Genomic DNA, 67,850 nt, shown 5'->3' on the forward strand with positions numbered 1-67,850 from the left:
CTGGCCACGGTAGCTGGCATCACACAAGCGCCATGCAGTGACGTTTCCAGCCCTGGCTGAATCGTACAAATCCACAAGTCCTGGAGGGTGCTGCGGGTGGTGCCAGGCAGGGTCAGGCATGCACCCCATCACGTGTCGCTGGACACTTTGGGAGTGCGCTAGCCGAAGAGCCTGCACTGCTGTTTTGGGTACGATGAGCGGTGGCAGGAAGGCCCAGTCGTTGTGAGGAGATTGAGACATTTCGCACAAAGTCAAACCACTTTATGCTGAGGATTTGGCACTGACGAGTCAGCCGGTGAGAGGGTCCTGGTTTCTGACTGGTGCAGCAGTGCAGGCATGACACAGGTGGGATAGATCACGAACTCTGGCTCAGTGCAAAGACGGTTTTGCATCCCTAGGGAGGTTGTGGAATCTCCATCACTGGAGGTTTTTAAGAGCAGGTTAGACAAACACCTCTCAGGGATGGTCTAGATAATACTTAGTCCTGTCGTGAGTGCAGGGGACTGGACTAGAGACCTCTCGAGGTCCCTGCCAGTTCTATGATTGGCGAGACATACACTTTGTGCAGGAGGCGGCGAAACCTGTTCACAGAAGAACGTCCACTTTGCGGTGACTGTTTGAACTCTGCTTGCAGCCTGTGGAGGTGAACTCAGTGGTGTTCTCCAGAGTACTCGACCCCACTTGCCCAAGTGGGTCTGGGGGCCCAGCTCCAAGGTTCTGGACCTTGGTCTTCTGCCATGAGCCGTTCTACCCATAGGGTGGGCAGCATCTTGGATCCCTTGGGAGCGTGGGGCTGAAATTCTCTGTCCAACATTGTTGTGGACATTTATCTGTCGTTGGGGCCTACGCGCCAACAAAGACGCATCCTCTGCAGAGAAGGACACATTGCACCACCAGCGAGCAGCAAAGATCCAGTCCGCTCCGTCACCGGACACACTGCTAGCACTCAGCACTCCGATCGAACGGAGTATGAAATCTCGATCGGTTCCTATGGTGTGGGTTCCCCAAACGACACCCCCATCCAGGTTTTGACATCGTGGTGCCACTAAGAGCTTGTCTGTTATGGGCTCCTTCTTTAGACACCTTAACAACCATCGCTGGACCTGGGTTTCAAACAGAGGATGTGCCATGAGGGAAGCTGATCACATCCTCGTCAGAAATTGCTCCATCGTGATCAAGATTGGGGGCTCCTAAAAGCTGCTCGCTAGCTCAATCACAAGATATGGGCTGGATGCAGGGGGCAGTGGCGGAGGTTACCTGGCCTAAGTTGTGCAGGAAGTCAGGTTAGGACATAATGGTCCCTTCTGGACTTAACATCTCTGGCTCTTCTGAAGTGGGAGGGGCGCTGGTGAGGCCTGGCATGGCTCCTAGAGGACGATCAGAGAGAAGTCTCTGGCCTTGTACTGAACAGTCCAGTGGGTGAGAGCCTCCTCCTGGCCCATCCCCCAAGCTCCGGTGCAAGGGGCCGGGATTCCAGTTCTGGGATGTCCTGTGTGTGTCCCTGACCAGGCTGGTGCAGCAGAGGCAGGAAGGAAATCCCCTGGAGGCACTAAACACAGCCACCAGCCTGCGAGCCGGCTCTGATGCAGGAGATGCCGGGGCACTGGCCCCACTCTGGTACGGAGTAGTGGAGCTTAGATGGGATCAGCACAAGACTAGTCAGCTGGTGCACCTCTTCCACACACACCCCCGCACCCCACCACTAGCATCCAGAAGGGGAGAAGAGGTAGCAGGATGTGCCAGACGTGCCTCGTGCAGCCCCCCAGGGCATGGCACAGATGCCCCCCACCCCCAGTCCAAGGCACAGACACAAGGAGCTGAAATAAATTGCAGGGATTATTTGGTCAATTTCTGCCGCTCTAAAATTCCCACTCCCTTCGCTTCCTGTCCTAAACTGCTGTGCCGCTGTTCATTTGGGGTTGCCAACGTTGTATTTCTGAAAGAAGGGACTGTTTTCTTAGCACCCCTGCCCCACCCCTCCTCCGGTATTATCCTCATCACTATTTTTAATATTAATACTAAGCAGCACTCACCTCTCTTCGCCAGGGGTGTTTCTTGCTGTTTTTTGCAACACTCAGCAACTCCCGGTCTTGTTGTACTGAGATGCGGGAATAAGGGACTGTTGGCAACTCTACGCACCGAGCCCCAGAGGCAGCTGCATCTCCGCTCTGGATGTACAGGGATGTCTGCTGCCCAGCACAGGGCTGCCCCGATTTCACAGTGAGGATAGTAGGGGGGGGGGAGGAGTTGGGGGTAATGCTCACGGATTCCCAGGAGACACAAGTTCAAATCCCACTGGGGAGGACTCAGCCTTTCAGCTTCCCCGGAGAAAGAAACTGAGTCCTGCTCAGCCCCCCATGTACCCCATCCCCGTGTCCCTGCCCCCCAGTCTCACCCTCCCCATGTGCCCCCACCGCCATGTACCCCCCCCACTTTGCCCCTCCTCCCAGGCTCAGCCCCCCATGTACCCCATCCCTGTGTCCCTGCCCCCCAGTCTCACCCTCCCCATGTGCCCCCACCACCATGTACCCCCCACCCCCACTTTGCCCCTTCTCCCAGGCTCAGCCCCCATGTACTCCATCCCCGTGTCCCTGCCCCCCAGCCTCACCCCCCCATCAGGCCCAGTCCCCAGGGGCTCCCACCGACATGTACCCCCCTTTGCCCCTCTTCCCAGGCCCAGCCCCCATGTACCCCATCCCCCATGTGCCCCCGCCCCACTTTACCCCTCTTCCCAGGCCCGGCCCCCCATGTACCCCCATCCCCCATGTGCCCCCGCCCCTAGGTTCAGCCCCCCCATGTACTCCCTCCCTCATGTGCCCCCAGCTCAGCCCCCATGTCCCCCATCAGGCCCAGTCCCCAGGTGCCCCCCAGGCTCAGCCCCCCATGTGCCACTGGCCCTTTAAGGGGCGGTGACAGCGGCAGCCCCGCCGCGCTGATGTCAGGAACTGCCCGGAACTCAGCTGAGTTTCCCGCATGGACATTCCCGGCACTTGCCGCTCCGCCCCGGAGCCTCCAGGCTGCCCTCTCCCCTGGCCCGGCCATGCGGCGGGAGGGGAAGATTCATGACGGAAGAGCCACCGGGGGCACCCCCCGGCAATTCATGAATAATAAACGAGCCTCGTAGATAAGAGGCTCTGATTGGCCAAGAGGCCACGTCCCCTCGTGAATAATGAGCAAATGCGGAGCGCCATTGGCCAGCGGAGCTGTGACGTATCCCGTGGAGGGGCGGGGCTGATGGGCAGCAGGTTTCTGGTCCGCCGCGGAGGGAGCAGGAGGCCGAGCGCCCCAGGCAGCCGGAGCCGCCACCCCCCTCCCCCCGCCGGGCCTGGGAGCCCCGTCCCCGCAGGTGAGCTGGGGAGCCGGGTGGGGGTCCCTGCGGGGATGGGTGCAAAGGGGCGGGGCGCGGGGGTCCCCCGGGGTGCTGCTCCCATGGGTGCTCAAGGCATAAGAGTGCGTGTGGGTGCTCCCCCCCCCCCCCGGTGCTTGGGTCAGACCGCTGGGAGGCGTAGGGTTGGGGAGGGCTGCAGTTGCACCCATGGGTGCTGGGGCCAGAGCGGGGGGCTGATAGCTGCTCCCATGGGTGCTGGGGTTAGGCTGCTAGGAGTAGCTCAGGGTTGGGGGAGCGGCAGTTGCTCCCATGGGTGCTGGGGTCAGCCCGGGGGAGGGGGCAGCAGTTGCACCCATGGGTGCTGGGGCCAGACGGGGGGGGCAGCAGTTGCACCCATGGGTGCTGGGGCCAGACGGGGGGGCAGCAGTTGCACCCGTGGGTGCTGGGGCCAGACGGGGGGGCAGCAGTTGCACCCGTGGGTGCTGGGGCCAGACGGGGGGGCAGCAGTTGCACCCGTGGGTGCTGGGGCCAGACGGGGGGGCAGCAGTTGCACCCATGGGTGCCCCTGTCTCTCTCAAGTCGCGAGCCAGGCAGTGGCTGTTCTGAGAGCGAGATTTAAAGGCACCAGAGTCAGGAAACGGAAAGTGGCGATGCCCTGGCAGCCGGGACCCGGCCCCGCTCGCACTTCCATCTTGTCTTGCATCAGCCTGGCTTGCCTGCTGGCTCTCCCCAGATCCTGCTGCAGCCGCCCGCACGCCTGGGCTCGTGTAGGTGGCGCTGGGCCGCAGTGAATGCGAGGGGCCCTGGGGTGCCTGCTCAGGGCTCCCTTGGGAGCTGATGGGGATGGAGGTAGCCCAGCCGTGCCTGAGGGGGAGCCTGACCCAGCCAGGCGCTGCTGTCCCTGTCGCTCAGGATCAACCCAGGGGTTGGATTCAGAAGCTGGGCCCAGCTGCTAAGCGCCTTTGCTTTGCTGTTCCCCCAAGGGCCACTGACTCGTCCCGCTCCCACACTCCCTCGCTGGAATTGGACTTGCTGGTGAACTGGGCACAAGGCCCCAGCCAGTGGCAGGAGGGGATGTCTCCTTGCACAGGGCTGCCAGTAGAAAAAGGTGTCTTTTGTTTGAGAAACTTCATGGCTAGCGCTTGTAAGCTCCCTGCGCCGCTTCTGTTTAGCAGCAGAGATGCATAAAATTGAAGCACATTGAAAAAGGCTTTTTATCCGGTGTCGGGGATTATTAGAATCGCCTTTCTTTTGACGAGGGTGTTGATGCTGGGTGGGTCTCATAGCCTCGGCCAGAAGACTCCACAATTTCACTTTTGTTGTTAGTTGTCCACGTTCTCTCTGTCCTGGGGCGCTAGGTCTGCAGCCACTGGGGGGGGCCATTTCTTGGCGCCCCAGAAATGAGCTGGGCACCTTAGAGAAATAGGTAAGAGCATTGTATTCGAAAGGCATGATGGAATCAGCATTACTAAGAGCGTTTGTGAATGCCACCACCTGGCGCTTTTACAACACGGTCTTGTGTCCCATGGGCGGGCGGCGAGTGAGCCCCCCCTTCGGGGAGGCTAGCCCCTAGCTCCGCCCCTGCCCGCCAGAGCAGGTGGCCGGAGGAGCCCTGGCCAGCCTGCCGCTAGGCCGGCCAGAGCCACCCTGGGCCACCAGCTGGCTTGAGCACTGGCCCAAGCCACTCCTGGCCGCTCCAGCCTCTGGCCACCAGCCCAAGCCCTGAGCTCCAGGCGGCTAGCTGGAGCTGAGCCCCTGCCAGCTTCAGGGGAGAGGGGGAGCGAGGGTGGGGCCACGGCCTGGGTTAGGGGAGGCTTAGCCTTCCCTGGCCGTCGATACCCACCGCCCATAGGGTTGCCAACTTTCTAATCGCACAAAACTGAACACCCCTGCCCCGCCCCTTCCCCGAGGCCCCACCCACGCTCATTCCATCCCCCCAGGGTGTGGGATGAGGCTCCGGGCTGGGGCAGTGGGTTGGGCTGTGGGCTCTGGGGTGGGGCCGGGGGTGAGGGATTTGGGGTGCAAGAGGGGGCTCCAGGCTGGGGGGTGGAGCTGAGGGTAGGGAGTGTGGGAGGGGGCTCTGGGCTGAGGCAGAGGGTTGGTGTGTGTGGGTGGGGTGCGGGGTCCTGGCTTTGGGAGGGAGTTTGGGTGTGGGAGGGGGCTCCGGGAGGGAGTTTGGGTGCAGGAGGGGGGCGCGGGAGTGGGGTGTGGAAGGAAGTGTGGGCTCCTGGTGATGCTTACCTCGGGCGGGGCTCCCAGAAGCAGTGACATGTCCCTTGACTCCTAGGTGGAGGTGTAGCCAGGCAGTTGTGTATGCTGTCCCCACCTGCAGGCGCCGCCCCCGCATCTCCCATTGGCTGCAGTTCCCGGCCAATGGGAGCTGCGGAGCTGGCACTCGGGGCGGGGGCAGTGCGCAGAGTCCGCCTGGCTGCGCCTCCGCCTAGGAGCTGAGGAACATGTCGCTGCTTCTGGGGAGCCAGATAGGGAGCCTGCCAGCCCCACCAACCGGACTTTGAGTGGCCCTGTCAGCAGTGCTGCCCGGGTCCCTTTTTGACAGGTGTTCCGGATGTAAAGGAGACACCTGGCAGCCCTACCCCACCCATGGGCCCTCCCACGAGTCCCAGTTGGTTTATTACAAGGAAGGAACTGGTTGGTATTGACTCAACTATCTGTAAAACATCCAGGCTCTGACCCTGAGCATGCCTCCCTCTTGCCAACCTCTGCAGTAGCTTTGGGGAACCTTGGGGTGACCGTGTTTGCTGTACATCTTACTCAGAGCCTTGATTATCAAAGAACTGCAACTGCTCTGCAAATGCAATCAGTGTAGAGATGGTCTTGTTAATTCAGTGAATGCAATTGTAGAGTTCAGTGCAGTTTAAAATGACATTTCTGAAAGCTTTGACTGTAAACTGCCTTTTTGGAGTAGATGGACTGGGGAATCTACAAACTGATTTAAGAAGCCAAACTATGGACTGTGACAAAGTTCCTCCTCTACCTTGGTGGGTCCTGCGCTTATTGGCAGATTTGCTCCCTTCACAGATTCACCCTGTGGGTCAGGAAACAGTCCAGAGACCTTCCCCTCTGGTAGAAGCTATAGTCCAGGTCAATTCCTCCTGTGTTTGATCAGGAGTTGGGAGGTTTGGGGGGAACCCAGGCCCGCCCTCTACTCCAGGTTCCAGCCCAGGGCCCTGTGGACTGCAGCTGTTTAGAGTGCCTCCTGGTACAGTTGCACAACACCTACAACTCCCTGGGCTACTTCCCCATGGCCTCCTCCCATCACCTTCTTTGTCCTCACCACCGGACCTTCCTCCTGATGTCTGACAACACTTGTACGTCTCCATTCTCCAGCAGTACACCTACTCACTCTCCGCTTCTTGCGCACCTCTTGCTCCCAGTTCCTCTCTCACACACACTTCCTCTCCACTGGCTTGACTGGAGTGAGCCCTTTTATAGCATCAGAGGGGCCTTAATTAGAGTCAGGTGCTTAACTGCCTCACCTGACTCTTAGCAGGTTAATTGGAGTCAGGTGGTCTATTAGCCTGGAGCAGCCCCTGCTCTGGTCACTCAGGGAACAGAAAACTACTTATCCAGTGGCCAGTATATCTCCCTTCTGCTACTCTGCTGTTCCCAACTGATCTGGGTCTATCACAGGACATTCAGAAATCTAGTTTTTATTGGGTTCTGGCCTTGAGCGCCCTGGTTTGAGCATTGGCCTGCTAAACCCAGGGTTGTGAGTTCAATCTTTGAGGGGTCCACTTAGGGATCTGGGGCAAAAATCAGTACTTGGTCCTGCTAGTGAAGGCAGGGGGCTGGACTCGATGACCTTTCGGGGTCCCTTCCAGTTCTATGAAATAGGTATATCTCCATCTATTATTATTATTTTATTATATTAGGATCCTTATGTCAGGAATTTCACAATGCTTAAGAATAAGGATTTCTAGCAGAGCTTGTGGAATCTTTTGTTAGAGGCATTGCATTAATATCGATCAACACTGCTGGGTTACTGAGATTATTGGGAATCAAGACTGAAAACCAGAAATGTTGATTCTGTATTTGGTCAACCCAAGGCTTAGTGAGCTGATTCATGTTTCCGACAGATGTGAACTGTGGGTTGCATTTTATTCTCCTTTGCTTGTTTTCACTGTGATTTTTTTTTTGAGAGCAGTTGCGAGTGTTTCTTGTGCTAGCTCAGATCTCAGCTGGACCAGACCTTTGTCTTTAGTAGTACACCTCTACCCCGATATACAGTAACATGAATTCAGATATAACGCAGTAAAGCAGTGCTCCGGGGGTGCGGGGCTGCGTGCTCCGGCAGATCAAAGCAAGTTCAATATAACACAGTTTCACCTATAACGCGGTAAGATTTTTTGGCTCCCGAGGACAGCGTTATATCTGGGTAGAGGTGTAGTTTTATGAAGAAAACTGGCACCTGGGGTGAAACACAAGGTCTGGGGTTCATGATGGTAGATGATTTTGCAGCACTGTGTCAGGGACTCTCTTCGGTCCTTACCTGGCCCCCATGACCGTAGCATCCGAGCGCCTCTCAGTCCCCCGGTGGGTGTATTCTCCCCATTTTACAGATGAGGCAATGAGGGACAGAGAGACTAAGTGACTTTCCCAAGGTTACTTGGTGGAGCATGGACTATTCCCCAGGTTCCAGGCTAGCGCCGAACAGCTGCACCATCCTTCACCCTTTCCTAAATCTCTGCATTGATTACTTTACTTTCTCCACCTCCAGGGTTACTTTTCTTGGCCATCTGAACAACGAGAGCCATATTCGCTCATTTGCCTGGGGCAACGGACTTTCTCTTTTACAGAAGAAGTCCATATGTTTTGTCATGCTACAGACAGCCAGGCAGAACTTCACCTGAGCTGGTGAAGTTCTATTCATCTCCTGCTGCAGCCTCACAAACCTGTCTGGGGGGACAAGGAAGAGAAGTTCATTTGAAAGCTTTGGTGGGTGGCGGGAATGACTCCTACAGACAGTTAGGACCTCTGCTGAGAGCTGGTCGGGAATTGTTTCACTCACTGTTTCTTTGTTGGAAAATACCAATTTATCAACACCAAAACGTTCTGATGAAAAGTTTGAGATTTCTCAGGTCCAGGATGGGAGGGAGGGAGACACAGACCCACCCCCTCCTAGCTTGGTGATTAAGACACGTGGGAGATCCAGGTATCCCTTCTCTGCCTGATTTGGAGGTGAGTGCCGGGAGAACCAGGCTTTTGGTTCTTTTGGTGCGTGCATGTTTCTCTTGCTCTCCGTTTTGTTCCAATGTGGAATGAAGCATTTTTCATGAAGGAGAATTCCTGTCTTCCAGCCTGCCTTACCCACAGCGTGATCATAAAGAAAGCTACAGGGCGTCATTCTCCTGGCTTGGCACTGTGGAGGAGTGAGACTCGCCCTGGAGCATTCTGAGAAAACGGGGGCTTTTTGGAGCGGTCTGTCTGTCCCCTGCAGCTCCCCCCCCCTCCCCCCAAGGAGGTCTGGAGCACAGATTGCACTGCATTGTTCCTCAGCTGCATTTCAGTCCCCAGAGCAAAGGTTGTTTGCAGGAGAGCGATTGGTGGCGTCTGTCAGTTAAACAGCACCTCTCGCTCACTACAGAGTGGCTTTCATGGGAATGCCTGCCAAGGCAGGTTATCAAGCATTCAAAGTGCAAGGACTGACCGAAGCTATTTTTTAACCATTCATTACCCGCCCCTGCCCTCCACCATGGCAAGACACCTTTGGAGTTTAATGATCCTTGTGGTTTTCCAAACCTATTCAGCTGCTAGGTTGGGGGAGAGAATTGTGCTCAGAAGTGTGTGTGCTATGTGACTTGGCTCATTTAATGCATCAGCTTAAAATGGCCTCCCACAATTTCTGGCACGGTGCAGTAACAGTTCAGGAAGTTGGGTCCCAAGTGAAGCATGCTAGGAAAAGAACGACATCTGGGAGCTGTTTGGGAGGAAGCCAGTCCTCCGTTAAGGCTGAAGTAATGTTCCAGTGTGTATTTCTTGTGCCTTTTGAGGAGAAAATTTTGCCATGCAGGCCTGTCCCCTGCTAGCAGTGATCCGAGTTACCAGGCTACCTGTGGTTCCCCCCCCCCCCTCCCCCGCGCACACCTCCAATGCTGCTATAGTGTAACCAAGGAAACCTGAGGCTAACGTTCTAGCATCTGTTTCGTACCTTTGCACGGTCTCTGTTTATTTCACCTAGTGCCGGTGTGATGTCAGACTAGATACTGGTAGCATGGTTACACGCTGGCTCTGCTCCAGAGATGAAAGGAAAGGCTAACCACAGAGAGACATAAGCCAGGCAGAATCGAAAAGGTTCATCCCTCAGGTCTTTAAACCTAGGCTGGGGAGACGGAGCAGTAGCAAGTCTGGGTTAGGTGCGTGAGGGACCCCATTAAAGGTTAGTCAGATTCAAGCTTTAATAATGCAAGTGACCAGAAGGCTGGTGAGAGATGGAGTAGCTCTTCCTCCTTTCTCGTGGGGCTTGTCTATGCTGGGGCTTTAGCCACCAGCACAAACCCACGCTGGTGCCAGTCACTACTCGCACTGGAGCAGCGCCTACAATTGTCAATGATAATGCAGCAAAGGGAGACGTGTTCAGTAAATATTTGTTTGGTATTTGGGGAGAAACACTAGATATGATCTAGTCGTCATATGATGAAACACTTTCAATTCCAGTAGTAGCTCAGAAGTGCGTTCAACATCAGCTACTAAAGTTAGCTGGTTTTCAAGCGGCAGGTCCCAGTAACTGGCATCCAAGGGTTTGAAAAGAGCTGGCTGTGGAGCTCACTAGACCATTAATGTTGATGTTTCAATAACTCTTGGTGCACTGGGGAAGTTACAGAGGACTGGAAGAAAGTTCATGTGACAGTATCCGGAAAAGGTAAATGGGCCAACCCAGGGAATTACAGGCCTGTCCGCCTGAGGTCGACCTCAGGCAAAGTAATGGGAATGGCTGATGCAGGACTAGATTAATATAGAATGAAGGGAGGGTAATGTAATTAATACCAATCAACATGAGTTCACGGAAAATAGACCCTGTCTGACTAACTTGATAGATATATATATTTTGGATGTGATTACAAGTTTGGATGATAAAGGGATTAGCACTGATGGCATAGACTTCGGTAAGACTTTGTACTGCACAACATTTTGATTTTAAAAACTAGAACAATACAAAATCCACATAGCACATGCTAAATGGATTAAAGTGACTGACTGGTAGGTCTCACTGTAACTGCAACAGGAAATCCTTGAGCGGGTGTGTTTCTAGTAGGGGCCTGCAGGGATCAGTTTTGGCCCTAGCTAGTTAACATTTGTATCAATGACCTGGAAGAATACATGACATCACTGATCAGGTTTGCAGATGACCCAAAGACTGGGGGAGTGGTAAATACTGAAGGGGACAGGTCATGCATACAGAGCCGTCTGGATCGCTTGGTGCAGGCCAACAATAAACATTTAATAGGCTACAGGCAAATGACACATCTAGGAACAAAGAGCGTCAGCCATGCCTACAGGATGGGGGACTGTGCCCTGGGAAGCAGGGGCTCAGAAGACTTGGGGCTCATGCTGGATAATGAGCTGAACATGAGCTCCCAGTGCAGCACTGTGGCCAGAAGGGCCAATACCATCCTTGGGTGCATAAGCAGGGAATTTCGAGTGGGGCGGAGGGCCTGTATTGCCTTTGGATTTTGCAGTGTTCTGACTGCTGCCGGGAATCCGGTGTCCTGTTCTCGTGCCAGCAGTTCAAGGAGGATGTTAATAAATTACAGCGAGGAGCCGGGAGAATGATACAGCTTGGAGAACGTGCTTTTAGTGACAGACCCAGGCAGTTCAAGCCATTTAGCCCAGCAAAGAGAAGCTGAAAGGCCGACTGGATCGGTCTGTTAGGACCTGGGTGGGGGGCAGAGTTTTGACGAGGCTCTTCCATCTAGCAGACAAAGATATGTAACAATCCCACGGCCGGAAGTGGAAGATGGACAAAGTCAGACTGGAGATGAGTCACATTTTTAACAGGGAGGGGAATTAACCCTTGGAACAAGTTACCAAGGGCTGGGCTGGATTCTCCATCCCTGGCAATTTTTAAATCAAGAGAGGACGTTTTTCTAATGGGGGCTGCCATAGTTCCAACAGGCGTTAATTCAGGGCCGGGCTGTGGCCTGTGTAATGTGGGAGGTTCAGACCAGATGATCACAGTCGTCCCTTCTGGTGTAGTAGTCCAGGACGCTCTGGTAGCTAGGGTGACCAGATGTCCCGATTTTATAGGGACAGGCCCAATTTTGGGGTCGTCTTCTTATATAGGCTCCTATTACCCCCCACCCCCACCCCGTCCCGATTTCTCACACTTGCTGTCTGGTCACCCTATGGGTAGCCATTGGCACAGATGCAGCCACTCCGGTGGCTAACTCCCCCCCACCCCCCCCAGGAGAGGAGCCCCTTGCATTCAATTCTGTACCCGCCTCTGGGCGGAGCGGCAGGAAAGAGGAGATGGCAAAGCTGCCCCCTGGCCAGGTGAAAGCTTCCAGCAGTTCCATCTGTGCTTTCCCGTCTGCTCCTAGCTTGGTGATGGGCCAGTCAGCTTAGCACATCCTGAATCCCCCACCCCCGGGTTTTGTTACCTGCACAAAATGTTCTGTTACAACTCAAGGGCACCCAACTTTACCCAGTTCCTAGGGCTCCAGGCGAAAAGCACCTAACTCTACTCCTCCGTGGTCTCCGGGCTCTACTCCTCCATAGGCTCAGAGCAAACACCCTTTCCCTGTGGACTCCGGGCTTAATCTTTTGTGGGTTTACAGGGTCTTTTACCAGTGAAAGAGCCTTACACAGTAATATACTACATAACCTCTATTTATTAACAATCACCAAAAACAGACTGCACACGCTACACATACAGTGCTCACCACTTCCAAGAAGACAGATGAACTTTTCTTGATGGCCAGTCAGGTCCATCTGGGGGATTCCAGTTTCCAGGGCTGCCCGGGGGGGGGGCAAGTGGGGCAATTTTCCCCAGGCTCCAGGCCCCGCAGGGGCCCCCACGAGAATATAGTATTCTATAGTATTGCAACTTTTTTTTTTTTTTTTTAATGGAAGGGGCCCCCGAAATTGCTTTGCCCCGGGCCCCCTGAATCCTCTGGGCGGCCCTGCCAGTTTCTGCACGGTGTCATTGGCAGAGTGTTGAGGTCTGGCAGCTCTGATCTTGGGGCTTTGTCCTGGAATTGGTTCCCAAAGAACTTCCTTTTGGACCCCAGTTTATATAGTGAAATTTGCATTCTTTTTAGCTGTACCTTAACCAGTCCTTATACTAAAATTTTACTAACCAATCCTAACACAGGTTTCAGAGTGGTAGCCATGTTAGTCTGTATCAGCAAAAAGAACAAGGAGTCCTTGTAGCACCTTAGAGACTAACACATTTATTTGGGCATAAGCTTTCGTGGGCTAGAACCCACTTCATCAGATGCATGGAGTGGAAAATACAGTTCTGTGTGTGTATATATATCTTCCTACTGTATTTTGCACTGCATGCATCCGATGAAGTGGGTTTTAGCCCACGAAAGCTTATGTCCAAATAAATGTGTTCGTCTCTAAGGCTAGGTCTACACTGCAGCGGGGTTCCGACCTAAGATACGCAACTTCAGCTACGTGAATACCGTAGCTGAAGTTGCGTATTTTAGGTCGGCTTACCTAGCGGTGAGGACGCGGGAAAGTCGACCGCTGCCGCCGACTCCGCTGCCGCCTCCTGCCGAGGTGGATTTCCGGAGTCGACGGCAGAGCGATCAGGGATCGATTTTACCGCGTCTTGACTAGACGCGGTAAGTCGATCCCCGAAAAACCGATTGCTACCCGCCGGATCGGCGGGTAGTGAAGACAAAGCCTCAGGTGCCACAAGGACTCCTCGTTCTTAATCCTAACATAGTGTAACAAAATTCTCTAACCAATCCTACCCCACCACCTTAATTAATTTACACTTAGCAAAATTAATTATGTAACAGACAGAAAAAATTAAAGAACCAGACAGAGACCATATGGATAAACAATAGGGAAGTGGGGACCATAATGACAAAACAATAAAGAAATGAGGATTTCACAACCCCAACTATTGATAAGTGATTTCTTGACAGACAGGATGCTGTCAAACTAAGTTTTCTTTTGCCATCTTAAGATCTGTTTCTGTGTCTGGTGATAGTGGGGACCATAAGGACGGGGTCTCCTTAACAGCCTGATATTACACTGTTTTAATGTCATTTAGATGGAATGGGAGGATGTGACTTCCTGCTTCTCAGCTAACGGCTGCTTCTCGGCTGCTCTTTTAATCTGGCTGCAGACGAAGGCCTGATCCTTACAGGGTGGGATCAATGCCTGCCGCAGGCGCCGAGCCCGGCGCAGCGTGGACAGAGGATTTTAACTCTGCAAATTCACCTGGAGACGTTCTTGTGACTGACCCTTTGGAAGGTGGCAGCCCCAGAGGCTCCGGCCGCGAGGGCCCCCGCTGTGCTGGCAGTTTCTGCCCCGGCAGGTTGACAAGAGGCAAGGGGTGAGCGGTAGATGGGACAGACAGGCGGGTGTGTGGGGAGGGGCACGGTGACCTGCTGCACCCTGTCCAGCATTCCCCACTCACCCCCCTTGGAGCTGAGGGAGAGGCTGAGGCAAGCTCAGCCCCTAGCTCTCCGGGGTGATTTACGTGGCCGACTATTCCTGGCTCCAGTTGGCGCCTGCAGGTCCTGTGTCCAAGGGGCTGATTTAGAGCGTGCGCGTGTGGGGCCTGCTCCTGGAAGCCGTGTTCTCTGCAGCTGGGCCTGCCTCGGGCTTGCCGTGGGAACTCGGAAGCATTTCGCAGCTGAACAGAAGCCCAGATTGGTTTGGGGCCCGGTACAGGAACTATTCCCGGAAGTGAGCCGTGGCTGACTTGGTCAGAACATCGCTGCCACGCTGCAGTCCGGGGATCTTGGTTTCGGGCTGCCAACACCCCCGAGCTGTGCACACAACTGCTCTCCAGGCGTCATCTGAGTAGTTTCAAATGATGTTTATGAAAGACGCAGTGGGGCACAGGTTCAGCTGTGCTGGAGGCTGGGTTTGTGTTTCCCTGTGGTGAGGCTCCTGCCATGCTCTGCGGTCTCCTGGAAGGTGTTCAGGGTGCACGTTCGCACTGCCCCATGGGCAGCGCTTCCAGGAAGCGGGTGTCCGGCTCTGAGTAACAGGGCAGTCAGACTGCTGGAGAGGACACGCCTGTGAGCACGTTCAGTGCAGAGGTTTGCTTTGCTCTCCACCGAGAGGCTGACGAGAAGGCCTTGTGGAGGAGGGGGCTGTACAGGACAGTGACTGGAGTTGCCTGATTACTTAATACACTTTTGGCCTGACCCATGTGGTTGTATCTAGACATCCCCCAATTCTATGCTGAGTAACATTGCAACCTATGCCGTGGTCGAGATCGGAATTCGGGTGATCTCAGGACCTGCCACTTAGAACCAAACAAGCTGGGCAATGTCTCGAGCAGGGGTCGGCAACCTTTCAGCAGTGCTGGGCCGAGTCTTCATTTAGTCACTCTGATTTAAGGTTTCGCGTGCCAGTCATACATGTTAATGTTTTTAGAAGGTCTCTTTGTCTAAGTCTATAATATATAACTAAACTATTGTATGTAAAGTAAATAAGGTTTTTAAAATGGTTAAGAAGCTTCATTTAAAATTAAATTAAAATGCAGAGCCCCCCCCGGACCGGTGGCCAGGACCCAGGCAGTGTGAGTGCCACTGAAAATCAGCTTGCGTGCCACCTTTGGCACGCCTGCCATAGGTTGCCTACCCCTGGTCTAGAGGGAGTGAGAAGTGCTCCGGATTCCCCGCACGCGTGCCTGGGAGCCATTCATGGTGCAGAGAGGAGGGTTGTTCTGTAATGCTATAAAAACACTTCAGAGAATCCAAGTGGCTGAAATCTCCATGCGGGCAGGCTGTAGTCCATGGACCAGCGAGGCTACAGAGGGCTGGCTGCTATGTATGTCTCCAGTGTCGTTTCCCACCCCATCCAATGGCAGTGAGCGTCCCGGGGCTGTTCTGCAGGAGTGTGAATGGGTGGGGAGGCCGTGCAAACACCTCTCCGAGCTGGCAGCCGCTACTAGGGGACACTGGTGGGTGCAGCTGTAAATCCAGGAGGCTGAGTTCTTTCCGGGACCCGTACCTGCCTGGTGCTGCTTGAGGCTCTGGAAGCAACGTGCAAGCCGAGGAATGTCACGCCCGCACTGCGCTGCATTTCAAGTTGAAGTGCGGCTAATAAAAATGCTGAAAGCCACTGCAGTCTGACCTGGTCCAGGGCTCCCAGCAGCAGGATCCCCTGGCTGTATCTCCCCCGAGGGATGCTACCAGAGGGCTGACAGCATCAGGGTGTTCAGAGCCACGCAGTCAGCCCAGTCGTATCAGTCTGCTATGGGCTTTGCTGCAGCTTGTGTGTGGGGGGGTGGGGGAGTTCTGGCATCTGCACGGAAGGGAGTTGCCGTGCTCCAGAGGGGCTCAGAGGCAGGCACGTGCACGGGGCAGCACCCGGTGGGAGTGTGGGCAGAGGTGGGAAGAAAGGGTCTGGGTCAGGAGCCCAGGCACTGGGCAGCGGGTGGAGGAAGAAGACAGTGAGGCTGGGCTAGGTTGGGGGGGGGGGGTGGCTTTTGCCTGCAAGGAGCCAGCCTGCCCCAGCTGCAGGTTGTCTTGGTGGAGGTGGGCCAGGCTGCTGGCCTGAGAGGCCTGGGAGGAAGGCTTGGGGCATAGGGTGGCCCTGTGGAAGTTGCAATGGCTGTGTGCCAAGGGAAGTCTCTGCCTGTTTATACAATAGCAAAAGCTTCGGGACCCTGGCGACATCGGCTCCAGGGTGCCCCCACCTGCAGTATGAGGACAGACTAGTTTGGAGAGCGATCGTTGCCAAACAGGTTACGCCTTTCCCCAGCTTGGGCTGCAGTCTCTCAGCGCTGCAGAGGAGCGTAAGAGACGTGGAACGGTGCTGCTGTGGTGTGCTCGCTAGACGCCGGTTTTGCGTAAGAACTCAGTTTGGGTTTTATTACAATGCACAATGTTTAGCTGTTTTGTTTTACTTGTTTAAGGATCAGGCCTCAGGGCTTGGCCACAGACTGGTTGTGGACAGGTCACCTAGGGGTAAACTTTCCCCAAGTAGCTTCATGTCCTGGATGCCTCCGTTTGACCCCCGTTCGGCTCCGAGGTGCTGAGCGTTGCAAGCGTGCAGCCGTTTTGCTAATCGCCACATGACTGCAGGGTCCGGTGCCCTAGTAGCAGAGGAGGGAAACCAGTCTGATTATTGTGAAACTGTAGCTTCGGTAAGTTTCTCTTTCTTCAGATTGAGGCCTTTGGCTGCTGCTAAAACAGAAGCAGAGAAAAGCAGCTGTTCTCACTCTGGTCTGATGTGTGTGATTTGTGCTTCCTCATCCTTCGCCTGCAGGCGTCTAAGCTCAGAGCTGGCTTCAGGGCTTGCAGAAATCCACCCTGAACTGCTGGGGGTGGCTGGGGGGTTTCCCCATCTCTAACTCCAATGACTTTTGGAGGGTGGCAAGTGCTGGGAGTGAGTCAGGGCATGTGATGGGATCTCGGATGCTTCCTGTAACCTCTTCCCCCCCCCCCCCCCCCAATCAGGCTTTCCCGACTGTCAGCTTCTCCTGTTGCTTTCCCGTGGGGTTACCTGTCCTGGGCTTCCCCTGCAGTTATTTACTGTCACTGAAGCCATAGGGCCCAGCTGCCCTCTGGCACAGGGTGGGAGTGACCCAGCGAGCGAGGGAATGGTCCCCTGTTTCTCCAGGCTGTGACCCCCGCATTGCTCCTCGCTCTGCCCCTGGCCTGTCACAGGGAGGCTGAACTGCAGTTATTGCAATGCCAACCCATCTGCCGCTGTCTCTCTTCCCCCATTTCTGGCCTGAGCTACTGAACCGACACAGCATGCGATTTTCAGATCTCACCCGACACTTCACAGGCTGCAACATTGGTTAAAAAGCAAAATTACCCTTGACGAGGTTCACTCCGCTGAACTTTAGCGGTGGCTGGTTGCGCTCAGCTGACCTTTAGTGGTGACTGAATTTGCTCACACCTTCCCAGTGTTGCAGATTGTCCGGTGAACAAGCCACGGTTTCCCCTGCTAGTTTTCATTTGATTCCCATTGACACACATGGAATAAACCCAAGAGTTATTTCTTCCTCGTTTCTGTTGTGGTTCCTGGCAGTCCCCGCCTCCCGCACTTACTGTAAGTCGAGTGTAGCTCATTCCTTGCACTGGTTCTGGAGAGAAACCAGAGACGAGAATCAAGGTAGAGTCTGGTTTGGGGACAGGGTGTGTATTGGCATCCTGCTGAAGTCCCGTAACTGGCTGCTCCAGGTGAAGGTAGGGAGCCTACCGAAAATGTTGTGTTGCATGGAGAGAGCCGGGTCTTGCCAAAAACATCCCCCCCCCACAGGGGATAGTTTGGGGCTGGCTTCGCTCTAGGGAGATTTGCAGGGCGATGGGAGCAGTGTGGGAGCTGAATGGATGAGCGCTCCACTTCCAGACTTTTCTGCCTGATGGGTTCACGCCTCGGTTCAAAGTGCTGGGAAGTGCTCAGGGTGTGGGTGGGGTGGGGGATACGGTGTGCAATGTAAGTACCGGTTGGTGCAAAGGGATCCGCTGCAGTTCTCTGCCTTCCTAGCCAAGGCTTCCTGTGTCTCCGTGATCCCGCAGGCACGACTCCCGCTGAAGCTGTGTGAAGTCTACGGGATCAGACGCTAGGAGCTTGGGTCCCGATTCAGCAAATACTTTAAGCAGCTTGTGTGCTTATAGCCAGGCACGTGCTTAAGTACTTTGCTGAATCGGGGCCATAGCCATTTAACTGTCGGTCTCTCCTCAGGGTTTGGCTCTGAGGGGTGCTGTGCAGCACACAGGGTAGGCTGCATGTCTGTGGCTCTTCAGAATTGCTTCTGGGGTGTCCTGTGTGTCCCGCTGGGGTGAAGCTCACCCTGTGCACAGAGCTAGCACCAGGCCTGTGCACCACAGAAATCCCACTCACCTGGCGTGTGGCCCTGCAACTGCCCCTCTGCCCAGGGCTGAGTTCCCCCGTTGGGTCCAGGTCGCGTGGAGATTGTGTTGTGAGCTGATCTGTGTCTTCTCAGCCTCTCCATGGTCAACCTGCGCTCGGAGGCTTTAAAAGGAGTCCGAATCTTGCTAGTTTGGCTAACACCAGCACTGAGGCAGGTGGGGGAATTAAACCTTTGCAGGCAGGGGGATGGGGGGAGGGTTAGAACCTGAAATTCTTCAGCACTTGCGACAGATGGAGCTGGGTTATCGGTGCTCTGAGCTGGGTTAGCTGCTTGCGTTTCTTTCTTACTCATCTTTGTGCTCGGTGGCCACCTCAGGTTGCAAGAGGAGACGGTGGTGCTCTGCTCGCCAGGAGTCGTTCACCCTGGTGTTAACGTGCGTCCTGGGAAAGCCGACAAGCCATGTAATGTCGTGAGGGGTGCTAGTGGGTTTATATGGGGGGTGGGGGGAGGAGAATCTTCCTGAGGACAACACACACCCACTGTCCGCCCAGCGTGTCTCTTTAATCCCCCAGTGACGTGGTTTTCGTCTGTGGTTCAGGGTTCCCTCTTCCTTTGCATAGACCAAGGCTGTGGCATGAGCAGAGTTTGTCCTGGGAATCCCAAGCCCGAGCCACCAGGTACTGTCCTCTGGTGCTGCATATAGAGGGGCTGCATCCGTGCACGTCTTGGGTCACTGCACTGGAGCCATCCTGACCGTCAGCTGCAGGTAGGAATCCAAGAGCAGCTTTGCTGAACGGGAGCCCGAGGGGTCCCTGAGGCACGTGCCTCGCCCAGAAAGACGAGCAGACCCACCCTGCTCAGCAAAGCGCGTCGTCCTGGACCGCGCCGCTGCCTTGAAATGGGGGGGCCAAGCGCGTCGTCCTGGATCGAGCCGCTGCCTTGAAACGGGGGGGGCCAAGCGCGTCGTCCTGGACCGCGCCGCTGCCTTGAAACGGGGGGGGGCAAGCGTGTCGTCCTGGACCGCGCCGCTGCCTTGAAACGGGGGGCCAAGCGCGTCGTCCTGGACCGCGCCGCTGCCTTGAAACGGGGGGCCAAGCGCGTCGTCCTGGACCGCGCCGCTGCCTTGAAACGGGGGGGCCAAGCGCGTCGTCCTGGATCGAGCCGCTGCCTTGAAACGGGGGGCCAAGCACATGCTTAAGGGCTCTGCTGAATCAGGAGCTGAAAGTGAGGCACCTAACACGTGGATGGTTTTCCCCAGAAGCGTTGCATGCCCATGGAAGTCAGTCAGGCATCCACTACTTATCTAGGCTCCTAACTGAAAGCTGCGGCTGTTCTGTTCCACGTCCTGGAAACGTGAACTCCCGTGTCTGCCTGCAGCCTCCTGGTCCTCTCCCCGAGGAACACGTTAGACTCTGTTACCTAAACTCCCATTGTGCCAGGGTTGGTGTCTGGGCAGATCCTGTGTCTGGTGGCAGCCGGGCCGGGCCATTCCCCGCTGGGGCCCTTCGCTGTACGGGAGACGCTGTTCCGAAGGGAGCAGGCATGCTCTTCTGTTCGGTTATCAGCACTGATAACTGGCTGGCTGCCGTTCAGCAGCAGTAGTCGCGGTTATGCCGCTTCCTGTGGCTTGTTCATGCTTTAATAAACAGACATCTACCACGGCCGTGCCTAGCCACTCGCCAAAGAAAAGATCTTCCTTCCACCCCACCCCCAGGTAAGGAGAAGATATGAAATAGTCGGTGACCTTTCCAATTCTAAGGGCGAGCGTAAGCTGTATGGAAGGGGCTTGTCTTCAGGATCCTGAGCAGTGGCAGTGGCTGGGGATACAACTCAATGATTTTTGTTACTGAAACCAGCTATTTCTCAAAAGGTGCTTGGCTCTGGCCCAAGGCAGAACAGTTTTATTGCGTGTAGGAAATGGCTCACCAGGGAGACTTGTACTTTTGCTTTCTGTGTTGATGAACTGAAATGGTGTCAATCTCTGGCCAGCCCAGCACACTCGGGTGAAAACGCTCCAGCTGCCCAGAGAAATAGCTGTTGTGTTAACGAGAAGACAGGCAAAAGGGACAGGTGGGCAGAGCGAAAGGCCAGGGGCTCTCGAACGGAGCCCTGAAGACCCCTATGGATGAGATGTGTAGTGGGTCTTAGGGACCTCGCTGGAAAATCAGTGTCCTGGAGTCTTGTACTCAGTGGTATCAAACTAACCCTGAGCAAAGGCCTGGGAGCCGCCTCTCTCCATGCACTTCCCTGCTGCTGGTGGGCGGGTGGACAAATAGGGGCAGTTGTGTCCTGGCAGCAGAAAGGAGGGGGGCAGCAGACGTGCCCTAACAGGATGCTCTAACCTCTTGTTTGATTTTTCTCATCACTTTGCCCTCGTTACCCTTCTAACCTCAGCACTGACCAGAGCCAGGCTCTCGGTGAGAGAATGCTAGTTGCGGGGGTGTCTGCCACCAGGGACCGGAGAGCAAAGCCGGGCTTGTGCCGGGGCATCGAGCTCCCGAAAACCAGCACGTGCGAGGCCCCCGTGTTGCAGGGTGAATTTCACTCCTGCGCAGGGGGCCGGCATGGGCTATGCAGGAAGGGGTGAGAGGGGAGCGTGGGCTGACTCTGCACCAGGGTGAATTTTAACCTTCAAAGTCTAGCTGCCCTAGTGCGCTGTTCACTCTGGCAGCTCCTTCGAGACCAAGTTTCTTTCCAGTTGCAGATGTACCCTAGGGCAGCTGGATCAGAAGATAGGTCATCGGGTTTGTCTGTTATTCCTGAGGCATCTCTAAATCCCCTAGTCCGAGCACTTGGTCCTACCTCTGTTCAGTGTGTCCTGGGCAGCTTTCATTCCTTCAGCGTCCCCTGCTGAATGTGGCACAGCGCCTTTCTGTGAGCATCCAGCAGGCTGTTCCCGCTAGCCTTTGTTATCCGGCCCATAGCGGCTAGCCCTGGTGCCCCAGATCCTCAGGATCGGCGCTACACCCCAGCTTTTGATCAGGTTCGTGGAGAATCCCCTCAGTGTGCCAGACCCCCAGGGGGGCCCCTCTACCTTCAGGACAGGCCACGCTGGGCTGCAGCCCCCCTGCTTCGCCCTGTGAGCTCCGCTCAGCAAGCCCCCGGAGGCAGACTCCTGGGACGGACACGCCCGCCCCGCAGGTGCCTCGGCAGGTATTGACACCTCAGGAATCCTGGCTTGCGAATGCTATCTGGGGACTTGCAGTGCTGCGGTCCGGTCGGCTCAGAGAAATGAAGGGTAAAGCAGAGTCCGTTCTGCGCCGCCCGGAGCAATTCACCAGCCAAGCTGTCGGGAAGCATCTTCAGTCTCCCTGTCAGCTGCCAGGAGCGAGGGCTCCTGCTTCTTCCAGAGCCAGGCGTCTCCTCACCCCTCTCCGTCCTGTGTTCTCCACCCGGGGTCTCTGCTCCGCTTCCCTGCTAAGCGGGAGCCGGGCGTCCTTGTTTCTCTGGGCCCTCGGTTGAGCTGGGTCCGTTTCAGCCCGCATTCTGGGCAGACAGCAAAGTCGGTTAGTCTGCCCTGAGAGCAAACATCCTCCTTCCCCCCACCCCCAACGGCAATGCAAAGTGGGGAAACTGAGGCATGCACAGGATTCATAGAAACACTTCTGGCAATTCCCACTTCATGGCCCGTGCCTGGGGGAGGCGCTCAGCGCAGGCCGCTCTGCGGCGTGTCGGGGGAGTTATTTTTGTCTCCTGTGGGGGGAGGGGCGATAACAAAGACAGGAACGTCTCTGAAAATGGGGAAGACCGGGTCCGTTCTCTTTCTGCTGAATTCAGAAATGGCCGAGGGGATTTCCATCAGCCTTAAAGAAGACTGAGCTTTGGGCTCAGATCAAGCATGGGAGATGCCACCCTTCCAGGCGGCCCACCCAATGGGCGAGGAGCCTGGCAAAACGGGGTGTGTGTGTGTGTGTGTGTGAAAAACTGACTGGGACCCTCCCCACAGGCCTGTGATGAAAATCACTAGTCGCTCCAGCGGAGCATCCTCCACCGTGCGGGTCGGAGCGTGTGGCAGACGCCCCACAGAAGTCGTTCCCCGGTGAACTAAGCCGTGCCCCTGCAGCCCGCAGGCGGCCCCCTGCAGCTCCGTGTCCCTGCGGCTCTGACGCTGCTCTCTGTGTGTTGCCAGGTTTCCCGAGTCAGCCGAGATGGCGCAATGGAATCAGCTGCAGCAGCTGGACACGCGGTACCTGGAGCAGCTGCATCAGCTCTATAGCGACAGCTTCCCCATGGAGCTCAGGCAGTTCCTGGCCCCCTGGATCGAAAGCCAGGACTGGTAAGTCCTCGTGCAGTGCCGGCGTCAGGCGTCAGTCTGCCTGCTCCAGGGCATGAGCCAGCCTCCAGCGCATGGGGGTCAGGCAGGGACTTACCTGGGGACGGCTATCCCGTAACAGCAGCAGCTGGGGGCGGGAGACTGCACTAGGTGGGCACCTGGCCTGGCAATCAGGGCTTTGGAGCTGTGCTCCAGCTCCGCTCCAGCTCCAGGCAAAAACCTGCAGCTCCACTGCTCCAGAGCTGCTCCAGGCTCCAGCTCCGGGCTCCGCGCCAAAGCCCTGCTGGCAATTCCTCTGTTCCAAACCTCCTGCACTTCGGCTGCTGTTGCCAAATGGAGCGTCTGCGCTTTGGCCTGCTGTGGCTGTCTGGCTGACGCTCTAACCGGGGCCGATACTAGGTGCCATTGAAGTCGCGCCCAGTGGGTTTCAGGCCGCCTGGCCCTGGCACTTAGCCCTTTGCAGGGCGTGAATCTGGCCCTTGCTGAGCGTCTCTCCTAAAACCGGAGCTGGGGGAGGGATTTGCAAACACTAGCACTTCCCCTCCCCTCTCTCGCCTCCGTCACTGGCTGACCTGATGCTGCCAAGGCGGTGAACGTTGGTGTGCGTCACACCTGCAGGCAGGTAGGGCAGCCCAGGTGCATGGTGCTGGAGACAGACGGGAGCACTTTTAATGGTGGATTTGACATTACACATTGCAAGTGGGTCCAGGATTGGGCGCTGGCTCTTGAAGACTCTCCCCGCGGCGGGAGGTGGAGGGTACCGATGCAGAGCGCGTACTGAGCTCGCAAAGACTGGCTCGGGCCAAGCTGTCAGTGGCAGCCTAAAAACGGCCCCGTAGAATTTGCACGCACGCCTGCTGCATGAGTGAGCCGGGCCTGCACGCCCGGATGAGCAGGTTTCTGCAGCACTCGACTCAAGTGTGCAGACGCCGCCTCTTGCTCTCACCGGGGCTTTCTTAGGGGGCCCTTGCCGGGCAACTAGGTGCCCAGGGGTCATGTCCCAGCAGGGAGCCTGGTCCTGCCCTCGCTGTGCCCATGGGAGTCGTCCTGGGCTAAGGCTGGGGTGAGCAGAGTGGGGCCGGTGCTGGTGCACGGACTGTTCCTACCCCCCTCCTTGCATCTGTGCTACGAGTTTATTTCAATCCCGCCTCTCTGCTGTCCCTCCCCGGCAGGGCGTACGCTGCCAGCAAGGAGTCCCACGCCACGCTGGTGTTCCACAACCTGCTGGGGGAGATCGATCAGCAGTACAGCCGCTTCCTGCAGGAATCCAACGTCCTCTACCAGCACAACCTGCGCAGGATCAAACAGTTCCTGCAGGTGGGTGCCGTGCAGCCGGGAGGTGGCGGGGAGCTACAGCTCTGGGGGTCCCACAAAGAGCCTCTGGAGTCAGTAGCACGGGTGGCAGGGTGGGGCGCATGGGGGAGAGGCACGGCCTCCTAACCTAGCACCGCTCTCCTACGCGGTGGTGTCTCTCGCGCTCAGATGCGGCGGGGTTCTCGGCCCGGCTGGCTAGCGAAGGACGCTCCTATTGCTTCCCTGACCTCGGGACCCATGAAACTTACAGGCTCGACTCTCCCTTAGGCCCTGTCTAGCTGCACCATGTAGCCACGCAACAAACCACTGCTGGGCCCTTTGCACGGGGCTGTCGCCCCTTCAGGTAGGGCGTCCCCGGCCGGCGTCTCGCTCGGTAGCAATGCCGAAGCAGCAGCCCCACCTCAGCATCGCCTTCCCTCGGGGCTCTGGCAGCAGCCGTCTTGGGTCAGCGCCTGACCCCAGCCAGGCCTGTCTCCGAGTCGGAGCTCGGCATCCCCTCCCAGCCAGCCCCCAGCCTCCCCCCTTTACACCCCCCTCCAAGCCTATTGCCGCTGTGTCCGGGTAGGACTGACAGAGCCCCCAGCAGCTCGTTAACCCTCTCCTGGCTGTTGCAGGGTTCAGACGCCCCGTCGTGGCCCCTGTATCGCAGTAGAACTGCCCACAGGAGGGTTTGCACCAGTGTAGCTATGCTGGTCACCCTCCTGCCTCCCGGTGACATGGCTCTGCTGGTCTGACGTAGTCGGGCCCCTCCGTGCTGCTGTGAGAATGGGGCCAGGGGGCCAGCAGAGCTGGGGGCATGCCCCCGGCCTTACTGAGACTGGGGGTCAGGACTCCTGGGTTCTAGTCCACAATGATTCCCTCTGTGACCAGGTCACTTCCCGGGGAAACTGAGGCACGGGGTGGGGGGCTTGGCAGGTTCTACTAACTGCTTGTAAAATGCACTTGTGGATCGTCTGTGTCCAGGGAGGCACCGGCAGCTCATGCTGGACTCTGCAAAACTGAGACGAATCCACTCGATATTTTAGGCAGGTGTTTTTGAGGGAGAAAACCTCAGCCTAGCAGGCCGTGATTCCCAGTTCCTGTTAAACCCCTCAGCGGTTCCCCGAACGGCTCTGAAACGCTCGGCCTTTGCCCTAGGCTTGCCAATCTGTCACTGTCGTCACCTGCTCAATGTTGGTTGGATGTTTTGTTTTTCTCCTGTCCCCCTCTCCGAAAACGCATATAGAGCAGGTACCTGGAAAAGCCAATGGAAATCGCCCGGATTGTGGCTCGGTGTCTCTGGGAAGAAACTCGCTTGCTCCAGACAGCTGCAACCGCAGCCCAGGTGAGAGCGAGGGGGGGGGGGGAGGGCTCCAGCTCTTCACTGAGGCGGTTCCCTGCCAGACGCTCCCCCCGGCCCTGATGTAGAACAGGCCTACGCGCCCTTTGGGCAGAAGTGGGGTGTCGGTGGTACCAAAGGCCTTGTGGGATTTAAGGGGCCATTTGCAGGATCCGTCAGGACGGGGGCCATGTTAGCGCAGTGTGCGTGGAAAGCGGCGAGTTTCCAGCAGTGCAGGATGCCAACGAATGGCCTTTGGCTGCTGTCGCTTGTGTGCTAGGTAGGGCCCTGTGTCGCTTCCCTCCCGGTCTGTGCAGCCACCTGTCTTCTTCCCTCGTCTGTGTTCAGCTTGTCACGCTGGGTGGCAGAGAGAGCGGCAGGGTGGGGCGGGGGTGGGTACATCTGCTAAGCTCCAGGGCCCCCGAGCCACAATCCCAGGACTCCACGCTGCTGGTTTGATTCGTGGGGGGAGGCAAATCTGCTTGCAAAGCCCTGAGCCAAGAGGCCAGAGTGCCCGAGCTCCCGAGCAGCGCAAGCGACTCCCCCGCAGGCAGACGGTATTTCTGCAGGGTCTCCCAAACGCCCATCTTGTTTCCCCCTTGCAGCAAGGCGGGCAGGCGTCCCACCCCACGGCCGCCGTGGTGACGGAGAAGCAGCAGATGCTGGAGCAGCATCTACAGGACGTGAGGAAGCGGGTGCAGGTAGGTCAGCCCAGCTGCCCCGGGACCGGCCCTGGGGATCCCCACCCCTGGCCCTGCTGAGTGCGTTTGAACCTCTGTCCCCGAAGTGACCCCCGACTCCTGGCCTTGCAGGACCTGGAGCAAAAGATGAAGGTGGTGGAGAATCTCCAGGACGACTTTGACTTCAACTACAAGACGCTGAAAAGCCAAGGAGGTAAAGGGGGAAGCGCCTGTCTGGAGGGGAACGTGCTGGGAGGTGTGACCTGGCGGGGGCCAGCCTGGCATTCCTCCCAGCGAGGGCAAGGACAGGGCACTGGCCTGCAACTCGGGAGACCCCAGTTCTATTCCTGGCTCCGCCACAGACCCCCTGTGACTTGGGGCAGTCGCTCAGTCTGTGCGCCTCGGCCGGGCCGTGTGTGTGTCTGGGGGGGGGGATCGTGCTCTGCGCCTCGGCCTGGCCCAGCCCGGCGTGATGGTCACACTCTGGGCCTCAGCATGTGGCGGGGGTCCTGGCCCGGCGTGACAGTCGCTGTCTGGGCTTCAGCCCCCCAGGCAGTGGGGATCCCGGCGCTGACCCGGGGTGTGAGGATAAATGCGTGAGAGGTTGGGGGTGGTCTGCTACTCCCGTGTTGGGGGGCCGGACAGGGGTGCGGGAACAATTTGGGGGGGTGCTGAGAGCTATTGAACCAAACTGTAAACGCTGCACATGATGGAAACCTCCTCAAGCCGGGGGTGCGGCAGCCAGTACCCCGAGTTCCAGCCCCTCTGGGGCTGGAGAGAGGGAGAGTTAAAACCAAAAGCCCAGCACCTTCTGCTGGGCAGGGGACTGTTTGAGCAGGGAGCTGGGAAGACGTTGGGAGAGGGCTGGGGTGGGTGCGTGTGGGGAGTAACTCGCTCTTCTCCCCACCCAGATATGCAGGATCTGAACGGAAACAATCAGTCTGTGACGCGGCAAAAGATGCAGCAGCTGGAACAGATGCTGACCGCGCTGGACCAAATGCGCAGAGTACAGTGCTCCCCTCCCCTGGCTTCCGTCTGCCCTCGGCTCAGCCTCCCCTCCCCCCGCATGCCCCCGCTTGCCAAAGCGCCCGGGCGGGTCCCTCTCGGGCGCCAAACCGGCTGTGTCTTGTCTTAGGCCCGGGTAGAAAAGACCGGAGGGAGCTCCTGCCTCTGCCAGCAAGTGGTCTCGTGCCGAAGAGCAGCTGAGCTGTGTAGCAGGACGCTCCCGTCCTGTCCGTGCGCACACGTGATCTCGCTAACCCAGTGCCGGCACTTTCAGACCTACCCACCCCTGACTTCTGCTGATTCTGTTTGAAAGCGAAAAGCCCCCACCCAAGGGTGTGCAGTGGCTGAACTAAATCCCCTTCCCAGCTGCTGTGTGTTCGTGGTGCACCCCGTGTGCAGAGAGCAGCCCGGGGCCAGACCCCCCAAAGGGCTCTGCTCCCATGTAGGCACCATGACGTGGCCAGAACGGAGCTTGGCAGGTTGGGAGCTGAGCTGGGAAATCTGGCCCCACCTCTGGGCACTGAGCACTTGAACATCTGTCCCTAAATTCAGTGTCGGGGTGCTCCGATACCACGGTGAGGGGCTTGATAGAAGGACTGGCTAGAACAGAACACGTGCACAGAGCCGCTGGAGAAGCCACTGGTGCCGGCAGAGCTGCAGGTGCCTTGCAGGGGCCCCTCCCGTCTAAGGGATCTCGATCTTGCAGGGACCGGAGGGATCCGGCGACACCTGACCGTCTTGTTCCCTCGATTAGGGGATTGTGAGCGAACTGGCCGGGCTGCTGTCGGCCATGGAGTACGTGCAGAAGACGCTGGCAGACGAGGAACTGGCTGACTGGAAGAGAAGGCAGCAAATCGCCTGTATCGGGGGCCCTCCCAACATCTGCCTGGATCGCCTGGAAAACTGGTGAGAACCTGTGAGCCCCCCCCACGGCCTGTTCCCATTAGTGCTCCCCACCGAGAGCTGGCTGGGTGCTGCTCGGATCCCAAGCAGGGCTTTACTTCAAAGCACCAGGAACGGCTCTCTGTCCCGCCTGGCCGAATAGTCCCCAGCGTTTCCCCAGCCCAAAGGTGCCCTGTAGCAGCCCGCCTGGCTGCCGGAAGAATTCATGGGGTTTGATTCGCCTGTCAGATCCAATCCTTTGCCCTGGCCGGCCGGTGTGATCTTGCAAGGTGGCTGTGAAGACTCCGGGCCCTGCCCTGGCCACTCCTGAGCAACGTACAGAGTTCTCCTTCGTCCCCCTGCAGTCTGGGGGGACAGATACCGAGCAGGGAGCCAGGAGTCGCCCCTCTGCTCAGGACAGGAGTAGGCTGAGCTAGTGAGAGGTGCTCTCAGCTGGCTAACGAGGCGCTAACTCGGCTTCCCCCTCCTCTAGGATCACCTCCCTCGCAGAGTCCCAGCTTCAGACACGGCAGCAGATCAAGAAGCTAGAGGAGCTGCAGCAGAAAGTCTCCTACAAAGGAGACCCGATCGTCCAGCACCGGCCCATGTTGGAGGAGAGGATCGTGGAGCTGTTCAGGAATCTAATGAAAAGGTACCGTGGGCGCTTCCCGGGTCACGAGGACAAAGAACTGCTCCCGCTGACCCTGTGCGTGTCCGGGAGCAGCTATCGCAGGGATGAGGCTGGCAGTGTGGGCGTGTCTGAGCATGACGCTCCATGTGCTCTCGTCCCGCAGCGCCTTCGTGGTGGAGAGGCAGCCCTGCATGCCCATGCACCCGGATCGCCCCCTGGTCATCAAAACCGGCGTGCAGTTCACCACCAAAGTCAGGTGAGGCTTGGTTTGTGCTGGGGGAGCTCAAGGGGCGCTGTCGAGGTGGGGCGGCCAAACGTGCGGCCACTGTTAGTGTGCATCCGGAGGGTCCTTTCGCTCCTTAGTTTGGTTGGAGAACGTCCGTGCTGTCAGGGTGGGGAATCGGGCCCGAATGCCCGGCCCTGGGTGGCGGTGCTGCAGGCACAGACCAGTTGCTGGCGCAGCACCAGCTGCTCTGTTCCTGGAGACCCTGCGGGTTCTTGTTCCTCTGCCCTGCAGCCAGGGCTGGTGGGAGGACGTGGGGAGCACTCCTGCATCCGCTGCTGGTCGCGGTTCTGCCTCGACTGATCTCTTGGGAAGCGGTGCCTCTGCCGGCCGATGTGCCTGGCTCCTGTCGCCGTGTTCCCCTGGCCCAGCCTCTCCCGCACGGCACCTTTCTGCTCCGTGACGTTGGAACGCTGAGCAGCATGACCCCAGCCCCTGGGTTTGGAGGCAAAGGCCCCAGTGCGGTGGTGTCATCCAGCAGCTGGCGTAGGAGTGCCTAGAGTGGGGAGGGACGGGCGTGAGATCGAGAGCCGGGGGCTCCTGAGTACTGATCCCAGTTCCGCCGGGGGCCCGCCGCGTGGCCTGGGACCAGTCCCTTCCCTGGTCAGATCCCCAGCTGGGAGCTGTCCCCTGAGTGCATGGGGGAGCTGGGTGCTAACAGCCGGATCCTCGGAGCACCCGCAGCTCCCAGCACACTCGACAGCGGCTGCGAGGGCTGGTGCTCTGGGAATGGGGTTCTGGTCTCCCGGAAGCGGAGACATGCCTGGGCCTTTGCCGGGGAGCCTTGGTGGGCACGGCGCCACACTGCGCGGTGTGCGCAGCGGTGTGGCCAGGGAAGTGCGCGCGGCTCTGCTGGTTTAAGTGGTGCTTAAACCTCCTGCGATTCTCCCGGGATGCTCGGCTCGTTGCCACCAGCAAAGGCTGCTCTGGTGTCCAAGTGGCTCGTGCTGAAACGCCTGCTACCTTCCGACAGGTTACTCGTCAAGTTCCCTGAGCTGAACTACCAGCTGAAGATTAAAGTTTGCATTGACAAGTGAGTATGGCGCTCTGGGCTGGGGTGGAGTCGCTGAACAAAGGGGCAAGCCGAGGCCATGGGCTCTGCCCGGGCACCAGCCTCTCCTGGGGGAATCCACTCCTGTGCTGAGACCCAGCACGAGCGAGGGCTCCGTGGGCACGGGGGAGGCTTTCACGCCCACTGGACGTGGCCCTCGTTCGGGTGCCCTTTGGGTGCTGGGGTCAGAGTGCACATGAGCCGTCCGCACCAAGCCAGGGCCACTTGGGAGCTGCGGTGCCCACCTGGGTGGGGGGATGTAAATGGGACGCGCCCTCCACTCCGGAGCGAACCAACACTGCGCCTCTCTCTCCTCTGCAGGGACTCTGGTGACGTTGCCGCGCTCCGGGGGTAAGTGGAGCCAAACGCGTCTCGTCTTTCTCCGTCCCCCGATGCGCGCGTCGTCCTGCCCCCTGCGCTGTTGCTGGGTTCTGGGGTGTCCTAACCGTCCTTCTCCCCCCTCTAGGTCCCGGAAGTTTAACATCCTGGGAACGAACACCAAGGTCATGAACATGGAGGAGTCGAACAACGGCAGCCTGTCGGCGGAGTTCAAGCACCTGGTGGGTAGCTGGCCTGGGGCCCGGCCCCATAGCTGGCCTGGGGCCCGGCCCCGTAGCTGGCCTGGACTTTAGCTTGTCCCTTCTCTTTGCAGACGCTGCGGGAGCAGAGGTGCGGCAACGGGGGCAGAGCCAACTGCGACGTGAGTGTCCGAGCCTGTGCGTGTGGCCGGAGATGCGGCCTGGGGGGCCCTGAAGGAGACCCCTCTGGTCCCCTCCCTCCGGGCTGGGAGAGCTCCCACCAGTCCCTCCCCCTGGGCGGCCCCTCCAGAGCTCACTGTGGAGTTCTCTTCTCCAGACTGTCTGTAGGGAAGGTGTCATGGAGTGTGGGGGGACACAAGGCCCTGCACCCCCGGCTTCCTGCGATTCACCATGACTCTCAGCCAGCCAGTAAAGCAGAAGGTTTATTTAGATGACAGGAACACAGTCCAAGACAGGTCTTGCAGGCACAGACAACAGGATCCCCCCCCCCAGTTAGGTCCATCTTGGTGTCCCAGGGCCCCACAGCCCCCTTGGGAGGTCAGAGCCCTGTCTGCCCCCCAGCCATTCCACCAGCCAGCTCCTGAAACTCTCTTCAGCGACCCCTCCCACAGCCTTTGTTCAGTTTCCCGGGCAAAGGTGTCACCTGGCCTCTAACCCCTTCCTGGGTTCTCACATTACATGCTCAGGTATTTTCCCTCAAGGCCAGTCTCCCATCCCCCAATGCAGACCGTCCTAGCCAACCTCCCCTGCCTTCCCAGCCAACACTCCCCACTCAGCATTCAAAGACCACATTAAGAACAGTCCCAGTTCGTCACAGAAGGCAAAGCCGCACCCCAGTGGGCCCCTGCAAAAGGGGTCAAGCCTGAGTACCCACAGGGCGTCTGGGATGAACGGGCCACTGCTGGCCTCGCTGTGCCCGGGTGCCGGCCCACTGGCGCCCATGCGGCTCTGTGACCCAGAGCAGCGCCTGGTCTGTCGGCCGCCAGGCCCACAGGGGTGCGGGGGAAGCCGGTGTCCTCTGAACATCCTGTCGCACTCCCAGGCCTCCCTGATCGTCACGGAGGAGCTGCACCTCATCACCTTCGAGACCGAGGTCTATCACCAGGGCCTGAAGATCGACCTGGAGGTGAGTCCTGTGGGAATCGCTGCCGGGCGGAGCTTCCCGCCCCCGCTGCCCCCGGCGGGAGCAGTAGGGGGTCGCCCAGCCCAGCTGGGAAGGTGCTGCCGGCTTCCCCCTCAGATAAAGGGCCCGCTTCTCCGATGGCTTGTCCAGGCCTGTGGGAGCAAAGGCCCCTCCTGTGGGAACGCAGAGCATTAGGCAGAGTGCCGTCTCTCTCCTCGATCGCTGCCTTCGCGAGGCTCCCAGGAGGAGATGGGCGAAGGGAGCCAGGACGCTGCTGTGGCTTTAGCACTGGGTGAAGCCGCTCATGACAGGGGGGCGGCCAGCTTGAGCAGGGAGAGCGCGCTAGAGACGAGGCTGCGCTCGCATTGGGGACCCATGGCAGGGCGCAGCCAGACAGCTCGGCTTGCAGAACGCTGCAGGGCCTGGCCCAGGTGATGGGGCCGGGGCAGGCGGGGGGGGGTGTCCGCAGGGGCCTAAGGAAACAACCGTCTCTCGTCTCTCTAGACCCACTCGCTGCCCGTCGTAGTCATCTCCAACATCTGCCAGATGCCCAACGCCTGGGCGTCCATCCTGTGGTACAACATGCTGACAAACAACCCCAAGGTACGTGTGCGGCCTGCCCAGCGGTGCCCTGCCCGCCGCGTGGCCCCTGAGGGGCTCCCCCGAGAGCGTCTGTCTGCCCAGCTCAGCTGCCTGACCGCTCCAGGTCAGACTCGTGTGAAACATCCTCCGAACCCGAGTCTGTGCGCCGCATGTCAGCAGCGCTTTGAGTGGGCGTGCCGGGCCCGGGGGGGTGCACGGCTGGCCTGCCTGAGCCCGGTCACTTGTGCGGGGGCTGAGTCTGCGCTGGTCTGTCGCGTGGGGCTGGAGCCGCAGGAACCCCCTGTAATGGGGACTGGGCTAGGATCTAGAGGGCCCAGCTGAGATCGGGGGCCCTGGTGCTGCACGTAGACAGTGAGACAGTCCCTGCCTCAGAGCTTCCCAGCCACCCAGACGAGGCAGAGAGGAGAAGAGGGGAAACTGAGTCATGGCAAGAGGCAGTTGCTGGCCCGAGGTCTCACGCGTAGGTGGTAGAAGCGCTGCCCACAGGACGGCACCCTGTCAAAGGAGGCTGGGGGTCAGGCTGGGCAGCGTCCCCCTGTGGGCTGACCGCTGCAAGCTGGTGTGTTTCCGGCCTCTGTTGGCGTCGCCCACAGGGAGGTTTTGTTTCCTCCCACAGAACGTGAACTTCTTCACCAAGCCCCCGATCGGCACGTGGGACCAGGTGGCCGAGGTTCTGAGCTGGCAGTTCTCCTCCACCACCAAGCGGGGGCTCAGCATCGAACAGCTGACCACGCTGGCCGAGAAACTCCTAGGTAACCTGCCCTGCCCGTGGATTCTATACCCCTTAGACAGGCAGGTTCTCATGAGGGGTGTGGGCTCTGTCCCTGGACCAGGGGGATGCTGTACCAATGCTTCGGGACCCAGGCAGCAAGTGCAAGAGAGAGGGGCTTGTGGCTGGCGTCCTTCCAGCCGGGGAGAGCTGGGTGTTGGTGTGGGGGGGGTGAAACTCAGCAGGAGGCCCAGGCCCCGGTGAGCCTGGCCCGCCCTGCCCGGGCGGCTCTCGAGACATGGCAGGGTCCCTGCCAAGTGACGTAGGCCGAAGGCAGAGGCGGAGTTTGTTCCCGGCCTGACTCGCTAGCCGGGAGCGCGGCGGCAGCAGTGTGGCGTGTGGGGCTCTGCGGTCGGGCTCGGTGGAAAACCTGTTTGTTAAGGAAATCTCTCCAGTACTAACGACCTGCTCTGCCCCCACCCTAGGGCCAGGCGTCAACTACTCCGGCTGCCAGATCACGTGGGCCAAGTTCTGCAAGGTGAGAACTGCCCCGCGCCCCACCCCACGTGCCCCTCCCTGGCCTGCGCTGACCTGGCCTCTCTCTCCTCCGCAGGAAAACATGGCCAGCAAAGGGTTTTCCTTCTGGGTCTGGCTGGACAACATCATCGACCTGGTGAAGAAATACATCCTGGCGCTGTGGAACGAAGGGTGAGCCGTGGCCACAAGCCCTGGGACCCTGCAGCTGGGGGGGGGGGGGGGGGGGCTGGGCCCTGGGGACGGAGGGGCTGAGACAGGAGCTGTAAGGTGGCTGTGGGGGGTGGGGGTCCATGACTCCTGAAGCCTGGGACGTTTTCCCTAACGCCAGCCCTTGCGAGCTCCCCTGGGCTCTGAGCCATGCTGGGGCCCTTGGCAGTTACTGAACTTTGTTTCAGGAGCTGATGCAGATTAGAAATGGGGGTGCACGCTTTACTGGGGGGGGGGCGGGGGGCATTGGCCCTGGGAACAGCTCAGCCAGGGCCGCGGTGCAGGCTTTGAACCAGGACTGGGGTCTCTCCCTGAAACGTGCCCTAGCTCCACTCCACGCTGTGGGCTGGATGCTGGAGCCAGGTGGGATCTCTGGCCTGCGCGGTGCCGGTCAGCCCGGGGGCTCGGCTGGTCCTTTCTGGACTGAGCGCTGGGAAGCTCTGCAGCCGACGTCAGGCCCTCCAGGACACACGAGCCGGCCCGTTAGCCCTGGCGGCGTGGCCCCGTGTACCAGATTGGCAGCCCATTCTGAGGATGCACATGGGGGCTGGACCACAGCTCCCTCCTTCCCTCCCGGCCGCGGCATTGGCTGCATGGTGACAACTCGCAGGAAGAACCGTCCTGTGGTCAATGGATCTGTCTCGGCCAACGCCCAGGGGCAAATCCGTCCCTGGAGAAAGTTCCTCTCCTAGTCGCTTCAGATCATCCTCAGGCCCCCTGGCACCGCGCCTAGCAACCGTCCGCAGCAGCGGGGCGAGGGATCCCTTCCGCCAATAACGCGCAGCCCCAGCCGCGGCCAGCGGGTCCGGTCCGGTCCTGCGGTCGCTGTGCCGGCGGGTCGGGTCCGCTCTGGTCCTGCGGTCGCTGTGCCGGCGGGTCGGGTCCGCTCTGGTCCTGCGGTCGCTGTGCCGGCGGGTCGGGTCCGCTCTGGTCCTGCGGTCGCTGTGCCGGCGGGTCGGGTCCGCTCTGGTCCTGCGGTCGCTGTGCCGGCGGGTCGGGTCCGCTCTGGTCCTGCGGTCGCTGTGCCGGCGGGTCCGGTCCGGTCCTGCGGTCGCTGTGCCGGCGGGTCGGGTCCGCTCTGGTCCTGCGGCCGCTGTGCCGGCGGGTCCGGTCCGCTCTGGTCCTGCAGTCGCTGTGCCGGCGGGTCCGGTCCGGTCCTGCGGTCGCTGTGCCGGCGGGTCGGGTCCGCTCTGGTCCTGCGGCCGCTGTGCCGGCGGGTCGGGTCCGCTCTGGTCCTGCGGCCGCTGTGCCGGCGGGTCGGGTCCGCTCTGGTCCTGCGGCCGCTGTGCCGGCGGGTCGGGTCCGCTCTGGTCCTGCGGTCGCTGTGCCGGCGGGTCGGGTCCGGTCCTGCGGTCGCTGTGCCGGCGGGTCCGGTCCACTCTGGTCCTGCGGCCGCTGTGCCGGCGGGTCGGGTCCGCTCTGGTCCTGCGGTCGCTGTGCCGGCGGGTCCGGTCCGCTCTGGTCCTGCGGCCGCTGTGCCGGCGGGTCCGGTCCGCTCTGGTCCTGCGGTCGCTGTGCCGGCGGGTCCGGTCCGCTCTGGTCCTGCGGCCGCTGTGCCGGCGGGTCCGGTCCGGTCCTGCGGTCGCTGTGCCGGTGGGTCCGGTCCACTCTGGTCCTGCGGCCGCTGTGCCGGCAGGTCGGGTCCGCTCTGGTCCTGCGGCCGCAGGGCTCGGGAGGTGGGGGCGGGAGCCAGCGATAGAGCCGATGGCCATGTTGCTCAGCGCTCTCTCCCCTCTGCCAGGTACATCATGGGGTTCATCAGCAAGGAGCGGGAGCGCGCCATCCTGAGCACCAAGCCGCCAGGCACCTTCCTGCTGCGGTTCAGCGAGAGCAGCAAGGAGGGGGGCATCACCTTCACCTGGGTGGAGAAGGACATCAGTGGTACGCGCCCCACGGGTGGAGCTCGTGTGTCCGGACAGGGCCGGTCGCCGAGCCGGGGGGAGTCGCGTGGGCCCGCGGAGCTCGTGATCTTAGCGTGTCTTTGCCCTGCCCTGCCATCAACTCTGGCACCCAGCAGTCGGCCAGGGTCACGGGGGCTTGAACCCTGCTCTCCGAGTCCCCAGCCAGCGCTCTAAACACTGCCCCTCCTTCCCCCCGACTGGTCACATGAGCCGTGCTGAGCTGCCAGGAACGGGGGGTGTTCTGCACCTCCCCGGAACCTGCATCCCCGGGCTCCATGTCCAGAACCTGCCTCTCTCCTTACGCAGCTGCTCCGCTGCGGCTAGCGACGGCTGGGTGGGCTGTCTCTGTTCCTGGTTGTTCTGTGGGGCGTTTCCCAAGTGAGCCAGGAACGGGCCCGCATGAAACGCTGCCTCCTCCTCCAGGGAAAACCCAGATCCAGTCCGTGGAGCCGTACACCAAGCAGCAGCTCAACAGCATGTCGTTTGCGGAAATCATCATGGGCTACAAAATCATGGATGCCACCAACATCCTGGTCTCGCCCCTGGTCTACCTGTACCCAGACATCCCCAAGGAGGAAGCCTTTGGCAAATACTGTCGCCCGGAGAGCCAGGAGCACCCCGAAGCTACGGACTCAGGTAGTCGTTGACATTCCGCCCCTGCTGTCTCTGTCCAGTGGCTGGCGGGAGCTCTGCAGAGAGGGAGCGTCGGGGAGATCCGGCAGCCGCTAACGACCAGCGTCATGATGGCAGGGAGCTGCCTCCCTGCCTGGATCGATGCTTCCTGTGCTCGTGGGTAGAGAAGCCGGCCCATCTGCGGCTGGCCGGGTATCCCCAGAGCGGGGCCGACTGGGCTGGGACAGACGCTGTTCAACTAACCTGCTCTTCTCCCCACAGGCACTGCGCCGTACCTGAAGACCAAGTTCATCTGTGTCACCCCGTAAGTGTTCTCCGAGGAGGCTGCTGCCTGGGGGTGTCTGAGCACAGGGTCGCGCTGCTCCGTAGGGGCCATGACAGACGTGCCTCGACTGTGAGAGCCAGACTCTGTTGTGTTCTGGGGCAGCGAGCCCAAGATCCGGCCCTGTTGGGCTGGGTGCTGCACAGATGCCCCGTCCCAAGGAGCTCAGAGACTCGCCGGCTCAGCCCTGCGGGGGGAGAGGGGGGGGTCTCCCCATTTTGGAGAAGTGGGACCCAAAGGCACAGGGTCACCCAGGAAGTGGGCGCAGAGCTGGGAATTGATCCTTCCCGTGTGAGAGCCCCCCTCCCACGCAGGCCCAGCTCCATCCAGCACTAGGCAGCCCCGCTGCCGCGGTGATGGACACGGCTCTCGGCCTCTCATGGCTTCTCTTGTGCTGTGTCCCCCCCCCCCCTCCCGCTACAGAACGACCTGCAGCAACACCATCGACCTGCCCATGTCCCCGCGCACGCTGGACTCGCTCATGCAGTTTGGCAATAACAGCGAGGGAGCGGAGGCCAATGCAGGAGGCCAGTTTGGTAAGTGGGCAATGCCTGGCCCCCTCAGTGCCCCCGGGCATGGGGCCTCTGATCACTTAGAGCCGGCAGGGGACTCCGGGTCTGGTGCCAGCCCCCTCCAAGAGCCCAGGCTCACCTTAGACCCTTCCCGGCATGGTGCCTCCCCAGCTGGGAGAGGCGTGTTGTGTCTAGGGGCTCCCCCCATCTGACTGGCCCCCTGTCCCTCTTTCCCTGCAGAGTCTCTGACCTTCGACATGGAGCTGACTCCGGAGTGTGCTGCCTCGCCCATGTGAGGGCCACGCGCCCGGCTCCGCGTCTCGACAACTCTCGCTTCCCGGCTCCAAGTCATTCCCTCGTCCTGCTAGGTCTTGCGTTCGCTCCGTGCCCCAGAGCGTCCCCGGGCTGCTCCCTGGGGAGAGACGTCGGCCTGGGGGGTCCCGATCAGCTCGTGGCCGTCTAACCGGAGCACCCAGCCGGCGCTCGGAGGTGGTGCCGGGGGGCTGGGGGGAGGGAACCTTTTTTTCTATTTCCTTCCATAACAAACGTTTTCTGCTCGATCAAGTGCCTGTTAGCATCTGATTGCCGCCTCCATGCGTGCAAAGCGCTTTCCAGACCTCCTGCGGCGCTGCCAGACGCCCCTTTCCCAGCTCGTCCCTCGCTAACGTCTAAATCCCCCCAGGATTTCAACGAACAGCCGCTTCTTTGAGGCAGCCGGGAAAGGAGCCTGGGAACCCGGCAGTCCTAACACCAAGAGCTTTAGCTAGTCGGCGTAGGGGTGAGGAGTGCAGAGAACGCGCCGGGCTGATCTGACTCGGGCACCAGCCCGCGTCGAACGAAGGGGCTGCCAAGCGACTTCCCCCTACAGGCAGGTTATTCCAGAGTGGTTGTGCCTCCCGGGAGGCACTTGGTTCTGGGCTCCAGGAAAGGCCGGAGGCTGGGCTGGACGGGACGGGCCGTCAGCCCAGGTGCTGGGGTAACAGGTGGCCCAACCGATCTGTCTCTAACGTGGGGAGCGGTTGTCCTGGCCCCTGAGCTGGAGTCAGATGCGAATGGCGCGGTTCAGCTCCTTGCCCGTCTGCCAGGGCTCAGGTTAGACCCAGCATGGGCGACGAGCAAGCCAGACGCCCGCCTCCCCCTCCAGGCAGCCCCCTGGAAATCGGCCTGCCCTGTGTGCCAGGGCTGCGGGGGGGATCTCCAGCGAGCAAGACAATCGTTCTCTCCCTGGCGCACCAGATCCACATACTGGCTGCCGTCCCCATGCTCCCTGATCCCACGCAGCTGGGTCCTTCCTCCAGGTGGTCACTGCAGTGACAGTGGGGTGCCCTCGGTTACCGATCCGCTCTCTGGTGTAACCCGACTGCCCCCCATCCCTGCCCCGGCTGCTGGGCCCCGAATCAAACGCAGTGTCCTTGGCGCTCTCCAGCCAGAGTTGAAACCCCACAGACCTGCAGGGCCTGCCAGCCCCAGCCCCGTCGGGCTGAGAGCAGAAACACACAGTGGCAGGCGCTAGCCACACCTGGGGGGCTTTGCCCTTCGTTTCAGTCTGAGGTTGTTTTTTCAGCGATAAGCTAGCAGGCTGGATGGCCTAGGAGAGTCAGCAGCCACCTCCCAGCCAGCGGTGCAGGGTGAGGGCTGCAGGAGGAAAGCTAACGACTCTTCTAGCCTCTGCCGGAAACGTGCCAAATGGCCAGCAAAGTGTTGTGGGTCAGAGAAGGTGGATCTCCTCCGTGGAGCCTGGGTCGCCCTGCAGCTAGGCAGGGCGACTGTATGAAGCCATTACACACAGACAGTTCTACGCTGTACGTAACCAAGCGCCATGCTTTGAATGTCTCAGGCTTAATGGATCACAGTATTGAAGCAGCACGCGCTGCTGGTGGGCGAGGGGAGTGGGGGTGCAGAGCAAGAGCCGTCTGCATTTTCCAGAGTGGTCTAAACCCAGGCTTCTAGACACTTGTGGGTGTTTCCTTTTCTTAACCCAGAAGCCTGGAGAAGCCCTAGGCCAGGGCGGCAGCAAGCACCCGTTCTGAGCTGCTGCTCCAGGCCCTACACCATGGGCAGCCTTCGCACGGGGCTAGCGCTTTGCACTAGTGCACTGCGTGGGCTCACGCTCCCCGAACTGGCCCTTTGGTGCAGACCTAGGTGCTCAGATGAGGTGAATACTGTTTGCTGACCCGGGTTTATTTCTTAACACAATAGCCGCCTCCTTCCACCACCACCACCTCCCCGCCTGCCTCTCTGCTTCTCCATCATCCAGCCGCCTCGGGCCTGTACGTCCCCTAGTGACGCTCAATACTGTAAAGATTTTATTTTTTGTATATTTTATTGCTGTATTTACAGGCTTTAACTTTCTCCTAAATAAAGGTGCTAAAGCAACTGTGTGCTCCAGCTGGATTAATCTCTAAGCAGTCACTCAAACTCCGTCGGGTTAAATGCAAAAACTAGGGGCAATAAGAACGGCCAGACTGGGTCAGACCAATGGTCCATCTACCCCAGTATCCTGTCTGCTAGCAAAGCCCAGTGCCCGGTGCTTCAAAGGGAATTACTAGAACAGGGTAACTTTATCGAGGGATCCTTCCCGTCAGCCAGTCCCAGCTTCTGGTAAACAGGCGTAGGGGACACCCAGAGCATGAGGTTGTGTCCCTGACCATCTTGGCTAATAGCCATTCGTGGACCTGTCCTCCATGAATTTATCTAGTTCTCTTTTTGAACTCTGTTATCGTTGTGGCCTTCACACCATGCCCTGGCAGAGTTCCCCAGATGATGGCGCAGTGCCTGACGTACTTGCTTTGGTCTGTTTTAAACCTGCTGCTATTAATTTCACTGCCTGACCCCTGGTTCTTGTGGTATGTGAAGGGGTAAAGAACACTTTCTCCACACAAGTCATTTTAGAGACCTCTCTCGTATCCCCCTGTAGCTGTTTCTTTTCCAAGCTGAACAATCCCCATCTTTTCAGTCTCTCCTCAGAGAGAAGCTGTTCCGTACTCGCAGGCATTTTTGTAACCTTAGAAATGTAAAAGGTACAGAGGAGGATACCTTTTTCTGAGATGGGGTGACCAGATCTGCACGCAATAGTCAAGGTGTGGGCATACCACGGATTTATATAGTGGCATTATGATATCGTCTGTCTTATTATCTATCCCTTTCCTCATGGTTCCTAGTAGTATTCGCTTTTTTGACAGCTGTTGCACATTGAGTGGATGTTTTCAAAGAACTATCCACAGTGACTCCAAGAGCTTGGAGTGGTAACAGCTAATTTAGATCCCATGATTTTGTATGGAGAGCTGGGATTGTTTTTCCAAGGTGCGGTGCTCTGCATTTAGCTGCAAGGGTGAGCGCATTGTAACCACCAAGACAAATGGAGCCTCTATCCCCACCCCCCACCGTGGCTGCTGGGGGTTCCTGGGCAGGCGAACGAGGAGTGGAGGCTGCTGCCGGGGGGGGGGGGGGGGGGGTCTGCCCAGCAGCCAGCAAAACCTGTGTCTTTCCAGCCTGCCGCTGGCTGTTCCTAACTCTCTGCCCCCAGGGAGCCAGGGCCCAGCCTGAGCTGCTGCAGGGCCCACCCGTTCCTTGCGTACCTTCTGCAGGGGCCATGCTCAGCAGGCAGGGTGCTCTGCCAGCCACTAACAGCCCTGGGAGGAACCCGGCCCCAGCCTTGGGCACTGAACCTTGCAGTTGGCGCCCCAGGCTGGGCAGGGCCAGAACCAGAACCCAGCTGTCCCTTGACTGGCCCCTCCACCCCAGAAGCTGGGGGCTAGGCAAGGCTATTGCCATGCCGGAGTGGGAGCCCCAGGGCCTGCAAGTCCAGCCAAGGGAGAGGGGAGTGCCCGGGGCGGTGCACAAGCTGTTTGGATCGGCTTTTATCACCCTGGGCACGTCCCCTTCGGTGGGCACGATTGGCCTCGCCGCCAGCTCCCTGCCCAGGGCTGGGCCAAGGCAGAGCCGCCCCAGGACCAGAGCTTTTGGCTTCTCCATTGAGGGCTCAAGCCGAGCAGGTGCCTTGCTGCTGCCCTGCCACGGCTGCTTGTTCCGTCTCCATGGTCCACCAGGGACCTCCCCTGCTTTCCTGGGCAGGGGCCACGGGCCGTGGGTGGGCGCAGCAGCTCACCAGCACCACCTCCTGCCCCAGGGATGGATTGCGGTTTAGATCCTCCACTCGCTCATGCCCGCAGCAGTCACCTGCCCCGAGCACAGGGCTGGGGCCGGTTCTTTCCTTCCACTGAGGCACTGATGGGGGGGGGGGGGGCAAGCTCTTGGATTTGCGGGGGGGGGGAAGGGGGATGGATGAAGGCCCCTGTGGACAGTGTCCCCATGTATAAAAGAGGGTGCTGGGTGTGAGGGAGAGAGCAGTGGGGGTACAGGGCCAGAGCCCAGATGCCTGTTACTGGCAGGCCAGCAGCAGGGGCAAGGGGCTATTCACAGCACTGGGGGGGGGCCTCACCTGTGCGAGAGGGCCTCACCTGTGCGAGAGGGCGCCCTGCAGGTTTGATGGGGGGGGGGGCTTAGCTGCTATGGCAGCAGGAAGGTGCTCCATGGCCCCTTTGCAAAGGAGCCGCAGGAGGAGTGGGTGCCCCAGCTCCCGAAGGCCCTTTCGGTGTCCAGCCACGGCAGCACCAGGCCTATGGGCCCGGCCCAGCTCAGCAGCAGCTGGGAGTCAGGGCTCAGCCCAGCGCATTGTGCAGCACCCGGCGCAGCCAGGTCTGTGTTCAGACAGGGCCTAGTGCCGCTGCAGGGGAGCCGCTCTCCCAGGGCAGGTCACTGCTGCACCCCTGGGTGCCCGCCTGCAGGGCTGGGGCAGGAGCAGGGCCCTAGTGCTGTGTTGTGCTGCCACCTCGTGGCAAGCCAGAAAGCTGCAGCCGAGCTAAGGGGCCCAGCTGTTCTGCTGGCCGAGGGGGGCTAAGTTGAGGCTGCTTCGCTTTAGAGCTTGGCCCGGAGCTGGGGAGGGGGGGGGTCTCCTTTCCCCAGCCCCTGCAGGCCCCCGTTTCACTCCCTCCCCATTGGGCCGGGCGGGGGGCCTGGCTGGGAGCCCAGTGACTGCAGCACAGGTGCAAAGGACGCTGGGTGCATGGGCCAGGCCCTGCTCTGCCATGGCCTCCCTGCACCATCTTGGGCCAGTCCCTCAGGGTACAATAGGGACCCCAGCACTGCCTCTTGAGCTCACACACCAGAGGCCACCCCCACCCCCAGCACAGCCGCATGTTGGCTGGGCCCAGCTGCTGGCGTGGGGCGGGCGGAGCTGAGCAGGCTGCTCGTGGGGGCCGGCTAAGAACAGCAGCGCCCCGTGCACCTGGCCAGCCCCGCGCTGCTGGGGACGGACGGACGCCCCGTGCACCCGGCCAGGCCCGCAGCCCCGCGCTGCTGGGGACGGACAGACGCCCCGTGCACCCGGCCAGGCCCGCAGCCCCGCGCTGCTGGGGACGGACAGACGCCCCGTGCACCCGGCCAGGCCCGCAGCCCCGCGCTGCTGGGGACGGACGGACGCCCCGTGCACCCGGCCAGGCCCGCAGCCCCGCGCTGCTGGGGACGGACGGACACCCCAAGCACCTGCCTGGAGCAGCCTGGGCTGGACGTGGAGCCTCGCTTCACCAGCTGCCTTTAAAAACCATCCGTTTTATTACCTGGTCGGTCACGAGAAAAATGGGGTCGAGAGCCGAAAGCAATGGCTGCCACAAGAAGGGAATCCCCCCTCCCCGGCTGCTACAAGGACGGGGTGTCACTCAAGGGCCAACATGGGTGGAGGGATGAGCCCAGGGGGGGCAGACCCCCTGCTTGTCCCTCCCCAGCCTGCTGCCCAGCATTCCCCTCCCAGAACAGGGGCTGCCCCAGGGTTGCCTCTTGCTTTTCAACCCCTGCCTGGCTTTTGGGGCTGGGGCACGCTGGGATAACACAGTGCGTGTCAGGGGCAGGGGGCTGTGAGCAAACGTGGTGGGGGTGGGGGCCAGGAACGAGGCCGGGGACGATACTGATAAAGAAACAAACACGGCTGCTAAGGGGTGAGGCTGGGCCGGGCCGCGTTCCCCACGCCCAGAGAGAGGCGACCCTGCCATGCCCCCAGCGGCCTGCCCAACACCAGCACCCACCTGGCTCAGGCCTGGCACGAGGTGGCACTGCCAGTGCAGGGAAGGATTTGGGGAGGAGCGCTGCGCGAGTTGGAGGGGCCCTGCCAGATCCAGGAGCTGCTGGGGCCCCCACAGATGCAGCCAACTACAACAACGCTGCAGCTGGCGCAGAGCAAAGCCCCCAGCCAGGCAAGCCCCACACACAGGCCCACGCACAGAGACACGAACACAGGGCTGCTCTCCACGGGGCACGCTCCCCGGATCGGCTCCCAGGGACACGGCTGCCGGGCCGGGCCGTACCACGGCACAGGGTCACGACTGGCTGTGGGGGATCCACTGAGTGTCCATGGGCCGCCGCAGAAGCTCCTCCACGTGTCGCGCGACGTCCATCGTGTCGTCCAGGTCGAACTCGCCCTCGGGATCCAGCACAGAGTCGGGGCTGAGAGAGAGAGACAGGGCGAGCCTGGGGGAGGCATCCCAGAATAGCCACGCCGGGGGGCCGGGAGCAGCGTGCTCCAGCTAAACGCCCCCCCCAGCACGGGGAGCCCCTCGCCCCCGGAACGCGGCTCAGGGCCGGGGAAGGAGCAGCACCTACTTCTGTGGGTAGACGTTGTAATGCGGCTGGGAGCACACGGCCGGCGACGGAGCCTGATCCATGTAGGTGACCGTTCCGGCGGCGGGATCCCCGGAGGCGCTGGCAAACCTGGAACAGACGAGGGGCCGGCGCGTCAGCCGGGCTGGGGGCGCTGGCAAGGGAGCAGCGCCCCGACGATGGGAAAAAAGCAGGGGGGCCCTGAACGCCGAGTGGCTGCATAATGCACAGAGTGAGGAGGAGGGGCACACGGCAGAACTGAGGGAGCTGCTAACAGTAGTAAGGGGGCCTGCCCCCCCGCTGTAATTGAGCAGTGGGGTCAGAGATGCTGGGGGCCTTGGTATCACACTGTAGGGCCGGCTCCAGGGCAAGTCCAGCCTGGCTGGAGCGACCGCTCACGTCCTGCTGGCCCCAGCCCTGGCTCCAGCTCCCTCTCGGGATCATGGTGCTGCTGCCAGGGTCTCTGTTCGGGCCAGGTCCCTGTGGGCCGGGGGGAGGGTGCCAATGGCGCCTTACACCCCCCACCACGGCCCGCGTTCACACAGGAGGCGCCTGCGGCCGTGGGGCCAGCAGACCCAGTTTGGCAGCCGAGCCGCGTTGGGTGTCAGTCGCCCGCAGCCATCCGCAGGGAGCCGGGGACAGACTTGAACTCAGCGCAGAGTGGGCTGGAAAGGCAGCGAGCTCCTTGCTGGCACTTCACCCAAAAGGCCAGGCCAGGTGCCTGCGGGGGAACAGGGCCTTGGCTGGCAGGACTCGCCCAGGGCACAGTCCGGCTTCCTGGAGGGGGCAGCCCAGGCACGAGCCACCTCGGCGGGGAAGTACTTACTCTGGCACCACCTGTTTGATCTGGGGCTTCACGTAGCCATCCACAGCTTTACCTGCAGTTGGAGGAAAGAGCCGTGAGCCCAGCAGTCCGAATGCTGGGCTCCTCCCGGAGTCACAGGCCGGCTGCGGGCAAGAACCCGGCGCTGCCCCGTCACCGCCAGGCTCCTGCCGCAGCCTGCCGGTTTATACGCACCCACAGCCCGGCTCCTGCCCCGTGCGTCCCGCCAGGCTGCAGGAACCTGCCTTCCCCGCCCACGCCGCAGAACACCCGGGTCAGGCCCAGCCCCGCAGCAGCCGGGGCCAGGTCTTGGCAGAGCCCCTCGGCCAGCACCCGCCGCGTCGGGCGGACCTGCCCAGCCGAGAGCGACTCACAGAGAACCGGCGTGTAGTACTTGGAGAAGACCTCGTCCTTGGGCCGGTCGGGGAACACGTAGTTGAGGTAACTGAGGTCGCCCAGGCGGTCGGCCAGCGAGCGGATGGAGAAGTCTCTGGTCGTGAAGGGTTTCAGGTTCCACAGGTTGCGGTCGGCTACAGGAGAAAGGTGGCGGCGTGAGCCGGGCCGCGAAGGGCCAGGCGTGGCAGGGAAAGGAGCCGAGAGCAAACCCAGCCGTGTGCTCAGTTGCCCCGACCCTCTGTGGGCCGTCCTTCCCCGCCAGCCACGCTGGATGGAGAACACTGGCATGTCTCCGTCTCCTCGAGCCGGCCGGCAGGGCAGTGAGACGCCCCTGTTCCTTCAGCTTTTCCCCACCAGGTCCCCAATGGAACCGTGGGGTGCCCCCCCCGCCCCCAGCCAGCGGCGAGATGCGCCAGAGGAGTGGCAAAGCCGGCCCAGCGCTGCCCCGGGCCCACCCTGACTCACGCGAGTCGAACTTCCAGGCGATGGTGATGCCCCCGATCTCGGAGTCGCTGAACCGCAGCAGGAAGGTCCCGTCCGGCTTGTTGATCAGCAGGTCGTGCGCTTGCTGCTTGTTGACGAAGCCCAGGATGGCCCTGGAGCACAGAGAGGGGGGTGAGGGGCGGGCTGGCGGGTGGGGGGGGGGGGGGGGCTGTGCCGTGCCGGCCGTTACGGGAAGGAGGTTCTCACCCGTCGTTCCAGTGAGGCTTCTGATGCTTCTTCAGCACCTCCATGACCCCGTCGAACCACTGCCAGAAGGTGTAATTCCAGCCGGGTAAATTCTCCTGGGTGAAGAACAATGCGAAGCAGTGACGGCCAGGCCTGCGGGCTGTGCCACGGGGCTCTCTCCCGGCCCGCAGGGTAAAAGCAATCCACGGCCGCGCCGGAGCAACCTGGACACGGACGTCACAAACCCCAGCCCTCCCCACCCCCCGCACCGACAAGAACACACCACACGGGAGGGATGGCGGGCCAGGGCTGCAGGGGGTCGGCGCTCGAGGGGGGCGGGGGGGACAGCGCTCGAGGGGGGGTGGGGGGGATGTCTGGCCTGGGACTGCGGGGGGGACGGCGCTTGAGAGGGGCGGGGGGGGGGATGTCTGGCCTGGGGCTGCGGGAGGGATGGCGCTCGAGAGGGGCAGGGGGATGGCGCTCGAGGGGGGGCGGGGGGACGGTGCTCGAGGGGGGGCGGGGGGGATGTCTGGCCTGGGCCTGCGGGAGGGATGGCGCTCGAGGGGGGCGGGGGGAATGGCGAGGTAAGAATTTTGGCAGTCGAAGGACGTTAATGGGTCAGGCCACCCTGAGTCTCCTGCTGCCCCGCAACCCTCCCCACGCTGTTGTCACCAAGTAGCCCCTCCAGCCGGGCGCCCCCGCTGCCCTCCCGGCCCGGGCTCCGCTGGCGCGGCTCACCCTGTTGAACTGGGACCAGGAGACGGCCATGGCGCTGTACTCCTCCAGCTGGGCACTGCTGCTGTTGAAGAGCTTCTGCGCCAGGAAGAGCAAATTCTCCTTCGTCAGCCCCCGACTGCTCTGCACCTCGGCCTTGAACTTCATGTTGAGCGCCTCGCACAGCTGGGGCCACAGCACCTTCTCGGGCACGGCGAACGGGACCCGGCCCTGCGGGACGGGGCGGCGCCCGGCTCAGGGAACCCAGCGGGGAGGGCTCCAGCCCCAGGAGAAGGGAGCATCGCCCCCCTCCCCCAGCGTCTCCCTCCCCCGGCCCTCACCCCCCAGTGTCCCCCTCCACCTCAACCTCCCACCTCCTCCACCCCCTCCCCCAGCTGCCCTCCCCCTGGCCTTCACCCCCAGCGCCCCCTCCAGCATCCCCCTCTGCCTCCCCCAGCACCCCCCTCCCCCTGGCCCTCACCCCCCAGCGCCCCACTCCCTCCCCCTGCACCCCCCACTCTCAGAGCTCCCCCCCCCTCCTCCCCAGAACTCCTGTCCCCCTCCCCCCAGCGCTCCCGGCGCAGAGGCCGGATGGGGGCAGGAATGGGAGACCGCCCAGGCGAGAACATAGAGGGCTGCAGGAGGGGCCAGGTGAGGGGGGCCCAGATCAAGGGACCTGCTGATGTGGGGGGCCCAAGGGCACTGCAGATCTGGGCCCCAAGTGACGGGGGGCAGGCCCCCTGGGTGTGGGAATCTGCCCCCTGGCGGCGCTGGCTGCTCACCGGCTCGGCGAAGGCGTTATCCCAGAGCACGGTGGCCGTGGCGTTGTTGTCCTGGCTCCCGTGCACGATCACCACCACGGGCAGGGACAGCGTCTGTGGGAACCGGCCGGGCCGGGCTGAGTGTGCGGCGGGGGTGGGGCTGGACCCAGCTCCGGGTCCTGCCCTTCCCCCACTGCCACTGGGCGAGTCTCAAGCAGACCAAGCCCCCCTGTGCTCCTCGCCCCCATGCCCACCCCACAGACCCCGCGCCCCCTGGGGCTGCCCCAGCTAATGACTGAGACTCGGGAATTCCTGGGTCCCTCCCTCAACCCAGAGACGCCATTCTGGGGACGGGCGACACGGCCAAGCCTGACACCAGCCCCAGAAGGGCTCCTAGGGCCCAGAGCCGGGCAGGGCCCAGGGCAGCGGTGCCAGCGCAGGGCCCAGAGCCGGGCAGGGCCCAGGGCAGCAGAGCCAGCGCAGGGCCCAGAGCCAGGCAGGCCCCAGGGCAGCGGAGCCAGCGCAGGGCCCAGCGCTGGGCAGGGCCCAGGGCAGCGGAGCCAGCGCAGGGCCCAGAGCCAGGCAGGCCCCAGGGCAGCGGAGCCAGCGCAGGGCCCAGCGCTGGGCAGGGCCCAGGGCAGCGGAGCCAGCGCAGGGCCCAGAGCCGGGCAGGGCCCAGGGCAGCGGTGCCAGCGCAGGGCTCAGAGCCGGGCAGGGCCCAGGGCAGCGGTGCCAGCGCAGGGCCCAGAGCCGGGCAGGGCCCAGGGCAGCGGTGCCAGCGCAGGGCTCAGAGCCGGGCAGGGCCCAGGGCAGCGGTGCCAGCGCAGGGCTCAGAGCCGGGCAGGGCCCAGGGCAGCGGTGCCAGCGCAGGGCTCAGAGCCGGGCAGGGCCCAGGGCAGCGGTGCCAGCGCAGGGCCCAGAGCCGGGCAGGGCCCAGGGCAGCGGTGCCAGCGCAGGGCTCAGAGCCGGGCAGGGCCCAGGGCAGCGGTGCCAGCGCAGGGCTCAGAGCCGGGCAGGGCCCAGGGCAGCGGTGCCAGCGCAGGGCCCAGAGCCGGGCAGTCCCCAGGGCAGCGGTGCCAGCGCAGGGCCCAGAGCTGGGCAGTCCCCAGGGCAGCGGTGCCAGCGCAGGGCCCAGAGCTGGGCAGTCCCCAGGGCAGCGGTGCCAGCGCAGGGCCCAGGGCAGCAGTGCCAGCGCAGGGCCCAGAGCCAGGCAGGCCCCAGGGCAGCGGTGCCAGCGCAGGGCCCAGAGCCGGGCAGGGCCCAGGGCAGCGGTGCCAGCGCAGGGCCCAGAGCCGGGCAGTCCCCAGGGCAGCGGTGCCAGCGCAGGGCTCAGAGCCGGGCAGGGCCCAGGGCAGCGGTGCCAGCGCAGGGCTCAGAGCCGAGCAGGGCCCAGGGCAGCGGTGCCAGCGCAGGGCGCAGAGCCGGGCAGGGCCCAGGGCAGCGGTGCCAGCGCAGGGCCCAGAGCCGGGCAGGCCGCAGGGCAGCGGTGCCAGCGCAGGGCCCAGAGCCGGGCAGTCCCCAGGGCAGCAGTGCCAGCGCAGGGCCCAGAGCCGGGCAGTCCCCAGGGCAGCAGTGCCAGCGCAGGGCCCAGCGCCGGGCAGGCCCAGGGCAGCGGAGCCAGCGCAGGGCCCAGCGCCGGGCAGGCCCAGGGCAGCGGTGCCAGCGCAGGGCTCAGAGCCGGGCAGGGCCCAGGGCAGCGGTGCCAGCGCGGCACCAGCTTTACCTTGACCTGGAAGACCAGCTCGTTGCCGCCGACGCTGAACTGCGACTCGAAGAGGATGGTGAATTTCTCCTCGGTCACCGACTCGGCGCCGCGCCGATCCGAGCGCTTGATGCGCTTCAGGGACTGCGGGAGGCAGGAGAGGGCGTGAGAGGCGGGCAGGGGGCGGGGGGGGGGGGGCAGGGGCGGTGCCAGGGGCCTGGCTCTCACCATGTTCCTGAAGTGGGCGCTCAGGGTGCCCGTGGCCTGGTGGTACTCCATCACGCAGCAGTTGTTGAGGATCTCCCCGCTGCTCTCGCTGCAATGGGAAAGGCAGGTCAGGGGGGCCAGGCACTGGGCCAGCTCCGACTCCCATGGGGCGTTGGGGGGCAGGGCGGTGCCGACAGTCACCGTGGGGGGAAGCTCCCTCTGGGCCCAGGAAACCCACTCAGGGGCCTGGAGTCCGGCTATGGGCTCAGAGAACGGGCAGTGGCTCGGGGCCTGGGGGGACACGGGGCCCCATGTGCCAACCAGGCCGGGCAGGGGGGTCTCCTGGGGATTGGACCCCACTGGGGGTGCTGGGAAAGGGGCCAGTCGCCAACCCCACAGGCATGGGGCTGACCCTCCCTCCGCTCAGCGATACCCCAGGGGTGAGAGGGGGCAGCTCCAGCCACACGCTGTGCTGGACGCTCCGGGGGATCCAGGCTACGTGAGCATGGGACGCAGAGAGAACAAGGAACCAGCCCCACAGGGCCCTGCCAGAGCCCCCCAGTTCCCCCCCGAGACCCAACAGGAGCCGCGCGGCTCAGCGGGGCCAGCTCGGGCGTCTCCCAGGACCTGCCCCGGGCGAGTGGCAGGGGCGGGGGGGGGGCATTACTTGCGGGTGCTTTCGTTCTTCAGCAGGGCCTTGGCTTGCTGCTCGCTGATGATGGTGGCCTTCACCTGGGGCGGGTTCATGTGCACGTTCAGCTTCCCCCCCACCAGCAGCCGCACCGTGGCCGCGAACTTGGTCTGCGTCTTCAGCACCTGGGGGGGCTGCTTCTCGATGATGAAGGTGCTGGGGGGAAGAGCCAGCGTCACGTGGCCTGCGGCTGTGAGATGGGGCCGGGGGCCGGAGCTACGACCGCCAGATGTGCGCGGGGGCGGGGGGACGACCTGGCACATCCCCACCCCAGCTCACAGCCCCTGCACCCAGATCCCCCTTCCCAGTCCCCAGGCCGTATCCCCTCCCGCCCAAAGCACTTGCCCCACGAGCCCCTTTCTCTTGCCACCCGCCCCGCAGTGCCAGCAGCATCCCCACCCCCCGATCCAGCCAGCCCCTGGCCCCTCGCAGCCCAATTCCTACCTGCCCAGGTCAGAGCCTGAACCTCATCCCAACCGTGCCCCGAGTTCAGCCTCGGCCCCCCAGCCTGTGTGGGGCAGCCGGGCCCAGCCCAACTCTGACACCCCAGCGCACACATGCCCAGACCCAATCGGGGCCCAGCCCAGCTCTGCCCCCAGCGGTACCTGGTCACCAGGGCGGAGATGATGTCTGTGATGGTGCCGTTGAGCTCGGACAGCATCTCCTCCACGGGCCCCGGGATGGGCAGCTGCTGGCACAGGTGCTCGGCCCGACGGATCTGCTGCCGGTTCTGCCAGATGATCTCGGCCAGCTTCTCACACCTGGGGCGAGGGGCCCCCGGGCCAGGTCAGTGCTCTGGCAAGGCCCAGGGACATCACGGAGCCCCAGGCCTGGGTGTCCCGTGTCTGCTGGTCATGGGGCTCCCGGTCTGCGCGCCCCCCTCGGGGTCCCCCCAGGCCGGGGTCCCCCCAGGCCGTCGCGGTCCGGCCTTAGCCTCGCCCTGTGGGGAGCTCAGCCACCCCAGGAATCCAGTCCCACGTTCCTGGTGATGGGGGCAGGTGACCCCTAGTGCCCTGGACTAACAACCCCAGCGGGGGCAGCGTCACCCGCCAGGGTCACCCCCCGGGGGAGCCTCTTGGGACCCAGGGCAGCCGCCCTGGATTCCCTGCTGCCGGCGGCACCGTTCCCTGGTTTCCCAGCCAACCGCCCAGGGGCCAAGCGGCAGCTCCCGGGTGCCCAGCCCCCGTTTCCCACGGGGCAGCACTGGGAGGGGCGGACGCACCAGGACTGCAGCACGTCCAGGGTGCCCTCGGGGGGCCCACCGTTCCCCGCCAGCTGCTGCCGCCGCTTCCACTGGATCAGCTCGTCGTCCAGGATGGTCGTCTGTTGCTTGCGCAGCAGCTGCAGGGTTTTCTGGTGCTTCTCCGCCAGCTCCTGTGAGGGGACGGGGTGTTAGCGTGGGACGGGGCAGGCAGCGGCACCGCACGGGGGCGTCATCGCCCCCTGCTGGCACCGGGGAGAGGAGTGGGGTCCCCCCGGGGCTGGCGCTCACCACTCGGTACTGCTGTAGTGTCTGGGCCTCCCGGTGCAGCCAGGCCTCCAGCGACGCCTTCTTCTGCTGCAGCGTCGTCTCGCGGGACATGCGCTCCTGGGGGCCCAGTTGGGAGAGCTGGGAGAACTGGGCTGGGGAGGAGGCCAAGAGCGTTAGGTCTGAGCCCCGCCTGCCCCGGGGGCTCCCCGACCCTCAGCAGCATCCCCAGAACCCCTACACCAGGCCTGCCCCTGGGGGGGAGGGGGGGGACTCGGGACTCGCTCCCCAGCCCCACGGAGCCGGTGGGACAGTGCTGAGCTGGGGACTCCCATGGGACTGTGGAGGGAGGGGAACCGTCCCGTGGGTGCTCAGATACCTGCAGCCTCCTCACGGGGGCGCGGAGGGTGGGTGAGACGATGCCCCAGCCCCCAGATGCTACGGCAGAGTCTCCCCCGCGCCGGGGGGTGGAGGGGGGCTGAGACCCCCCCCAGACACCCCTGGTCCCAGGGCGGAGTGGCCAGCAGGGGGCGCGAGGCACGGAGCTGCACAGGCAGCATTCTGCGCCAGCTGCAGCCCCCCACCGGACCCCAGCGCCTGGCGCCCCCTCGGCAGCTGGGACGGGGCAAGTGCTTCGGGACGTTTGCTGGCACGGGCCGGTGTCTCCCCAAGGACGGGATCTCAGGGCGAAGCTGCCTCTGCTCTGCGGGTCCCTGCCCCATCAGCCCATCCCCACGGCCTCTCCCTCTCCCCACGGCTAGAGCCCCCCCACCCGCACCTTGCAGGCGCATGTTCTCCTGGTACTGGATGATGAAATACTCCTGTGTCTGCTGCAGCTTCTTCAGCTCGTTCTCCGTGTCCTGGGTGACGAGACGCAGCTCCTCGAAGGTCTGGTTTATCTGCAGGTGCTTCTGGGACATGGAGTCCGCCAGGCTGCTGGCCGGGGAGGGGCTCTGCAGAGGGGGGCGTCAGGTCAGGGAGAGGCAGGGCCTCGGGGACTGCCATGGGGGGCAGCGACGGAGCACAGAGGCCGAGGCTCACGCTGTGGGGCAGTGGCTGGAGCCACAGGCACAGGGTGGGGTGAGGGGGCACAGGGTGAGGTGCCCGTGGCTGGGCTGGGGCAGTGTCCACGGGCCCCAGAGAGACAGGGGAGAGAGACAAGGCCCCCCTGCCTGGCTACTCACGTTAGTGGCCTCCCGAACCAGCCGCTGCTCGTGGTACAGGATGTGGCGGATGCAGCGCACCAGCTCCATGGGGCACCGGTCGTACGTGTTCTGCAGGGGGGAAAGCAAAGGCCCTGAGCCAGGCGCAGAGCGGGGCTAGTCAGGGGCTCTCACCGCCCCAGGATGGAGGCAAAGAGGGTCCCAAGGGCACTGGGCGGGGGGGCTGCTCCTGCCCTAACCTACTCTGCCGGCATCCCCGCTCCCAGGGCACGTGGGTGAGGATGGGGGTCACCCCAGCCAGCCCATGCCAGGACGGCAGCTCCCCATGGCCAGGCAAGGAGCCCGCGGGGGACGGCAGCGGCTGGGGGGGCTGCGACATGGCAGGGGAGGGAGCTCGGGGCAGCAGTGGAGGGGGCTCAGGGATGCGCTGGCCCCACGCGGTGAGGGGAGGGGAGAGACGGCACCTGCCATCACGCACTCTGCTGCTGTCTCAGCCCCTTGCTCCGCGCCAGGCTTGGCCAGCCCACGGGGGAGCGCCCAGTGGGAGTGGCCGACCCCTGGCAGGGCACGAGGGGCAAGGCTGCCCCATTGCGACTCCGGGCACCGACCTGCAGCTGAGTGGCATAGTGCCCCAGCTTGATCTTCAGCAAGAACCCGTCCTCGCCCACTTGGTGATCCGCCTTCTTCTGCAGCTCCTGGATCAGCCCCTCCAGCAGCTGGGTGGCTTTGAGGTTCTCCTGGGGGTTATCGAGGTCGATGGAGTCCCTGGCACAGAGAGAGAAGGGGGGGGTGGCCCTCAGCTGGGGCCCGACCTGCCCGCCCCAGCTCAGCGCAGGGACTGTATCTGCTGGGGGAACCCAACCCCCCGCCAGTGAGGCCCCCCGTGTGTCCGTCCCTCAGCAAACTGGGACGATCCAGCCAACCCGCCACACAAAGCCCAGAGCGAATGGGAGCAAAGCCCCACCCCGAGCCTGCCCCCCTGGCCCCACCATGGCAGTGCCCCCTCCACCATATGGGGCATACACAGAGGGACCTGCCGAGTGTTCCCGGGGTGACTCCTAGTCGCTGTCTGGGCTGAGTGAAGTTGCGAGCCCAGCCCTGATGCCTTTCTGCCAGCTCTGACGGGGGGGCACTGAGGCTGCTCCCAGGTTCCCTGCAGCAGTCAGCAGCTCCCCTCGTGCAGGATCCCTCACGAGGCAGCTTCACGGGGAGTCTAAGTGCCCTGAAGTTTGACCGGGGCGGCTGCAGAGGTAGCAAGGCTGATGCACGGCACTGGGCAAAAGGCTTTACAAGTGATGACTGGTTAGTGCAACCTGCGTGCCTACAGAAGGGTAAACTGAGGCATAGCTAACCAGCAATGGGCCCCGGATCTGTGCTCAGACCACTAGGCCGTGCTGCCTGTCTCTGTCACAGCCAAAAGCAGCATTTACCTTTTTTAACTGATAAAACAAACAGTGGGGTGGGGGTGGGAAGCGTTTGACAGAGGACGCACGCCCCAGCCTGGGGACAGAGCCGGGATGCAGCGTTCATGTGGCAGCACCATTCTAGACCCCTCGTACTGCAGGGGGAAGAGGAGAGGGGAGTTAGGTGAACCTCCTGCAAGCAGCAAGGAGCCCCGTCAGCAACCGCCCCCCAGCTCCACTGTGCAGCCCCTGGAGGAAGAGATTTCACTAGCACGGTGACAACAGCATGGAGCGGGGCGGGCTCACCTACCATGCCTGGCTCTCGATCCACTGCGACAGGTAATGCCGCACCTCGATGGGGAAGTGCTGGCCGTACAGCGCCTGCATCTGGCGCAGGGCCTCTCCCTGCAGCTGCTGGGCCTGGATCCACAGGGCCATCGGTCAGAACCTGGCGGAGGCACACGACAGTTACCCAGGAAGGTTCTTCCCCTACTCGAGGATTTGCAAGCTCAGTGGCCATTGTCTCTCTGGGCTACGTGCCTACAGGAAAAGCAACTTGTCTGCTTCCCTCACACCCTTTCCTGTCTAGTCACTCAGCAGTGGGGCACAGGATCCGATCTACTCCCAGAAGGGGATGTGAAGAAGGGGAGGGGACGAAGGTGCTGGCAGAGGGAACCTGCAGCAGGAGCCGACCACCAGCCTGGCCCAGTCAGTGTCCCTGAATGACTGGAAAAGCCACCAAGCGTCACCACCCCAAAGGGACAGATGCTGCTCCGGGGAGACGGGGCAAATCAAAGCTCAGGTCCAGCTCTTCCCAGGAACTCCCAATTTCTGGGGCCCTGTTGCAGGCCCGGCAGGGCCTGGTTCTCCAGAGGGCAGGGGCTGAGCAGTCCCTAAAGAGTCTCTCAGACAGGGCCCCCCAAGTCCCCTCGAGCTCTCCAAGACATGGGCCAGGGTTCTCACCCGGAGGAGTGGTGGTGAAAACGAAGCGGGTAAACTCCTAAACTCAGCTCCAGGTTCCCCAAACCAGAAAGGAGCAAACACCATTTGCTCGCCGCCTCCTCCACCACACCCTCATCCCGGCAGGAATTCCTGCGGATGCCCCGGCAGAGACTGATTCCGCTTTCAGGAAACCAGGTGCTCCTTTGCCAAAGAGCGGAGTGAGCGATGCAGGGGCGTCGGCGGTACCGGTGTCCTGGGGTGCACACACCCACGCGGGTTTGACTTCACGCCCAGGAGCCGGCCCCACGCACAAAGCTTAGCACGTGGGTCACTGCTTCCCTGACCCTGGATCCTTATGCTGAAGCCAAGAGGGAGTTTCTCACGGTCCAAGAGGGATTCGAATAGCTAGAGCCTGACCCCCCCATGCGGCATGAATCCCCTCCACCCACTGTGCGGGAAACACATGCAAAACACCCCCTTGGAGCACTGTCATACAGGGACTGGCCCTGTCCGGTCAGGCATGGCCCAGCCCCAGGTCAAGCTAGACCAAGGGAATTCTGGGAAATGTAGTTCCTAGGGAGGGTCATGGGAATTGTAGGCTAATGCAAGGCATGCTGGGAGGACATGCTGGGGAATATAAGGTGCAGAAGGGCTCCTGGGCAAGACAGCTGCAGTTCAGGAGAGCGAGCGGGTGGAGGGGCAGTGGGGCAGCTACAGGAAAGGGTTTCTGGGGAGGCCTAGGGACAGGCCGGTGCTGCCACCTGCACTGGTTTGGGGGTCCCAGCCAGGGGAAGCCCCTTCCCACATCAAGATGGGTTGGGGGGGACTGAAGAGTGCCAGGCCTGGGGCTGGGAGGCCGAAGGAGCATTTGGGGAGGTTTAGCTCTCCTGGCAGGGGGAGGCTCTTCTACCAGAAGGGGAGCCAGCCAGTCGGAGGGGCACACAGCCCTGCTCCAGCGAGGGACCTGAGGCCCAGCTGCATCCGCCAGCCAACACCAGGTACGTGCCCGTGTGCAAGCGGAGGGCTCGGGAGCGTACGAGACGAGGTGCTCCAGGTGCATGGCAAATGCTCTGTGCTACCCCCTGGGGCCCGGCTGTACCTGGGTTCCCCGACATGGCTGCATTTCTATAGTGCACATGGGGGCCCAGGTGTCTGGATGGTGTAATCCAGCAAGTAAAGCGAGCAGCCCCTTTTGGAGTTAACTGCCTTGGTCTAAAGGGAGAACTCGCTAATAGCCGGCCCCCTCAGCCCCTCATCCACACGCTTCGCTTCACAACACATCCTGGGCCCGCTTCCCACGGGGTGACCGAGCCCCGGTCTGCGGTAGCCACTGCTGGAGCTGGAGCAGTAACGGGTGAGCTCTCTCCAGCACGCAGCCTCCCTCTTCTTGCTCAGCTACTGCCCCGCTGAGGGCGCGTCTGCCTTGGGGACACGCACCATTCAGCCGAAGGTGTGTCTTGGCCCTGATTCGGGTAGGCCAGGGCCGAGCTCTGTGGATGCCCATTCTGAGCTAAGCGCAGCTGTGTCTAGATTCACCCAGACAAGGTTTAAGCTAAACCAAAACAAATGTCCACACAGGGGTTGCACCAGGGCTACTCAATTGGTTTAAATTCACACCACAGGCTAAACCTGGGCAACTAGCCATGGCGCCTGCAGCCAGCACTCCCCACTGCGCTCCTGGCAGCCCCACCAACGCAGGGCAGGAGCCAAGCTAGGGGCAGGAGACGTGCGACTGTAGCACTTGTCCAGGGCGCAACCCACTCCTGCTCCTTTAGCAGACGCAGCTTCCTAGTGCAGTTAACAGGACTCGCCTTCCCTGGCAGCTGACCGAGATGAGCCCCGCTGAGACTGAGCCACCTCTGGCTGCGGGCGTCTCCTGTAGACACACAGCATTCCCAGGACGCTAGAGCGGGGGCAGTTTCTTCATCCTCCCCCCCCACCCCCCCGGCGCTGCATAAACACACTCACGTGTGTCTCCTGCATCTCCCTGAGCCCCCATCCTCACCTCCCTGCCCCGTTGGCGCCTGCGGTTCCGACCGCCCGTTAACTCGGGCGAAACACCCGTTACCAGGCAGGCACGTTACCCGAAGTTACAGCGAGTCCAGCCAGACACCTGCTGGCCATGCTGCATGGGGCTGGCTCCCTGCCAGCTCAGTTCAGGTGGAGACAGTGCTAAATTCAGATCCAAGGACCCAGGGAGTGGCATTAACGTTAAGACTGGAGCCCTGCCCTGCACAACCACGATCGCTCCAGCTCTCCTGCCCAGGGAGCTGCAGTCTTTGCTTACCGGGCATTAACCGGACATGGTTAAATCAGAGCTCCTCTCATTCTTGCTTCACACTCACCCTCCCACGCACACAGACAACCCCATCGACAGCTCCCCTTGTGTTCTGCCAGCCCGCCAGGCAGCAGGACTCCGACCAGCCAACACATGGGTGTGTGCCCCCGTGGCCTCTGCCCAGGGACCCCGAGAGAGGCCTGGGGTGGGGATGCATTTCAGGAAGAGACTCTGCACAGAATGTCACTCGTAAGCCGTCCATGCCGGCATCTGTCCAAGGCCTAGGAGGCTTTTACTAGTTGGGCAGCAAACTCACTCCTTCCAGCACGGAGCGGTGGCCCTGGCGACAAATCTCTCTCTCGGCGCCGGGTCAGAAGCTGCTGGTCCCTTCCCCGAGTGCAGGGGATACTCACGGCAGGAACAGGTGTTCTCCTCGCTCTGCCCTGCCCCATGCACCGCCCTGGCAGCGCCTTGCCAGGCACCTGGGCACCCCGGCCCTGGGCACCGAGGGGGATCCTGCCTCTTGGCAAAGGGTTCGCGCCCGCAGGGACAGCCCGGCGCTGCTGCTCCACAGGCTGCCCTGCTACAGGAAGGAGCGAACAGCAGCTATTTCCTTCCAAAATGTCAGCTGCCTCTCGCAGACCAAACAGCAAGCGCTGGGCTCCTGGCAGCTTCCTCCCTGCCGCTGCAGCGAGCGCGCGGCCGTGCGCAGATCCAGCCACGCTCGCTGGGAGCGCCAGCGCGAGGCCGCGTGGGGCCGGCAGCAGCACAAGTGTCAGAGGGTCACATTACAGCCGTGCTCCTTGCCCAAGAGGTATTTATATTTTTTGATCTGGGAGGACGGAACAAAAGGAAACCAGCTGGAAACTAGCGCTTTCGGCTAATCCTGATTTACAGTTCTGGCTTTAATGTGAATGGGACGTGACATGGGCTAGGCCGTGTGTGGCAGAGAGACCCCTGCGTCCTCTCGGGTGGCCAGTGCCTCACAACCGCAGGCTGAGGAACTGCCAGCAGGGTCAGTGTGCCCCCTCTGACAGCTGGGGAGATGGAGGCAGGCACTAAGTGACTTGCCCAAGGCTGTGGAACAAATCTGTGTCGGAGACAGGATTGGAACCCACAAGCTCTGGGCTCCCAGCCCTTTGCCCGTGACGATGGGTACTGGAGGGGAGACTTCCAGCTCAGGGAGATACACCTACACTAGCTCTGGCAAGAACTAGCATGCTAAGAACAGCCACGCACACGCCAGGCAGCAAGGGATTGTGCTTTGGGCGGGGCAGTGTGCCCATCCTGCTGAGGCTACCCTGCCGTTTGCAGCACGCTGGCTCAATCCGCACGAGTGGGGGTATGTCCACCCGAGCTGGAAATCACAGCTCCAGCTGGGACGTGCGCTGAGGCAAGAGACCAGCGCCGGCAGATGTCCATGGGGCTGGAGGGAGGGGCTCAGACCTGGGAGCTCCTGGGGGTGTGGGAACGAGCCGTAATGCCCGTGAAGCGAGGTGGGGTAGAGACCGCATGCCCCTTCCGACCCCAGTTGCTGCCTGTCTCATGAGGGTGGCACAGTCATTGGCACTGCCCCAAGTGGGGTGGGTTCTCCCCACCTTTAGGAGCAGCTTGGTCTCTAAAGCGCCCACCCAGCCAGGGGCCTGTCCGAAGGAGGGAGTTGCAGGGATCTGTTTCCCCCCCCCCCCACCCCCCCCCCACACACACAGTGCACGCTGTCCTGTGGACCAGCGCCCGGGAGCCAGCCGGCCAGCCCAGAGCAAGGAACAGCCAGCCTTGGGCTGGGTCTCTGCTGGGCAGCAGTGTGTTGCAGCTAGACAAGTAGGTCACTAGAGCAGGCTTCTTCCTTCCTGAAGGGCGGGAGCTGCCCCCGTGGGCACCCCTCTGCAGCAGGCCCCCGGCAGCGGGGAGAGACGTGGCGCCAGCTGCCCAGCAAGAAAGGGGCTGATCAGAGAGCGTGACTCCAACACCCCCGTGGATTAGGGATTTCCAAATACAGCTAAGCTGCTCAGACACTCCCAGAGAGGGGGCAGCCCCTGGGGACAAAAGGAAAAGCCACAAGATCAAACCAAGCGCTGCACAGCTAGCACCTGGCATACCTCCCAGAAATATGCAGGGCGGCCACTGGCCACCACAAATAGATGAAGCAGCTACACGGCCAGGCCTGAGGAGCAGCCTTCACTTTAACCATGGGCTGTCTCAGCAATTGTCTGCCCGCAGGTCCCAAGCAGCTGCCCCTGCGAAGGAAAGCAATGCTGAGCTACGGGCAGAGGGAGGGGAGTGGGGCCACCCAGGGACGGGGCGGCTTCAGCTTCTGTTTACTTCAATTACTGACTTTCCTTCCCTTTTTAAAGCGCTCAGAGCCCACAGCAGAAGGCTGTTACACAGGGCGCAGGCAAGCAGCAGGGGGCTAGGTCAGCTCACATATGGAGGAAAAGGAGTCAGGACACCTGGGTTTTCTTCCTGGCTCTGCCTCGGACACCATGAAGAAGTTATTTGGCCTCTCTGCCTCAGTTTACCCATAGGACTTGCGTGGCCCACTAGTAACTGGTTCCTGAGATCCTGGGGCGAAAGTTGCAAATGGCAGGGTATTTCTGCAAGTCACTTGCAAACCAGATCTGCTCTAGGAATGATTTGGGGGCAGGTCTCTGGCGTGTCACAGGAGCTCAGACTAGAGGATCACAATGGCTCCTCCTGGGCGAGGAACCTAGGAAAAGATTTATAGATCCAAAATGGGGAGTCACTGGATTTCTGCCCTGGGACCATCTGCAAGTTTCTGCTACATTCAACCCCTACAGAGTGCACCAGGGACTACTAACCTTGACTACTGCAGAGGGTTATAAAACTCCCAGGAAGAATTCCAAGAGAGCCTCTTTTCCTCACACAAGTCTGTTCCAAACACAGCACGAGCCGCTGCAATCTACTCTGGGAAAGGCACAATCTTGGCTTCTCTGCAACATTCGATTATCTTCCCTTCCAATTACAGAAGGCTCCCTTCACTTGCTGATCTCTCATGTGAGGAAGCCGGAAAGCTTTGCCGTCCCACAGAGCAGTGGGGGGCAACCTGTGGCCCACAGCCCGTCAGGGTAATCTGCTGGTGGGCCGCCAGACAGTTTTACATTGACCGTCCGCAGGCACGGCCGCCCACAGCGCCCAGTGGCCGGGGTTCGCTGTTCCCGGCCAATGGGAGCTGTGGGAAGCAGCGCAGGCTGCAGGTTGCCCACCACTGCCGCAGAGCAACAGGGCCAACTTCCCAAGCTGGGAGGCCACCACCGTCAGGAACGCTCCGCATCAAGTCTGTGCTGAGCCCTGCACTATGCAATGTGTGCTGCTGCTACAGGCCAATTCTGCTCTGGGCTGGCTCGCCCCCGCCCAGCTCCCTAAGAAAAGGGGAAGGGTGGGCAGGTTTCTAGACTCTTGATCCGTGCCCCTCTCTGCAAGGGAGCAGCACGTCTCCTTGGACTCTTGGGAGAAGGATGTGCTGCTCCAGTGGGTTCCTCTCTCTCCCAGGGCAGGAGCTGTAGGAAGAGGATGCACAGTCATCCGAGGAAGCAGAGCCGCCGGGGGCTCGGCCGTGGGCTATCATGGCCGTGCCTAGAGCCCCCGTGCAGGAGCAGCTCTGCAGACAGTAATCCGGCCGGGCGGCTTAGCAAACCCTGGGGAAACCTAATCTCTGCTATTAACGCCAGCGCCCCCGTCGTGGATAAACCCAGACGCGGATTAGACAGGCCTTGGTGGCACTTCAATAACGGTCCCCGTGGCCACGCGGCCCAATTCCCCTCGCTCGGGGGGGGGGGGGGAGAGGCGACAGGGGCTTGACCAGCTGGAGCCAGCGAGGCACAAAGCAGGGACCCACCACTGTACAGGCTCTGCCACAGCCCAGGGGCTTTCCCTGCTCAGACGGGATTCCCCAGGGCAGGAACTCCGAGCCGGCCGCCTCCTCGGCTCAGCCAGCTCCATCCCATCCAGCCGCTTCCCTTCTCTCAATGGTCTTGAGGAGCAGTCGCCTCATGGGGTGAGCAGGGGAGTTGGCAGGTCTGGATTCTCTAGCGCATCACCCAGTCCTGGAGCAGAGAACCCAGGTCCTGCTCCTTGGCACAAATCTCCTGCACCTTTCCAAAACCAAATGGGGTTAGGTACCCGGCCCCTGGCAGGGTAGGGACCAGCAGCAGCCTAGCCCAGCAATTCACGTTAGTCGGGGCTTCTGCCCACTGGACTCCCTGGCTGCGCTCTGCCGTGGCATCTTACACACTGGTAGGGAGCAGTACCATGTTGCTGGACTTACCTGTCAGCTAGAACCAGGAGCAATTTGACCACATCCTGCCAAGACTTCACGTTCGGCTCAGGCTGTCCCTGGCATAGCCAGGACGTCTGCCTTAACCAGGGCTGCTCATCTCCCCGCAGATCCCGCGTGTGCCCCGGAACACGGCACTCGGGTAAGATCCTGGGCACGCGATCCTGGACTCACAAATGAATCCCAGTTTGGGACGCGGGATGCAAATTCCTTCTCAAGATTATTCCCACGCTCTGTGCACTTCAGCTTGTACGCAGGCATCGGTTTCTTTTACGAGCTGTGATTTCTGGCTCCGCTCCCGTCCGGGAGTGTACAGATAATGACCGACCGGCTCCTCAGCTCCCCCTTCCTCACGAGCAACACTTCACCTGTGACGTCTGGGCTGCACTGGCGGGTTGGGGGATCAGGTCCGCTCCAGCGAGAGCGTTCAAACCACCCTTAGGAGATGGGCACTCGGGGGTGTCCCTGCATCACTGCTCCCTTGGTTACTGCGTATTGTGGTTATTGCAGCATGAGTCAGCTCAAGGCTGGGCAGTTAGTTCTCGGATGCCTGGCATTTCTGCTCAGCTCGCCGGCAGTGCTACGAAATTGTTTGAGTCATAAGAAAGGGCTGCTCTCCACCCCAGTAGCCCCGCTGGCAGCCAAGTGAAAAGACGCGTATCCCAGCAGAAGGGGATGGCTTAGGGGGCTAGGCACCAGGTTTGAAATTCCTGCACGGGAACCGGAGTTCTCTACCTTTCAGACGAAAGGTTTGAAGCGTGATCGGACGGACCCAGCCTCTCACTTCTCAACGGCCAAGGGGGAGAGTTCCAGGCACCAGACTGCCTTTCCAGCTGAAATATTTAAAAAAACCCTCACCACTCGAATCTTCTCCAAATGGACACTGGACTCCTTGGGAGAGTGGAGGGGTCGGTTACAGCTACCTGGACCGAAGAGCCTTTCTCCCCACATCTGTTCAGCAGTCTGCCGTCCCCTCCCCAGAGGTGGCTGCATTTTCAGGGGTGCATTGATGTTACTTCTGAAGTGCCCTGTGCTGAAGGGATCATCCTACAGAATCTGTGTCAGCCTGGGCAGCCCAGCAGCTAAGAATCCCCAGAGTACAGGATGGTGCTGCTCGGGTAGCAAAGTCCCTGTGCGAGGGCACCAGCGGGGCACAGAATCCACTCAAGGTGGGTAATGAAACAACCAAGGCTCTCGGAGTGGGCCTGGGCCACGCTGAAGTGCCCAGGCCGGCTGTGCAGCTGTTGGCACCTGGCAGTGAGAAGCGAAGAAGGGAACGGAGGGATGAAGAAGAAGAGACTCCAGGGCAGCAGCTGAGTCTTGTGTGTACAGGGCCTAGCACAATGGAGTTACGGTACCGCCTAACAGAGACACCACTCACCCCACCCCCACCCCCTCTGAGTCAGCCTGGAGTTCCCCTGAGGAGCAGGGCTTGTGACCGGGGATTCCCACTGAGCCTGGCTGCCCAGAAGTCAGGTGTGGTGAGGGGAACTCTCCTCTGAGAGAAGCCCTCAGCCTGTGCGCGGCTCAACCCCCGTGAAACGGCAGGTAACGCAGGCTCCCCGCTGCTGTGTGCACACGGCCTTCCCCAGCAACAGCCTGCAGCAGCCACCTGCATCCTCCACTTTTGTTTGCCACCGTGAGGGAGGGCTGCGGGCACAAGTTTTTCTAGGAACTAGTGTGGGGCAGGTCTCTGGGCTGTGCTATGCAGGGGGGCCCTACTGGCCCGGGAAGCTATGAACTTATGCGCGCCGGCCCTGCCTCCAAAACCCACCCCCAGCAGCTGCTCCTGGGCCAGGCAGTCATGGGGTAACTCACCCCACCAGGATGAGTCCTACATGACTTGTAACCTGACAAACCATCAGCACTGGGGGGAAGGTGTTAAATGAACTGTGCCTAAAATCTACAATCTGCCTGCTTCATAGAGATCAGAGTGCGAGAATCGCCATTACAGCATGACGTCCCCTGTCTGCATGCACCGTGCACTCTCGTGTTACCAGGGTTACCCCAGGTACCGCACAGACAAACCAACACCACCGCGGAGCATTCACCGCCTGAGCCGCTTGTTGCATTGAAATGAGACCAAGAGACTGGTGGAAACTAAAGCAGCAGCAGCACCAGCCCAACCTCACATTAACTAGGGTTGTTCAGCTCCATGCGGGAGCCAGAGTGAACAGGCACGGCAGCCTGGCACACTTCCCTTTACTGCCCTACCCCACGCCTCTACACAGCTGATGTAGGAAAACTCTGCTGCTGCCCTCAGTGCCGAGAGCCCCCTGCTAGCCCATCCCTGGATTCTTCCCTCTTCCCCTCAGGTCTTTGCCAAAGCCCCTCGGCAACTCCGGCACGTTTGGGATTTTTTGTAAACAAAATACTCGTCTATGTCCGTTTTCCTTAAAGGGAACGGTAGCTTTGCAGTTTGCTGCTCAATTCTGTTTTGTAAAGCTCGGAACCACTAAGACAAGCCCTTCAATGACCAATGTTTAGAGGAGGCAGTCTGAGTGCTGTTAGAACGACACTCCAATCTCGTTTTCCCCCCACACACCCCCGTAAAAAGAATAGAGGCTTTGTGCTCAGCTGGAGAGCACAAGCGATTGCTGCCCTCACCACAACCTCATCCCTGGGCCCGAAGTGCTAAAGCTCCTACAACAACATTCAGAGATTGCGTCACCCCCCAACCCCCTTTAGTCCGCCTGCCCCTGCCTTGCACAAAATCCCGCTTCTGCCCAGGCCTCCTCAGAAGCACTGGAGTGTTGCCAGCCAGACCCAATCTGTCTCAGGCCGTTCTTCTCCTCTGAGGTGGCACAGGCCACACCCCAGAGATCTTCGAGGAGATCACCCTGTTACAGCCAGGGGCAGCTTCCTGAGACAGGGGCCCCTTACCCCCTTTGGCTGGTCTCTGCACTACAGTTTTAAGTTGTAATCAGCACGTCCCTGTGCTCAGTGTTGTACAAGACGCACAATACAGGCGGAGTGCCTGCCCAAAGGAGCTTGCAAGTAAGCCAGATGGACACGGGGTAGGTGGGAGGAACTGGGAAGCCCACGGGAGGACTGAGCGGGGTTATTTAGCATTAATATTGTTGCCCTAATTCCTTGTGGTTATTACAGAAGGAGGGAGATTGTGGGATTTGGCTTTTCCAGCTGGAAACATAGTCGCACATTTCTGAATGGCTCTGCTGTGTTTTGTGCTCCAGAATGTTTCTGCATAGTTTGGTTTTAAACCCCCTTCTGGCTGTTATGGTCAGTCTGGGGGTGCAGGGAGAGAGCTCCCAAGGCAATGGTAACAGAGGCTCTGAACACAAGCCCCAAGATTCTCCACTCAGTCTTTTGGCATAGGTCTAAACTAGTTTAAAGTCTGGTGCAATGCTGTGTGTAGACAAGCCTTGAATGCCTAAAGGCAGACGAGTCTGGTTGCAGGATGAGGGTCAAAATGTGGGGAGCAAAAGGTACAGTGCAGATGGTCCCTCCACCAAAAAGCTTCAGTTCCTTCTATCAGGTCCCTGACAGCTTAGCCGTGTCCCGAGCCATGCCTGCTGTACACAGGTGTGACGAGGTGGGACTGTTCTTAATGTTTCCTCTGAATACTGTGTGGATGCCTCAGTTTCCCCTATGCATTTCTTAAGTCTCCTAGCAACAAATGGCTGGGGCCCTTCCCCCCTGCAAGGGGATAGCTAAAGGTGAGCAAAGAGATCAGGTGACCTCCTGGCCCAGGAAAGAGACAAAGCCCAGAGAAGGAGGGGCTGGAGGGGGTTTCAGGGTTGGAGCTGGCTGGGGACTAGGACTGAGTACAGCTGGGGGTGTCTGGCTCACTGGGCCCCAGGATGGACCCGGCCGAGAGGTCCCGTTTGCTGGACCGACAAGCTCTGTTTTAGACCCTGTTCCTGTCATCGAATAAACCTCTGTTTTACTGGCTGGCTGAGAGTCACGTCTGACTGCGAAGTGGGGGTGCGTGCAGGACCCTCTGGCTTCCCCAGGACCCCGCCTGGGCAGACTCGTTGTGGGAACTGCACGGAGGGGCAGAGGATGCTGAATGCTCCAAGGGCAGACCCAGGAGGTGGAAGCCGTGTGAGCTTCTTGCCCTGAAGATAGTCTGCTCCAAGGGAGAGGAGGCTCCCCAAAATCCTGACTGGCTTTGTGGGGAGCAGTTCCAGAGCATCGCCCGGGGACTCCGTGATAACGGACAGGGAATAAACACTCGCAACCTAGGACTCTCGGCCTGCCCCCAATGTGTCCAGAGCCAATGTTATTTCCAAGCTGGGAAGAATCAAAGGACTGGAAGGGACCTCGAGAGGTCGTCTAGTCCAGTCCCCTGCCCTCATGGCAGGACTAAGTATTAGCTAGACCAGGGGTGGGCAAACCATGGCTCTTTTACAGTTAAAGTGCAGCTCACAGAACCCCCACATTCTCCACCTACCGAACTTGGGGGAAGGGGGAGCTCGGGACCTCTGCCTTGCAGCGGGGAGTGGGGTAGGGGCTTCTGCCCAGCGGGGGGTGGGGTAGGGGCTTCAGCACTGGCAGGCGCCTCCCACAGGGCTGAAGCCCCGAGGCCTGGCAGGTGTGCACCGGCTTTTGACCTTCGGAAGATTGTCGTATGCGGCTCAGAGGGTCACTAACTTTGGCCACCCCTGATCTAGACCATCCCTGGCTAGTGTTTGTCTAACCTGCTCTTAACAATCTCCAGTGATGGCAACTCCCTAGGCAATTTATTCTAGTGCCTTACCAGCCTGACCGTTAGGAAGTTTTTCCTAATGTCCAACCTCAACCTCCCTTGCTGCAGTTTAAGCCCATTGCTTCTTGTCCTGAACTCAGGGGTTAAGAAGAACAATTCTTCTCCCTCCTCTTTGTAACAACCTTTTATGTACTTGAAAATTGTTATCATGTCCCTCTCAGTCATCTCTTCTCCAGCCTAAACAAACCCCATTTTTTCAATCTTCCCACATTGGTCATGTTTTGTAGACCTTTAATCATTTTTGTTGCTCTTCTCTGGATTCTCTCCAATTTGTCCACATCCTTCCTGAAATGTGGCACCGAGAACTAGCCACAATACTCCAGTTCAGGCTGTGTCAGTGTGGAGTAGAGTGGAAGAATTACATCTCATGTCTTGCTTACAGCACTCCTGCTAATACATCCCAGAATGTTGTTTGCATTTTTTGCAACAGTGTTATATTGTTGACTCATATTTAGCTTCTGGTCCACTCTGACCCCCAGAGTTAATTCACCTCGATTATAAATATGTGCCTTGATTGTCAGGATTGATTCTGAATCTGGCACCACATTCCCCATGGAAAAACATCCATGGGGTTCCAACTCTGAGCACCTGTGACTGCGTGTGGCTCAGTGTCTGAGCAGGGGGTGTCACCAGAACCGCCTAAGATGTCACGGTCAGACCAAGCCAACAGAGTTTATAAAACAGGAGGGAGAGACGCAAATACCCACCCGGATGGAGTTTGTGTATCGTGGCCTCTAAGTCCCCAAGCTGCTTCGGTTGTATTCCCCAGGCAGCGCTGGGAATGAAATAAGATGCAGCAGATTCCTGCATGCTGTAAACAAACAGTGACAGGTTACACAACAAGCAGTGCAGGTCACAGCCCTGTAAGGGGCAGCCAGCCCAATGCTGTGCGATTGTGCGACACCGGCCAGGGCTTGGTACAGCGCTGGCACGGAGTCGAAGTGAGAGCCCTGCCTTACAAAGGCAAAACTGCACATGACAGCGGCTCTGACACGCGAAAAGTCCGAAGCAATTCCCCGCGTCACCCGGCAGACTGCTGCCCAGTACGAACAGCTGTTGGAACGTGAACCAAGCCACCCCCCAGAACCGTCACGGCAAAGCAGTTCTTGCAGCTACAAACTGGCAATCAGTCTGCACAGGGCTCAGACAGCATGTGCTCCTGTACTGTGCTTCTATTGCCACTTCCAGAGCTTGTCTACACTGGCAAACTCCATCCTGTTAGAACTCATGTGAACCGGGCCGTGACCCCCCCGTCTTCACCAGGATACCAGCCCTTGTTTTCTTAACCTGTGTTAGCTGACACATCTTTAACGGGTTGAAAAACCCTCCGGTCCAAGGGCAGTTTGTGTTGACGCATGTCAGCTGGCAGAAGTTAACCCCAGGGCTGTTAGCTAACAGGTAACCCCACCCCTTCTTTCCCCGTGTAAACAGGGCCAGGGTGGAAGTGTTGTTCCAGGGTGGGGGGGCTGTAGTTCCCCTGTCTGCACTCAGGACTTCATCCTATTTAACACAGGCCCCAAGGCCGTGTCCTGTTCAGGGCACCCCCCCTCCGTGTGCCTGGCATGGACAGAGCTGGGGCAGCCGCCAGGTCCCTTCCAAAGATCTCCTACGCCTGATCCCGAACCAGCCACAGCTTCTGCCCCAGGCCCTGCCGCCGGGTCGAGTCCCCCCCGGGGCCCCACCCTTAGCTCACACCCAGAGGGTCGGGTCCCGGCCCAGGGGCTCAGGGACGGGGGAGCAGGCAGCGCCCCAGGCATCATTCTGCACGTGTGGGCTCGGCTCGGCTCCCTGCCCGGGCCCGCTCCGGCCGAACCGGGCCCGCTGGCGCTGGGGCAGGTCCCGGCTTTTCAAACTGCCCGCGCTCCGCCCGCGGATCCCCGGCAGCAGCTGCTGGGAGATGGGGCCCGAGGGCCGGGCCCTTGCGGGAGCCCCCCAAGGGCCACTTTGCTCCCCACGAGCCCCGCAGCGGGGACCCCGGCCCGGCCCCCTCCTACCTCCGGCCGCGGCGGCTGCTCCCGACTCGGCTCCGGGGCCGGCTCTGCCCCCTCCGGCCGCCGCCTGCACCGCCCCCGCCGGTCCCTCCCCCCGGCACCGCCCCCCGGCCCAGCGCAGCGCCCGGTGCGGG

General features: G+C 61.0%; 2 protein-coding genes across 2 annotated transcripts; one reads left to right on the forward strand and one right to left on the reverse strand.

The window, feature by feature from the left end:
* The first annotated feature begins 3,326 nt into the window (after positions 1-3,326).
* Positions 3,327-37,150, forward strand: STAT3 (signal transducer and activator of transcription 3). The gene is made up of 24 exons (XM_065422684.1): positions 3,327-3,346; positions 22,441-22,587; positions 23,757-23,901; positions 25,124-25,222; positions 25,822-25,917; positions 26,029-26,110; positions 26,808-26,902; positions 27,656-27,807; positions 28,277-28,435; positions 28,578-28,670; positions 29,671-29,730; positions 30,070-30,099; positions 30,215-30,308; positions 30,401-30,448; positions 31,330-31,413; positions 31,915-32,013; positions 32,630-32,765; positions 33,208-33,260; positions 33,336-33,430; positions 35,208-35,347; positions 35,791-36,003; positions 36,262-36,304; positions 36,746-36,858; positions 37,075-37,150. The coding sequence occupies exons 2-24, from the start codon at positions 22,460-22,462 to the stop codon at positions 37,128-37,130; spliced, it is 2,313 nt and encodes a 770-aa protein (XP_065278756.1). The 5' UTR covers positions 3,327-3,346; positions 22,441-22,459; the 3' UTR covers positions 37,131-37,150.
* A 5,957-nt stretch (positions 37,151-43,107) lies between these two features.
* LOC135894637 (signal transducer and activator of transcription 5B-like) lies at positions 43,108-57,180 on the reverse strand. The gene is made up of 19 exons (XM_065422774.1): positions 57,116-57,180; positions 53,793-53,930; positions 52,688-52,844; positions 52,101-52,190; positions 51,695-51,869; positions 50,941-51,071; positions 50,671-50,822; positions 50,054-50,209; positions 49,425-49,604; positions 48,779-48,866; positions 48,572-48,694; positions 46,870-46,962; positions 46,112-46,318; positions 45,395-45,489; positions 45,170-45,300; positions 44,683-44,838; positions 44,312-44,363; positions 43,489-43,596; positions 43,108-43,332 (listed from the first exon to the last, which is right to left on the reverse strand). Exons 2-19 carry the CDS (start codon positions 53,918-53,920, stop codon positions 43,206-43,208), a joined length of 2,349 nt encoding a protein of 782 aa, XP_065278846.1. The 5' UTR covers positions 53,921-53,930; positions 57,116-57,180; the 3' UTR covers positions 43,108-43,205.
* Between the last annotated feature and the right edge of the window lie 10,670 nt (positions 57,181-67,850).

The sequence above is a fragment of the Emys orbicularis genome, chromosome 25 (assembly GCF_028017835.1).
Source record: "Emys orbicularis isolate rEmyOrb1 chromosome 25, rEmyOrb1.hap1, whole genome shotgun sequence".
Classification (NCBI taxonomy): Eukaryota; Metazoa; Chordata; order Testudines; family Emydidae; genus Emys; species Emys orbicularis.

Coding starts and splice junctions, on each gene's coding strand:
- STAT3 (XM_065422684.1), top strand. CDS start 22,460: ATGGCGCAATGGAATCAGCTGCAGCAGCTGGACACGCGGTACCTGGAG. Junction 25,918..26,028: donor ACGTGAGGAAGCGGGTGCAG/GTAGGTCAGCCC, acceptor CTGGCCTTGCAG/GACCTGGAGCAAAAGATGAA. Junction 33,431..35,207: donor CTGGCGCTGTGGAACGAAGG/GTGAGCCGTGGC, acceptor CCCCTCTGCCAG/GTACATCATGGGGTTCATCA.
- LOC135894637 (XM_065422774.1), bottom strand. CDS start 53,920: ATGGCCCTGTGGATCCAGGCCCAGCAGCTGCAGGGAGAGGCCCTGCGC. Junction 45,490..46,111: donor CCTGGTCCCAGTTCAACAGG/GTGAGCCGCGCC, acceptor TTCTTCACCCAG/GAGAATTTACCCGGCTGGAA. Junction 43,597..44,311: donor ATCAAACAGGTGGTGCCAGA/GTAAGTACTTCC, acceptor CGTCTGTTCCAG/GTTTGCCAGCGCCTCCGGGG.